Source organism: Miscanthus floridulus, chromosome 18, assembly GCF_019320115.1.
Source record: "Miscanthus floridulus cultivar M001 chromosome 18, ASM1932011v1, whole genome shotgun sequence".
NCBI lineage: Eukaryota > Viridiplantae > Streptophyta > Magnoliopsida > Poales > Poaceae > Miscanthus > Miscanthus floridulus.
This window is the reverse complement of record NC_089597.1, coordinates 70,668,761-70,740,849: the sequence shown is the minus strand read 5'-3', so window position 1 is coordinate 70,740,849 and position 72,089 is coordinate 70,668,761. Positions and strand designations below refer to the sequence as shown.

The 72,089-nt window shown below is 45.5% G+C and overlaps 1 non-coding gene and 1 pseudogene across 1 annotated transcript; one reads left to right on the top strand and one right to left on the bottom strand.

The window, feature by feature from the left end:
* Positions 1 to 5,891: 5,891 nt before the first annotated feature.
* On the bottom strand, positions 5,892 to 5,998 carry LOC136524913 (small nucleolar RNA R71). The gene has a single exon (XR_010776261.1). It is a non-coding gene; the product is annotated as a small nucleolar RNA R71 (small nucleolar RNA).
* A 24,020-nt stretch (positions 5,999 to 30,018) lies between these two features.
* LOC136522996 (alpha-1,3-arabinosyltransferase XAT2-like) lies at positions 30,019 to 42,792 on the top strand (annotated as a pseudogene).
* Positions 42,793 to 72,089: the final 29,297 nt, after the last annotated feature.

Below are 72,089 nucleotides of genomic sequence, written 5' to 3'. Positions count from 1 at the left end.
TCTAGCCGTCCCGCACCATATAGGGCAAGTGGTACATAAGGCTTCTCGGTGAATCTAAGTACTAGTAAGTCCTTAGGGATGACCAAGCCAAAATGTCTTCATCAGGGTTTCCATTTACTGTGCCACCACAACACCTCCACCTCGGGCTCCTCCCATCACAGGTTCACACCTAGGACCACCTCATATACCATTTACCCACCACAGGTATCCATTCTAGGGGTGCCCAGGTAGCACCTCATGGCAAGACTTGGCCTAGGCTCGTCGTATACTCCAACTTGGTCGACACAACCCTTACCCTCCACACACCCAAGTCACACACGCAGCACTCTCCCCAAAGTCCAGATAACTCTAGTTTCCACCACGCATCATTATAGTATATATAAGCATAGTAGAAATAATAAGCAGTGAAATATAGTAGCGAGCATGTGACTAGCCTAATAGCAGGGTGAGCAGGGGTAAGGTTGCGTCAAGGTAAAGGCCATCAAGAAAGCATACTACCATGCAAGTCCTATTATAGTGTGATTACCACAATAAAGTAAAGCAATAGCAACTCTATATTAGCCATGCGTAATAGGTGCTACGAGATCGGGTGGGATGTGGCACCTTCAGTGTAGTCATCTCCGTACTCCTCACGGTACTCTCGGTCCTCGTCTGTCTAGTTCCCCTCCGAATCTGCAACGATCGCATTATAGTCGCGTTAGCGACGTCTATAGAATAGCACAAAAAGCAATGAAAATTCAAAAGAGCCAAATGCACTCAAACATGGGTTTATTGCGTAGAGCTCGATTTTAGATGAATTTTGGTCCTGGTCTTGTATTTTTCTGAGTTTGTATGAATTAGTTATGAATTTCTAAAGTTTCAATCATTTCTGAAAGTGAGAAAAGGCTAAATTAATATCGTGCTGACACGTGTCACACTCCTGTTGGTCCACGTGGCATGCTGACATCAGTATGACATCAGCATGACATCATCATCTCGATTCTGAGCTGACAGGTGGGGTCCCGCTGACGTCATCAACGTCATCAGTTCCGACAGGTGGGACCGGGGGCTCTTGGGTCACTGACATATGGCCCCGGTCAATGTTGACCGATCAATGGTCAATACAGGCTAGGCCCAAACTGGACCAGTTGGGCCTGGATATGGGCTGGGCTTGGCCCGCCACGTGGCGTGCGCTGGTGCGGCCACGTCGTCTTACTGGGCCACTAACAGGCCATGGTCCACGGGCATAGGTGAGGCGTGGCTCATGGTGAACCCACCTGCGTTGGTCCATAGACTGCAGAGTCGGTCTTGAAGGACTTGGTCCACTTACTCCTTCCCAGGGTTCAGTTCACGTGCACGACGTGGTCGTGGTCGGAGCTCGGCGGAACTGCTCGGGACGTGGTCGGCATGGTCGTGGTCGAAGCTCGGCGGAGCTCGGCGGAGCTACTCGGGACATGGTCGGCGTGGTCGTGGTCGGAGCTCGGCGGAGCTGCTCGGGACATGGTCGGCGTGGTCGTGGTTGGAGCTCGACAGAGCTGCTCGGGACGTGGTTGGCGGGGTCGACGAGGGGAAAATCCCCTCCTCTCCCCCGATGGGGCTCCCGCCGGCGGTGAGGTCATCGGCGAGCTTCTCAGGCGGTACTGGTGCATGATTAAGGTAGCCAAAAGTGTCGCCAAGCCTTGATGAGCGTAGTGGTGGGGTTAAGGTGGCGACTAGGGCTTCCTAGGGCTCTGGCCATGGTGAACGGCGGTGTGGGTTCGTCGGCGTGTATGAACATGGCTGCAGTGGTAGTGAGAGCCTAGTTGGAGGAGCGTGTGAGCTCCACGATGTTTTTGCGGCCATGGTGGGCCTGTTGAAGGAGCTCCTAGTGCTCCCAGTGGCTCCAGCCATAGTGGCAGGGGCAAAGCGGAGGCGGTGGCGCTTCGACGAGGTGCGCTGCGGCAACACAGGGCTCCGGTGGGCTTCTTCCTCGGCTAAGGTGAGCGCGGTGTGTCTCTCATCAGGGTGGAGCCAGTCGGGGTGTCAACGTCGCCTTTACCACAACATAGAAGACGCGGTGGTCTCGCCATGGTTGTGCTCTTGGCCATGGTGAGCGTGCTCGTGCATGTGCGCTCCTGTTCCGAGGTACAACGTCATGGCTGGGGTCCTCCGTTTGGCTGATGGCAGTGCGCATGATGCATCCTGGGTCTCGGCAAGCATGGCCATGGTGGTCTCCCTAGCTAACCAGTTGGGCTAGGCTGGGGCTCGAAGCTTTAGCAAGGTTTCAATCATGGCGGTGCACGTTCCATTTGGCTAGGGAGGTGGTCTCAGCAAGATGGCTCACCGTGGGGAGCTCGAAGGCGATGGTGGTGGTGCGGTGTCGATGGTGTAGCAGAGCCAAGCCAGGACAGAGGTACTCGCCGTCTTTCGTGTCGGTGGCTCCTCCCTTCTTGCTCCGACAGCGACATCCTTCTCTGCGCCTCTCCTTCTCCTCTCGTCCCTTGGCTTAGTGTGCTGGTGTGAACCGCACGACGGCGACAAGGTGAATGGAGGGCTAGGGCTCAGGGTCCTTTTATAGGCCGAGCTCCATGCTCATCCATGGTGGATGGTGGAACGGCTAGTGATGCGCCGAGCGCATCAGACAGCTCTCGCGTGCGGGGGTGGTTGCGTGGGTGCGATGCTAAGGTGGGGGGACAGGGTCATGCGATGTGCGTGACCCCAGGCCTGCGCTAGCTCTGCGGTCGGCTCCCGATTACGTGGTGGAGGGAGCGTGGGGAAGACGACGGCGCTGTAGCTGGGCGGCTAACAGAGGGGCCCATTTGTCAGCTTGTCCTGATGCGGCGGCGTGCGGTGCGTGACGGCGGGCGGTAGGGTGCTGCTGGGCCGGCTTTGTGGGCCGCGCGCGTGAGTGGGAGGGCAGGCAGGCTGGCTCGCAAGGACGAGCAGGCCTGGGCTGCTGCTGTTCCCTCTTCTTTCCTATTTCCTTTTCTTTTTCTATTTCTTTTTGTATTATGTTACACTTCTTTCATGTATATAAATCAAAGTGGCATATTTCTCCTTTGGTATAATGTCCCATGGTGATAAACATTGGTCATATTATATGTTGGGATATTAATCCCATGTTAGTACATTTATTTATAAACAAATATTTGTTAGCTTTTATTAATCAACACATAAACCCAAATAAAATCCAGATCGCCATGTTGAATATAATGCAACTTGATGTATGCTATGGGGTAAAATAAATTCAAGGCGATGAGGTGAGATACTAGTGCAAGTCATGTAGGTTTAGTTGGATTATGACTAATGCAACACTTAGGGTTAGCTCCTACAAATGTCACTCATCATCACATAGGGTTTGGAAGAAAATTTTGTAGTTGGGATTTTTGGTGTGTCGATTTTTGGGTTGTTACAGGTGGTACACCTCATATCGGGAAACATAGTTTCTTGGGCACAGCCCTCAGGATGTTGTCAATGTCACGTTCGGGTGGTGTCACCTGATAATCAAAAACGTGGCTACCAGGACGCCCATAGGCACCATGGTGGGTGGTAGCACCACGATACTCGGGAAGTCGACCATCGAGGAATTCTAGCGTGTAATTAGTGGTTGCGCATTATTAAGTCCTAGTAGTAGAACAATAATGAGGACGGGGTAGTTGCACCACCGTTCCTCGTGCGTCACATTTTTCTTCGAGACTCGTTAAGTAACAGATCCTAAATTTTCATGGGCTGTTGGCGGTCTTTAATGATCAAATCTGATCACCAACTAAGGTACAAAAAGAAGAGAAATTCGCAATCTTAAACACATATGCATCTACTATTAACCAAGTTCCACATGTATTTGGAGAATATTGTTTTTGCAGGTTACAAACATAAATACATGGAAAAATTCACTGAAAGGCGTTTTCTGACGCTGATTTGCACAAAGGAACAAGGGAGGCGCCCATCAACTCAACTCAACTAGCAAAGCACCCACCAAGGAGTGATCCTAGTCTACCCCACAACACACCATGCGAAGGTGGTGGCGAGGTGGCTTGGTCAGGGGGCGGGCAACCCCTGTCGGCTCCTCTCGTCCACCCCTTCGATAGGCGGTGGCATGTGGACATGCTGAGGTTGTGCAGCCCAAGACTTCAAGCCAGGAATAGCCACAGCACTGCCCTTGCTCCTTGTATAAATAGAAGGGTACCCCCCTCTACAACACAAACCATTTGAGCTTCCTCACACTCCACTTAGCAACACCTCACTCTCCACTTTAGTTTTTAACTTTTAGTAGCTTTAGGGCAAGACAAAGCCACCTTGGAGGGCTTGGCTCCTTGGTAGAATTGATTCTTGGGTATGAATAGAAATATGAGTTCTTCCAAAGTCATGCATTAACTTATAATTATAGTCATACTTATGAACTAGAGTATAGTTATTGTGTTATTATCTTGATATATGAACTAGCCTATAGTTTGTGTGTCATGAGAGTAGCATACTTAACTTTATGCTTAACCACTCATATAGCTTATATAATCGGGATTAGAGCTAAGTTGAGGTAGCGGTTCATTGTGCTTTCGGGTGTGCCCAAGTCCTTTACCTGTCGATCCGTAGGGTCGGGGACCCAGGGAGATTTGGGTAGTTTCTGTATATGCAAGCCTGGTTCTTGGGTATGGAGAGATAGGTGAATGCATTGGCCCTCTCCACGGTTCAGGTGGTAGACGGTAGGTGGTTACAGCCCTGTCCGTCCCTTGTAATCCCCCACATTCATTTAGGGTGTAGGAGTCTAAATTGTCACATGAGGTTGCTGGCAGACTAGTACTCGGTGGCCTCCTGACCTACTTCACACTTAGCCCAAATACTAATCATATAACTTGTATGATCATTAACTAATCTTTGTACGACTATACTAGACCAATGCCTGCTCAACTTAGGATTATTCTTTTATTCTTTCTTTTCTCTTTTATCCCTTGAGGAATGCCCACGTGTGTGTCCACTATCTTGGAATCATTGTTCTTGCCCCTGTTATAAACATTTGTTTACTTGCAAGCATTATTATTCAAGTTCATATCATTCTAGACTCTTAATCAATAAATGTCTTCCTTTGGGAAAATATAAATAACGATACCCTAAATACTTCTAGGAGAAATGCTACAATGATAGCTCCATGCGCTTGTGGATAAACATCTAAAATTGTTAAGGAACTATCAAGGTTATTACTTAGTGGCATTGCTAATCATTAGTGATGATGCTAAGAAATACCAACAAGCACTTCTAGTGCTGTTGCTGGGGATACAAACCTAGTAGCTACGCTAAGAAGTGTCAACAAGCATTTCTGGTGCTATTGCTGGGGAAGGCATAATTGATTAAAGAATCTAGTGGGACATGTTCATGATACTATGCATCTAAGGTAGCCATTGTTTATGTAGGCTAACTTTGCTTGTTTTCTCCTGTTGTGGATGAAAACAGGATAGTGTATGATCGGTTACGATATGCCAAACAACTACATCGAAAATCCAGAGGCACTCCTAAGGAAGAAATGGTCCCGTGCCGCTTCTTCTTCTGCCACTCCATCGATAGATGAACTAATCACCCTCGCACCATCCGCTACTCCAAGCATGGCCAAGACAATTCACGACTACTCCATCCCCATTGTTACCAACGTGCCCGTTGGGTCAGCTGTCAACAACGGCAGTGGAAACTTCGACCTCCACACCGGCCTCATCACGATGGCATAGGCAAACTAGTTCTCTGGTTTGTCAAGCGAGGACGTGAACACGCATCTCCAACACTTCCTCGAGTTGTGTGACACCATCATCATTAGGCTCCACTTGTTTCCCTTCTCCCTCTCGGGAAGGGCGAAACAGTGGTTCTACAAGGAACGGGAAGCTATCAACTCGTGGGACAAATGTTCCACGGTGTTCCTTGCCAAATTCTTCCCCATGGGCAAAACCAATGCCCTGAGGGGACGAATCTCTAACTTCTAGCAAAACACCATGGAATCCATTCCTGAGGCATGGGAAAGGCTGCAGGAATACATCCAAGCATGCGCGCACCATGGGATTGAAAATTGGTTAGTGCTTCAATATTTTTTATGATGGATTAACAGTCATGATTAGGGGGCACATTGATGCAGCGGCTGGAGGCGCTTTTCTTTCCCTCACCATTGATGGAGCCATGGCTCTCATCAATAAAATGGTGTCTAATCAAAGCTAGGGGGAAGAAAGAAAATCACAAAACGGTATGTATACCGTGAAGGAGACAGATATGCTTGCTACAAAAATAGATCTTTTGATGAAAAGACTGGAGGAACGGGCCCAAGACAAAGAAGCAATGAAGGGTAGCGTCCAGGCCTTGGACTCACACATGACGTGTGAGGTCTATGGAAACGTTGGCCATTCGAGGAATGACTGCCCCAAAACCCGTGAAGAAGCTGCCTTCATCAACAACGGGTTTCGCCAACCACAAGGTAATAATGGGTGGAATAACCAATCCTGCCTGTAAGGTAATTCAAACTATAATTCCAATTATAATTCGAATCAACATTCTTTGAAAGACTTGGTACTAGGCCAACCAAAAATAAATGAGAGTTTGAATAAAAAGCTTACAACTAATGATAAAATTCATGAAAACATAAACTCTCAAATTGAAGGATTACCATCTGCTGTTAAGAATCAAATGAGCTTCAATAAAATGGTTGAAACACAACTAGCTCAAATAGCCGCTGTAATTCATGTTTATAGTAATGGTAAAATTCCTGCCCATCCTGAAAATTCATGTGAAAAAGTAAATGTGGTGGTCACAAGGGGTGGTAAGTCCACTCATGACCCACCAAATCCTAAACATTCTGTAGGAAAAGCAAAATACCACCAAGAGGCTGAACCTTCAACAACACAAGAAGAAAAAGAAAAAGAACAAGAAGTGGACATAGCACCAAAAGACTTCGTCGACACTAGCTACCAGTCGTTTCCCACAAGGAACCGCAAGTAGGCTGTGGACGAGCAATTCGCTCATTTTGTTGACATGATTGAAAAGATACATGTAAGCGTCCCCTTGATGGACGTCTTGCATGTACCTTCCTACACCAAGTACATCAAGGACATCATCAACAACAAGTGACCACTACCATCCATGGAGGTCGTCAAGCTGATAGAAGAGTGTAGTGCTGCTATACTTGACTTTCCTGAAAAGAAGAAGGATCCTGGGTGGTCCACAATCTCATGTTCCATCGGGATCCAGTATTTCGACCAAGCCTTGTGTGACCTTCGGGCTAGCATAAGCGTTACGCCCAAGGCCATCTTCGACATGCTGAACCTCACACAACTGGCACCAACACCAGTGATGCTCTAGCTGGCTGACTCAATGATCCGCTACCCAGCGGGGATAGCCAAAGATATTCTGGAGAAAATCTAGGGTTGCTTTGTCCCTGTTGACTTTGTGGTGCTCGACATGGAGGTCGCAAAAGAATCGCCCCTCATTCTTGGGTGACATTTCCTGAGCACTACAAGAGCCCAAATTGATGTTGGAGCTAGAGAAATCCGCTTCAATATCAATGGTGATGAAGAAAAATTCAACTTCAGGCCCAGGAAGGAGCGATGCTCCATGATTCATATTAAGTATGGGCCAAACCCACAAGGCCTAAAGAAGGTTCATATCCAACCTCATTTGGTGGACAGCCTGGTGAAAAAGAACAAAGAAATAAAAAAGAAGCCATAGCAGAAGAAGGTTAAACAAATGACAAAAGAAAAGACCCCAAAAGTCGTTCCCACACCACAAAAGAAGAACAAACCGGTGAGGAAACCAAAAGAAGAAGCTCTGAAGTCCACCACCACGCCACCAAGAACAAACAAGATGGTGTGGAGGCTGAAGAAGGAGCAGCCCTCCGCATCCACTTCTCTGGGATCAGGTGCTCCATCAACAAGCAAGAAATGAATAGAGAAGAGTCCTACTCATTGGACTTTAAAAGGTGAGTCCTTGCCAAAGGTAAATTGGTAGTTATCTTTTATAATTATGCAAAAACTTAGAATTCCTAGTTAATGCATTAATAAGATTGAAAACTTATAAAGATTCGCCTTTAAATTACTTCTGTTGTTGAAGCATAACTATCTTACCATGTTTACACAAAGCATGTTTTGGTTTGAAATATAGTTAGTGTTAGATCATACTTTCATAGGCTTCTTAAATTAAGCATGGTGCTTAGGTTAATTAGCCTAACTTGATCAGATATTTAATTTGATCATTGTACCAAAACTGCTATGTATAGACACTGGTTGAATAAACAACAATTCTGGTAAACCATATAACCACCTAAAAGTTTACCTTTCACCTTTGCTAAATAAATCCTAGTTATCTTCCAATGTTCTATAAAAAGTATGCTCTAGTATGGAGTGTGGTTTTTGATCGGCTATGCTTTCATAGACTATTTAAATTAAGCAAGGTGCTTAGGTTAATCAGTCTATCGTGATCAATATGCTAGTTTGATCATTGTGCCAAAACTATTGAATATACACGTTGGTTGATATACTAAATAAAAATAAATAAATCACCTCAGAGTCATCACCAAGCATCGAATCCTGGACCATAGGCGACGGGCTGGCTTGGGGGAGGACCCCCGCAGAGGTAAGTAGTATCTTTTATTTTTTGTATTTTAATTTTTGCATTATTTATTTTCTGCATTTATTTAATTATTAGCATTTATAAAAAAATCCAAAAATATAAAATAAAAAAAGAAATATGATAAAAATAACAAAAATATTTATTCCACTCCACATATGTGATTTAAGAATGTTTAGTTTCTCCTTTGTTGAAATGATGAATAATTGTTCTGCTTATAATTCATCTGTGCCTAGGTTATAACTTAGTATTCCCCAAGATTTAAGTTTGTTGGCTAAAATGTCTCATCCTAAAACTTAAAACTTGTGGGTTGCAAAAGCATGATCCTTTTCTAAGTTGTTGCAAGTTATGATATAGTAAATAGAAATTGGTATGACTTTATTCTAAGAGAAACTTGACATACGGAGTTTTCATTTTTAAAATGCTAAAATCCAAAGTTCCTCAATGATTATGAATTCCTACCACGGCCATATGACATGATCCAACTTCAAAACCTTAGTCATATGCTACTTGTATTCACATTGGGTTTTGTTAAATTGTTGTGGCCCTTGTAGAGATTCTAGTCATGCACCCATAATCAAGATTCACGTACACCTACAAATAAAATGCTAACTCTTACACTAAGAGTTACGCAAAAACATATTTTTCGTCCACCTAAAATAAAAACTCCATCCATTTATCATGAGTCTTTCTCTCTAAAGTTTTCATATGCCAAAAAGAAGTATGGGGCTATACAAAAAAAAGAGACACATGAAGCTCTCAAAATAGCAACAGAAAAGAAGAAAAAGAATGGAACACATGAAGGTTCCAAAATATTGAAAAAGAAAGATAGCCCATACTTCCAAGGTGATTATTAAAAGGAGAGAAAGTCATGATCAAAGGAGTACAAAAAAAATTTAGAAGTAGTAACCATTGTTTAAAATTCCACACACTTGCACTTTTTGATCAAATTGTATGTGCTGCATCTCCTTGGATCCGGCTTTTGACTTAGCAATATATGTGATGCAAGTATGACTTTCATTCATACCTACCTAAAAACTCCACTCAAAGCCTTTTAGAAATAGGATGAAAAGAAGGCAAAAACAATCAAATGCCTTGGTGAGGATTATACACATTTAGCGATCGAGTGAATCATTTGAGGAACTTATATTTTATTTTGCAAAATTCATAAAACCTCCGGATAGAAGGTTGATCAAAGAATGAATGATTGGTAATTCTGTTAAAATCATTCCATCTTGCAACCACCTAAGACATGGAAAAGCAATAAGCCCCACAGGGATTAAGTTAAAAAAGGGTGGATAGAATGCCAAACTTATTTAAATTGAGGAACAATACTTTGTTATAGGCATGGCACTTGTCAATTATATTTGACATAGCTGCAACTCCTGATCAACAACCAATAACTTAGCTATTTGCTTGGGACGAGCAAAGGTTAAGCTTGGGGGATCTTGTTGGCAGTCTTTAACGATCAAATCCGACCGCCAACTAAGGTACAAAAAGAGGAGAAATTGACAATCTTAAACACATATGCATTTATAATTAACCAAGTTCCACATGTATTTGGAGAATATTGTTTTGCAGGTCACAAACATAAATACAAGGAAAAATTCATTGAAAGGCACTTTCCGATGCTGATTTGTGCAAAGGAACAAGGGAGACGCCCATCAACTCAATTCAACTAGGCAAAGCACCCACCAAGGGAGTGATCCAGGTCTAGCCCACAACCCACCACGCGAAGGTGGTGGCGAGGTGGCTTGGTCAGGGGGTGAGCAACCCCCTGCCGGCTCCTCTTGTCCACCCCTTCGACAGGAGGTGGCATGTGGACATGCTGAGGCGGTGCAGCCTAGGCCTTCACATCAGGAATAGCCACAGCACTGCCCTTGCTCCTTGTATAAATAGAGAGGTACCCCCTCTACAACGCACACCATTTGAGCTTCCTCACACTCCACTTAGCAACACCTCACTCTCCTCTTTAGTTTTTACCTTTTAGTAGCTTTAGAGCAAGGCAAAGCCACCTTGGAGGGCTTGGCTCCTTGGAAGAAGAGATTCTTGGGTCTGAATAGAAATATGAATTCTTCCAAAGTCATGCCTTCATCTTATAATTATAGTCATACTTATGAACTAGAGTATAGTTATTGTGTTATGATCTTGATATATGAACTTGCCTATAGTTTATGTGTCATGAGAGTAGCATACTTAACTTTATGCTTAATCACTCATATAACTTATCTAATCGGGATTAGAGCTAAGTTGAGGTAGCGGTTCATCCTGCTTTCGGGTGTGCCCAAGTCCTTTACCTGTCGAACCATAGGGTCTGGGACCCAGGGGGATTTGGGTAGTTTCTATATATGCAAGCATGATGCTTGGCTATGGAAAGATAGGTCAATGCATTGTCCCTCTCCACAGTTGAGGTGGTAGGCGGCAGGTGGTGATAGCTCTATCCGTCCCTTGTAATATCCCATGTTCATTTGGGGTGTAGGAGTCTAAATTGTCACATGAGGTTGCTGGCAGACCAGTACTTGGTGGCCTCCTAAACTGCTTCACACTTAGCCCTAATACTAACTTATGTAACTTGTATGATCATTAACTAATCTTTGTGTGACTATACTAGACCAATGCCTGCTCAACTTAGGATTATTCTTTTATTCTTTCTTTTCTCTTTTATCCCTTGAGGAATGCCCACTTGTGTGTCCACTATCTTGGAATCACTATTCTTACCCTTGTTATAAACATTGGTGTACTTGCAATCATTATTATTCAAGTTCATATCCATTCTAGACTCTAAATCAATAAATGCCTTCCTTTGGGAAAATATAAATAATGATACCCTAAATACTTCAGGGTGAAATGGTATAATGATAGCTCCATGCACTTGCGGATAAATATCTGAAATTGTTAAGGAACTATTAAGGTTATTACTTAGTGGCATCGCTAATCATTAGTGATGACGCTAAGGAATACTAACAAGCACTTCTGGCGCCATTACTAGGGATACAAACCTAGTAGCTATGCTAAGAAGTGTCAACATGGGCCTCATTAGTGGAAAGAGTGAAGTCATTGTCTTAGAGCCATGAGGCCAATATAACAGCATCTCGAGCCAAGAATTACTATGGGCGAGTACCGAACGCGTGAGCAGCTGTGGGAAGTTGGGCATATTACTCTTCGAGCTATTAACGGGTAGAACAAGTGAACATCTATGCCCTAATGAATAGGGGTGGTAGGACAAAGCCTGACCAGTGGGGGCACATCATAAAACACTTTTTCCAGATTGCAGGAGCTCATACTTTGGTTACAGCCATGGGCCAACTAGTTTTCTGGTTTCCCACAAAGGGGCACACATTCGCTGAAATAAGGTACTTCGAGCTTGTCTGGGCATTGGGAGATTTACATGACACTGAGTGTCAGAGGTTTTAGGGTCAGTCTGGCAACCCTCCCGAATACCCCCTGACTCTAGTAGGGGCAGGGTTGGTAGTGAATGAATCAATACCGCTTACACCTATTGTGGGGGTGAGCTAGGTCCGAGTTCTTAGTCTGAGTGTCAGACCACTTGCCTGCACCGACTCGGATGATGGTACATCAAGTTTTGGACCATTGGGCCCCACTGGTTTCATGTGGTTGTGCGGATGGATTCCTTCTCGGCAAAGCCGAGGCATCGGTTTTGGCGCCTCGTTTCCCCATGTGTTTCTCTCAGAAGGTGTTCCCTCAGAGATCATGGGGATGTGGCCTGGCCTTAACTAGTGCCTCTGCTTGCATAGATTGTTGGAATTCCATTAGCCATGCACATCACCTGCCTATAAAAATAGAGGAGGTGGAGGGGATTATTAGCTTGTGCTATAGCTTCTGTATTTTTACCTTCCATAGCTTGCCGTAGTTCCCCTGAGCCTTCGTTCATCATCCATGGCCAATGACAAATGTGCTAGGGTAGAAACGGAGGAGGAGACCACTAGGAAGCGCGTGTTCTGGAGCCTCATTCTTCTCTAGTGAGGTGTTGGCTGCAACTCGGGTAAGTGCAGTTCTGCACCATGAACTTGTCGGGAAAGGGGGCAATCTGAGCGAGTCATCTATTGTAGGGCAATCTCGATGGCCCTTCTTGCTCCAAGGCCTCCCCTTGATGGGGATGCTCCATCAGTTGTCGCAACTTCTGTTGAGGCGAGGCGGTGCCAACTGAGGTGTGCTTGTCGTAATGTAGGAGGTCGACGTGATGCGTGAGGCCCTTCGTGATGTCACTCACAAGGAGAGGTGGCTGAGGGAGTTTATCTCTAGTTGCCTAGGGCGGTGCTTGATGCCACAAACGTAGAGGCCGATGAGACCAAGGCCACAATGGCGGCAACCCAAGCGGAGCTTGCTGGTGAGTTGGGTTTCATTTCTTCGAGATCTGTCCAATCTGTGGCTTAATGGGGGCAACTCTGATTCTGCCCCTTTCTTTAGAGACATTAAGGAGCAACTGGCCTCCATGTAGGCTGAGGTGGTCGGGTGGCGGCGAGCCAACTGAGGATCTAGGCTAAGTAGTTGGTGGAGGTTTCCTATGGATGGAATGATGCAGTTGCCTGGGCGCGTTCCTCTGCTGCTCTAGCGCAGTCCAGCAGTGAGCGCTACCGGGCAGCTCATGATGCGATGGTTGCCATCGTCATGATGGTGTTGTCGGCTGGGATGAGCATTCTCAATCGGCTCTACTGTCTCCCGAAGCAGATTAGGGAGGTGGTGGCTCATGGCGTTCGCCACGAGGCCACGGGAGGTTTAACCACAGCTCATCTTCGGCTTCGTTATAGGGTGGATCTATGAGGGGTGACTGCCCAGGGTTCCCAGCGGCAGAGGAGATTGCCGACGTTGTTGACATTGTTTACTTGATTGCTGAGTTTAGCCATAACACTAAGGCGATTGACGCTGTCATTGATGTGGAGTGGATCATCAAGGATGCCCCTTTAGAAATAGATTATGTACCTCTTTGTAAAAGGAAGGTGTAATAAAGCCTGGACCCTGTAGTTTCCTAGTGTTTTGCAAGTCAAGTCCTCTCTACATGGTGATTATGTGCGGTAGTTGCCCCCGAATGCTCAGGTGGGTTGGCGTAACACAATCGAGAGTTGAAACCACACTATAATTGACATGGGCCCATAGGACGTTTTACCATTCGAGTAGGGTAGGTCATCAAGGGATTGTCCTTTGGTTCTGTGACTGAGTATCGTCATGTGCACTGTTGCCCCCAAGTGTTCTGCTCAAATGCTATTTGACTAGTCATAGTCATTCCTCGGGTGGCATACTGGTTGATTAGCGTAGCTATGCTGATGTTAATTTTGTGGCCCCTTAATACCTTGTAAAGTGTTTTAGGGTCAGGGCACTTGGTTGTTTTGTCACGCCGAACCAAAGCTTTGCTCGATTGTTTTGAGGGAATGGAGTCCTGAGTTTTAGGAGCGTAGAGCTTTGACTCGTGGTGAATTTTGATTGAGTCAGGGCTGGCCAAAACTCAATTGTGGGTAATTCCACTAACATGTTGACGCATAGCCTTGTGTCTAATAGACATTTGGGGTGGTGCTCCCAATGTGTTCAGGAGCAGAACACTATCGTTCATAGCAAATTTATGTTTCACACAGCCTTCACACTTTTTTTGTCTTTCATCTCTGTTTGTCTTTAGCATTTGATGCTAGTTTAAGCTCTAGACTAACTACCTAGTGATTATCAGACTAGAACGAAACATCCTGGTGGAGTCCACCCGAGGTCTTGTTAAGTCACTTATACCATTTCGTGGCCTATAAGACTTCGATCGGTGAAAGAAAAAAAGAGGTGGGTGTGCGGTCCATGGGACCATACCTATAGCCTCTAATCGTGATGGTAGGTTAGTGTAACCCTTCGATCATAGTAGCTACACACATTTGTGACTGGGTCATTCTAATATAGCCAGCACCCAAGTGGTTTGGGAATACCTTCCTTGAGGTGCTCAGGAGGTGTTGGTATACGTTCACATCAGATGGATACATGTAGATTTCTCGTAGAATGTAATGCAACAAGAAGAATGTGAAATAGCAGGGGTGAAATAAACATAACTGATGGTCATCGGCTAACGGTCTGGTGCTCAATGAGTTCCCACTACCAGATCGTGTCTTTGGGAGTAAAGGTCAGTGTTAGGTTCGAAGTTGAGGGGAATGATGCCATTGCCTCCCTCCTTGTAGCCCTTCATCATATCTTTCGCCTAGATGAGGCCTCATGTTGCTGATGGAAGGGCCGTTTGGCTTTGGGTTTCCAATTTCGAATGGCTGACGAGTCAAGAATAATCGAGCTCTTGGGCAGGTGAGAGCACAATGAGACAACTAGTGTAGTCACGCAACTATGCATGTAGGCTAGCTCATGGAGCTTCCGACCTTACTCAGCTCGAGGGGTGCCCATGGTAACATGGGTCCTTCCCTCGAATGTTTCTGTTGTATGATTTGTTGCCTAATGGGGGTTCCCTTCTTGATGAAGGAGGGATGATATCCCCCTCTACCTCGTAGCCTTGGCCATCGGATTATAGGCACATGGTAGGTATCAGGAGTTTCCTGACACGGGGTCAGTGCTCGAGTGATCGGGCACGCTACCCCACTGCTTTTCCTAGCTGGGGGAAAGGCTTCACCCTTTCGTCATAGGGGATTGTTTGAGTTTTGGTTGCTCATCCGACGACGGTTTGGCGTTAGTGCCCGACATGTGTGAGATGACCTCATTATCATCGCCATTGGAATATAAGTCCTCTAGTAGCTAGTCATAGTTGTAGAGGAAGCAACAGAAAGCCTCTGGGTCGATGAGTCCCGATACGTTTGCGTTGTCTAACCAATCTTGCTGTTCGGGGGTGTCGTCGATGTCATCTCGATCTATTGGTTCTTATGGCTAGTGTTCCTTCATGGGAGGTTCAGTGGGTTCCACCATAGCCTATGAGAGTGCCGCACCATGGGTTGTCGCCGTCCACCCCAATCTTGCCAAAGATTGGGAAGCGAGATGATGAGGTATTGGTATCGGATCTGAAGCGGAGTCGAGATCCATGGGTTTGCTGATGTAGAAAGTGGGCACCGACTCACCTTCTCGCCCATCCTTGATGAAAAGATGGATGCAATGCTTGAGGTACCTTACGAGGGTGTCTGGTCATGTGTCCACAGCCTCCTCTAGTCTGGCAATGAAAGCTCGGATCTAAAGGAACTGTTCTCCTTCCTTGGCTAGCTATGGTTCCTAAAGGCACAGGTCCCCAAATTGCTCGACGATGAAGTAGAGCTTGCCAAAGGTGATCCTCTTGCTCAATTGCTCCTCTTTCTGGTTCATCACCGATTTGGAAGATGAATCTCATCTAAAACACAAGATTAGTTTGAACACGAAAGGCCCCTACCTGGCGTGCCAATTATCAGATTATTTAGCTTCGGCAATGCCTAGCAACGTGATCATGTAGACAGATCTAGATGGTAGTACACAAGAAACAAGGATTTATACTGGTTCAGGGCGCGGTAGCACGCTAAACCCTACTCCAGTGGTGATGTTGCTCTTGTATTTGTATACTTAATTACAGGGGTTGTTGCTTCTAGATATGAGGTAGATTGGAACGATGGATGGTGTCGATCCCGAGCCCAAGGTCCCTACTCTCTTTTATATTGGTAGGAGAGTAGGGTTACAAAGAGGATGATCGGGCCAATAGATTGAGTTCCTAGTTTGTTATACGCAACAGATTGATCCTAGCTATCGTCTAGAGACACCTATCTCGGTTTGCCTTGATCTCCCTATTGGTCAATTGCGTCAGCCCTTGTGGGCCTCCTCCTTGGAGACTGCTAGGTCGATAGCCTTGTGTTGGTCACATATACGAGGGGTGCAGTTACCCCTGGCCCATTTATCTAACACAAAGATTCTGGTTCAGTTATCTAGGATTCCACCTCTAGTAGCTTCTCTTCCACTTCTTCAGGTAATGGGGTGTTCTCTAAAATTTTATCAAGAATGTTTCTCCCCAAATTGGTAGAGACATGCAAGAATGAACCTCCTAAAGTGTTGAAGGAGAATGGGGTCTTGAATGGCAAGGTCAAGGCCAGTATTAATAATATCTTTGAAACATTCCCATGACGTGCCAAGAGATTCTTTTTCTTTTTGTTTAAAAGATAGAACCTCATAATGAAGAAACTCTAAAGATGGGAAAGAAATATAGGCAAAAGCTAGAGCATAAAGCTTTCCAATCTTCTTGCATAGTCCTTATGGTTTAATTATACCAATGTTTAGCTCTTCCCATTAAACAGAATGGAAAAAGCTTCCATCATAAGGTTTCATCTAACATGCCCACAATGTGTAAGCATGCATATGTTTGCTCAAACACACATAGGTGGAAGTAAGTGTTTTCATCATTTTCACCTAAAAAGAATTGTTCTTCGACCATGTTAATTAAACATGGGCGCAGCTCATAGCGAGGTGTTAGGATAGGCTTTGAGGATTTTGGTGGCTCTAGGCATGCGCTCATAGGTGCAACGTATTGATGGATAGGAGTGGATTCCAAAGTAAAAATAGAATAAAAGAATAAAAGATACAAAGTTAAGCTAGGTTTAAAGTTAACTCAGCAACCGTTTCCTCAGCAACGGTGCCAGAAATGCATGTTGGTGTATTGGAACGCACACAGATAAATCGCAAGCACACAAATACCGATGTATCACTTCACCAAAAAGTATTCTAGAATATCGAACTCAAGGAAACATGTGTGAAATTAACTAAGTCTAGCTTAACCAGGAGTAGCAACAAGGCTTAGGATAAATAGGAGTGTAGATGGGATCACTAGGGTTTTCTAATTCTAAGTTGGGTAAGTTATGTCTTCTACTATTCAAATGGAGACATTACTAAGGAAAAGCACAATCAGGGTATGCTTTCCTATAGTAACCAGGTCCTGCTCGGCCTACAAACAGGAGATGGTCTACAAAAGACTCAACAAGGCTTTATAGTTACCCTTATGATCTACCACCAATCTGGATTGCAAGGTACATCCACGAGTAACCTAGTCTAAGCACCACGCTTATACTACGAATACTACTTTAACCCAAGAGTGACAAGGATTAAAGTACTCAAAAAGAGTCAGAAACCTGACGAACAATATAAACATGATACTTACTTGAATCAGAAGTTGATTACTAGAGAAATCTCAGAAGCAAGCTCAAATAGAATTTAATTCAGCCAAGGTACAAGCCACAGAGAGAGCACCGATAGGCCAGCACTTCCTCCAAAACTCTTCCCTCACTCTCTATCTCACTATTTCTATTTATAAAGACTAGATCCTAACTTGGAGGACTAATCTTCTCTTGATTGCTGGCTCTGATCCTAATGATGAGGATGTTAATTAGTGTTTTGGGATGGCTCTACTAGAGGAGGTATAGGGGGGTATTTATAAGGGGCACCAGGGGTCCTGTGGGCCCATGAAACCATGGCAACATCAAATCTAGACCCTCGAATCGAACCAACCTTGAGCAACGGCATAGATTTGATCTTTAAGGTGGTGGAGAACCGACGTACGAAATATAGGTTGCAAGGTGGGGCCCACTGGTCGGCCGCCCTTCAGGTGGGCCTAGCCAGCCCCACACCCTAACACCTTGGCATGGGTCTCGGTGAGTTGTCTTTTGGATTGTTCTAGAGTCTTCCTAAGTTGGTTTCATTGTAGAATAACATAATTTGCTTTGACGAATAGGTCCTCCTTGATGGTTTTCTGATTAAATCCTCCTGCAATCATGAAATCACCAAAATTTGTGGAACTCATTAGTTAAAAACACTATACCTATGTTGGTGATCCATTTTAATCATTTATGTAGGGTGTATTGATTGTTTGTGATTGACATTAACTACCGTCAACATATGTAGAGCACGAACCAGTGTAGAGCGCAATAGCGTGGCTGGCCTTGAGATCTTAGGAGAGGAATGCTTTGCTTTGCTTGTGAATGAGGTGAAGAGAAGGAGAGGCATGGCGTGACTTTTATAGGTACTTTGGCATCTACCATGAAGGAAACGAGATCACCTCACCGCAATACCCAAAGATTTTGGTCGTGATTGATTTAGAGAACACATGCCTGAAAGCGGGGGATCACAGGAGCCAGGGGGTCCGCCCACACCTTGGGTGCGTTCGCACCCCTAGGAGCTCCTCCCTAGATGTGCTTTCATCCTAGATGCTCATGCATGTTCAAGATTGTGAGAAATCATGGTTTCATATTTTTATCTTTTCAGATCAAAAGAGTGAGCATCATGCATGGCATCAAAATTAATCAAGGAATATTTAAGTTACCATTTTCACATGATTTGAGTGAAGATACATGTGATTAGCAAGAATCAATTTTTATTCATTGAGGGTAATAAGGTCATTTAAAATGTTTTGAATTAAATTAAAGAATGTATTAAAACTATTTTTTTTAAAAAAATTAAGTTTGCAATAAATTTATCAAAAGTGATTAATTCTATTATATCTATTTCTTTGTTAGTGTCATGAGAAGGCTCTAGAAAAACTTTTAAACATTGACTGTTGGCTCTAAATATGTTACCATCATCATCCTTGATGGTGATTGCGCCATGTGACGATGTGTTGATGATGGTGTACAGTCCCATCCATTTGCTGTGTAGTTTTCCTTCACCGAAGAGCTTGACTTCGGAGTTGATGAGTAATACTTTATCTCCCATCTTAAACTCTTTTTGTTGAATTCGGTCATCATGCCATCTTTTGGTTCTTCCCTTATAAAGCTTGGCACTTTGGTATGCCTTCTCTCACCTTTCTTCTAGCTCGACAATTTGTTTTTGCCTGTTCTTGCCGGCTAGCTTTACATTTATGTTCTAGCTCTTTATGGCCCAATAAGCTCAGTGCTCAAGCTCCACTAGTAAATGATAGCTTTTTTCATACACTGAGCCAGAATGGCAACATGTCAATGGGGGTTTATAAGCTGTCCTGTATGCCCTGAGTGCATCAGGAAGATTGTTCTTCCATCCTGTCCCCATCTCATTGACTTTTTTCTGTAGGATATTTTTTATTTTTTTATTTGATGTCTCTGTTTGGCCGCTTGTCTAAGGATGGTAAGGTGTAGCAATGTTGTGCTTGGCTTCGAGCTCCTTCAGGAAGGCACGGAATGTTTTGTCGATGAAGTGGGATCCTCCATCACTTATCACCATTCTTGGTGTTCCAAAGCAAGGGAAAATCACTTCACAAAACATTTCCCATGCATGCTTGGCTTGGTAGAGCTTTCACCCACTTGGATACGTATGTAGTTGATGGCGACAAGGATGTACTCACAATCTTAGGACTTTTGAAATGGCCCCATGAAGTCAATGCCCCAAACACCAAATATCTCCACTTGTAAATTGTACTGCAGGGGCATTACATTACGAGCAGTGATGCCACCTTGCAACTGGCATTTTCGACACCTTCGAATGAATTCTTTGGTGTCTTTCATACATCGTTGGTCAGAAGAATCCACACTGCCAGATTTAGGCTTGTGTGTGGAATGCTCCATAATGGCCTCTGTACGGTGCTGCATGGCACTTCTCAATGATCTGCACGCCTTTCAGTCGTTGGTACTGCACCTCCTCAATAGGCCATCAGAATATATCCTATATAGGTATGGGTCATCCCAAAGGTGACGTCTGCTTTTGGCTTGTAGTTTTGCTCCTGTTTTCTCCTAGTGGTACATAACCTGCAACCATGAAATTCACAATATTCGCATACCACGGGTTGGAGTCCATCACCTTCAGTAGCATGTCGTTGCGTAAGAAGTCATTTATTAGGCAATTCATGCATGTTAGTGACTTGGATATGTGATAGATGATTAGCCACAGTATTCGCTACTCCCTTTTTATCTTTTATTTCAAGATCAAATTCTTGGACTTACAGAATCCATTTTATTAAACGTGGTTTAGCGTCTTTCTTAGTAAGCAAATATTTAAGTGCAGCAATGATTAGTATAAATAATGACTTTTTGCACCCACTAAGACCTAAACTTATCTATAGCAAAAACAACTGCTAAGAGCTCTTTTTCTATAGTAGCATAGTTAAGTTGGGCTCCTAACAGCGTTTTGCTAGCAGTAAGTGATTGCATGATGCTTTTTGTCTTTGGTTTGGCCAAGGACCGTACCAATATCGTAGTCACTAGCATCACACGTGATCTCGAATGGCAACGACCAATCGGGTGGTTGGATGATTCATGCTGAGATGAGTGGTTTCTTTAGATTGTGGAAAGCATCTAGGCACTCATCAGTGAACTCAAAAGGTGCATCTTTAGCTAATAGGTTTGTGTGGGGTCTAGAGATTTATGAGAAATCTTTAATAAAGCGTATTTAAAACCCTACATGTCCTAGAAAGCTATGGATTCCTTTCATGTTCATGGGGGTGGTAGCTGCTCTATAACCTTCGATTTTGGCCTTATCTACCTCAATCCCCCTCTCAAACACTAGGTGTCCAAGAACGATGCCCTCTTGGACCATGAAATGGCACTTTTCCCAATTAAGTACCCGGTCCTTTTCTTGGCATCGCTGCAAGACTTTGTCTCAATTCTCAAGACAGTGGTCAAAAGTTTTCCCTATAGACCGAAAAGTCATCCATGAAAACTTCCATGATTTCTTCTATCATATCTGAGAAAATAGACATCATGCATCATTGGAACGAGGCAGGTGCATTACACAACCCAAATGACATTCGTCTATAAGAGTATGTTCCATACAGGCATGTGAATTTTGACTTGCTTTGATCATCGGGGTGGATGGGAATCTGATGAAACCCTGAATACTCATCAAGGAAACTAGAAGAAAGAATGCTTCACCAACCGGTCTAACATTTCATCAATGAAAGGCAGTGGAAAGTGGTCTTTCTTTGTTGCCGCGTTGAGTTTTTGGTAATCAATGTACATTCTCCACCCTGTAATGGTACGTTGTGGGATTAACTCATTTTTATTATTTTCTACGATCATCATTCCTCCTTTATTTGGTACCACTTGGATGGGACTAACCCATTCGCTATGTGGTACGGGTTAAATTATCCCGGCATGAAGAAGTTTGAGGACTTCCTTCTTCACGACTTCCCGCATCGCATTGTTCAGCCTACACTGGGGTTCCGTAGATGGTGTGCTAGAGGGATCAATTGGAATATGATGGGTACAAGGGGTTGGACTTATCCCCTTAAGATCTTGCAAAGAATACCAAAAATCTAGCCTATGTTTCTGTAGGATGGCGATGAGTTTAGCTATCTCCTCATCGTTAAGCTTATTGTTAATGATTACAGGAGTTACTTTGTTGCCATTAAGAAAAGCATAACATAGGCCAGCGGGTAGGGGTTTAAGTTCAATCAGAGGTCGTGCCATTGCTTCCACTTTAGGAGGTTCTATAGTTTCGTCTAACTCATCCTATTCTTCAATGAAGAGTTTGGCATCTTTTTCTAAGGATGACTCAGGGGACTCAAAGGGTGAAACCGACATGTCTTCCTTGAGTAGTTTTGGGTAGGAGAGAGATTCTGCCATCGAGTTTTTGGCTCGAGTCATAGGAATGGAAAAAGTGTCTCTCCCTAGCTTTACGTTTAAATCTCCTGATTTTGGTGGTTCTACAAAGAGTTTCTCTAGGGGATGCCCAATCATGATGTCAAAATCCTGTATGTCAAAGACATTGAAAGTCTAGGGGAATTTCATTTTTATTATGATATAGTGATATGTTGTGAAGAACCCCTAATCCTTCCAGTCTGGTTCGAGGTGTAATTCTGTAGGATTTGTTTGTCGAAGCAAGGAGGTCATCACCAAAATAGGTGTGTGCCAATGACGTGGACATAAAATTTGCTCCGATCGTAGGATTGTATAGAATATCCACTGAAGTTCTATAGAGTTGGGATTGGATGGTTGAAGAAGGGGTGCGAATCTGAATTTCTTCAGAAGAAAGCTCCGCTTCTTCTACCCATTCGCTGCTCATGATTGCTATCAACTCCTTGATGCTTTCCCTAAGGAAACTTTCATATAATGGTTCAAGATGAGTCCTCAGAACCGGTGGTCTCTTTTGGCATGAGTAATTCGAAGTATTTCTGAAATCTTAGAAAAAATCATCTTCGAAATATGGAAGATCAAAGGTTGAAAACCTTCCTCCGGATCTTCTGGTTCGGGTGAGGGTGTGATGAGGACATCAACACCAACGATACATCCACGCCGACACAAGTACCAGTTTTTGGTCATATTACTCGCGCCCAGTGCTCGTCAACTTAATCATCAAGTAAGTTCACTCTTGAGTTCATGTCCATCATATTTAGACCATGGAGACGCATGCACTCTTGTTTTGGTTAGGAACCAGGGAGAGGACCGAAAGGGAAAAGGATTCGCACAGGCTGGATTCGGACTCCAGGACAGCTCCAACTTGTGATGTTCACCACGGTCGCATACGGACTCGGATTGGGGCGTTCAAGTACTTCATGAAATCCTTATGAAGTCTATTTTCACATGGATCTAGAATCAAGTCCATATCTGTTCTGAGGTGGCTGCAATGACCGAATTAGTACCGATAGGTTTTCTGTCCAAAAGTGCTGCGTCGCCTTAGTTTGACCCAATGGGCCGTGTATCAAGTCGGGTCCATTAGGGACGTGTCCTAGGGTTGGAGCACGAACCCTACACCCTGGTGGTCGTCCTTCCACCTTCATATACCCCTTAGCCACCACCAAGAATAGTTGGGTTTTGTTTAGATCAAGTTTAGCTCTCGCTACTTGCTTGTAAGCGTGCGTGCTGGATCAGTCGCCCGTCTTCTTGTCTCCGGAACCCCACCTTATTTGAGATTCAGTTTGAAACCTTCATCTTCATCTAGTAAATTCAGTACTTGTTATACTTGTTCTTGCTAGTTCTTCGATTGCTTGTAGGACGAGTGCCCTAGTGGCCGGGTGACGCGCTCCACAAGATCGTGGCAGCCATTGGAGGTGGTGTATCAGTTGCTAAGGCGTAGCTTGGAAGGCTGTAGTCGGGCCATGAATGTCATCTCCATCCACCAATCGAGTTATCCCATGCCCTCTCATCGAAAGTTCGGGATTCAACCCTAGCAGGTTCATACCAGTTGGTAATCAAAGCAAGGTTTATCGGAGAGAGACTTCGAATCCTTCGCTGTTTTTTAATTTTTCCTATTGTCCAAAAAGGCCAAAAAAATTAGTAGATTAGTTTACCCACAATCCTATAAACCCTTTGAGCCTTTGCTAGCACTGCTTAGTTTGGGCTTGTTGAGTTTTTGGTTGCATCGGTTGTGTCAAGTTGCTGGTCTTAGTGTCTATTCCTTTAGAGTTTTGAGTTCTATCACATTTTGATCACCACGAGATCCACCATCACCATATACATCTTTGCTTCATTTTTGCCACCATGGATCCATATGATGTCCAATTTGAGAGTTTAAATATAATCTAGAAAGATAAAGTTGTCTTCTTAGTTGTGGATAAGTTTTCTAAATATGCCCAGCATTCAGAATAAATTTTTCTTAAAGGTCAGAGGCAGTGAATGGGTGTTTAAGAGGAACAAAGTGGGCATATTTAGAAAACTTATCCACAACGACCAAGATGCAATCATATGTTTGAGACTTAGGCAAACCTTCGATGAAATCTAGGCTAACCACCTGCCAAGCATAATCTGGTATAGGGAGTGGTTGAAGAAGGCCAGGATACTTGACTCTCTCATATTTTGCCTGTTGATAGACTATGCAATGTTGCACAAAATATTTGACCATTTCCTTAAGATTTGGCCAAGTAAAGAGGTTTCTCACTCTCTTGTAAGTAGCTGGAAAACCATAATGGCCCCCAAGTGGACTAGAGTGTAGAGTTTGTAAGATCTGGTGTTGAATGGATCTATTGTTACCAACCCAAAATTTTCCTTTATACTTGATGATACCTTGCTGCAGAGTATAATGACCTAGCAGAGTTAAGTTGCTTTAGCTTATATGGATCATGTCTTTAAGCTACATGGCTTTCCTGAAGTTATGATATCTGATAGAGATAAAGTTTTTACTAGTCAAATATGGCAGCAGCTGTTTAAGTTAACCAAAACTGAAACTAGGATGAGTACATCTTACCATCCTCAAACTGACAGGCAAACTGAATGAGTCAATCAGTGTCTTGAAGCTTATTTGAGATGTTTTGTGCATGCTTGCCCCACTCAGTGGAAATAGTGGCTAACTCTCGCTGAATTCTGGTATAACACCAGTTTTCATACATCACTGAATACAACTCCTTTTGAAGTGCTTTATGGCCAGCAACCGAGACACTTAGGCATTGACATAGTTGAATCCTGTGTTATTCCTGACCTTCAGCTTTGGTTAGCTCAGAGGAAACTTATGGTTCAGTTATTACAACAGCAACTTGCTCGAGCTCAACACCGCCAGAAAATGCAAGCTAATAAACACAGATCTGAGCGTTCCTTTGATGTGGGTATGTGGGTGATATGGTTTATCTCAAGCTTCAACCATACATTCAGACTTTCATTGCAACAAGAGCAAGTCATAAGCTGTCCTTTCGTTACTTTGGACCGTATCCAGTAATTGCAAAAGTGGGTGCTGTTGCATACAAGTTACAGCTGCTAGAGCATACCAATATTCATCTAGTGTTTCATGTCTCATTGCTTAAGAAAGCACTGCCTTCTACAACTCAGGTTTCCTCTGGTCTTCCTGTCAATACTGAAACTGACATTTTTTCGGATTCCTGTTAAGGTCCTTCAACGTCGTCTCAAACATGATGGTGATCACATAGTATCTGAAGTTCTGGTTCAGTGGTCGTCTTGGCCACCGTTCATGGCTACTTGGGAGCTGGAAGATGAACTCAAGAAGTAGTTTCCTGCTGCACCGGCTTGGGGATAAGCCGGTTTTCAAGATCGGAGGAATGTCAAGATGTTGGGCGCCAAAGATACAGAAGGAGAAGCAGCAACTGATATTGGGCCAGGCGCTATCAAGCCCAAGCGTACATTGAAGCCCAACCCACTCTACTCTGGGTCTGACTGGGTCATCCGTTGAGGCGATAAGAGGAAGGGAAGAGAACATCCTGGAGGGGGATAGAACTAGAATAGGCTTGGCCGGCTGCGTCCGGAGGATTGGAGACGGGAGCAGTTCGCTCACCGTGCTTGTAAGAAAATCTAAGTGATTCCTCTTTGGATTTGTGTTAAACCGATTCGCTGTTATGTGTTGAGAATCCTGACAAATATTTATCTGCTGGCTTTCTTTTCGTGTGTGTGTGTGTGTAAATTCTTCAAGCTATTTAAGAATTCTCAATCCGCAATCTGTTCTTGTCTCCATGGCAATAAAGCCATATTACTTTTGTTTTCTTTTATAGTTTCTTCTTTTCTTTATAAAGGAACACCACATGCTTTATTTCTCTTTTGTTTTACTTCGTCAGCTAATCCTTTGTCCTTTGACCATCCTTTGAAATTCTCTCCATGCATCTTAACTATTATTTTACTTCTACTCAGAACAAATTAGTGGTACTGAATTGTATATATAAAGAATATATACTTCTACGTAGGTCGGTATATATGCATGCATATGCTATCTCTCTCTTCAAACGGTTGTGGTTAAAATATAGTTATATATAATTACTCCTATACAGTAAGAAACAAGCACTGCATTGATATTCCTACAGCAAATGATCCGGAAAATAGAATGAATTGAAGTGATTTCTTAATTTGTGCAAGAAGACCATTATTGGGCCTCTTTTTTTGTGACAACCATTATTGGGCCTCCTAACAATCGTCCTGTTCGTTTGTTTGGCTTATAAGCCATAGGCTGAAAGTATCGTTGGCTGGTTTGGTGTGAAAGAAAAATATTGTTCATTGACTAATAAGCCATGGCTTATAGTCAAATAGGACCAAGCGAACATGCTTTGACTAGCGCCTATTTAATTTGTGTTCTCCACTTTTAATTTGCTGGCATAGAAACGAGCTGTACTTACATTTCTTCCTTCCGAAGCCAAATATATACACGGATCCGTCTGTCTCAATGTATGTTAGACCAGTTGGTCAAGTCTCTGGATGGCATTCTCATGACCAGAGTTCGAATCCTTAGTGAGACGAATTTTTGGTTGGCGGTATGAAAAAAAACCCTCGCTTGTTCCATTTCCCGAGGCACAGGTAAAATGGATCGGTCCTCACCAGGTAACGAGCCCCTGTGTGCGGATGGGGCATGAGGTTGAGGGTTCTCTCGGGCTGAGCGAGAAGTCATTTACTTTAAGCTAAAATAGTTCGGAGCTGTCTACCCCACAGCCCGAGTTTTTTTTAAATCAGCTTTTAGAGTTATCCAAAGTCAAAAAATCTTCAACCAGAGTGTGTTATTAAAAAGATCACCAATATTTATGACACTAAAATAGACATATATATAGATACTATAATAAAACTTATTTTTATAATTCACTTATTTGATATAATAAGTTGATAAAGGGAGTACATATATAATCATTATATAAAACCAGTTCTTTCTTGGTACGCGCAGGTGTCCTACAGTCTTCGTCGGCCGTGCGTAGTGGTCAAGCCGCCGGGGCTGCTGCTTCGTCGTCGCCGTCGTCTTCGTCTACGCCGAATAATTTGGCAAAAGATACTAGGCTAGCTTACACTAACTTGTGCGTAAAAACTGCTTAGAGTTTATTAATTATTTATATAAATTAATGAAGAGATTAATTGCTGCGTTCTTAATCGAATGCTGGAGCCTGTTCTCCTTGTCTAGTCTTAGCTTGTTTCAGCTTATTCTCTCTCACATAACACTATTGAATCAACCGAAATCAGCCGAAATAAGTTACAAACTGGATCAGCGGCTCGTTGTAGCTTTTTGTGACCCGTCGTCCTCGGTCTTCTTAATGACCGTGATGGTGATGAGTTTAGCATGTCTATGGGCTGGCATGGCTACATATATAATCATAATGGAACCAGTCAGTATGTTAAGGTTTCAAGTTAGAGGAGATACTCCTAGCAGAAAAAAAAATTCAGGAAAGATGCTTTGCTTGTTAAGTACCGTTGAGGATGATTAAGGGCCAATAGCATGTGAGCGATAGATGCTTACTGGCTACTAATATATTCTTCCTAAAATATAAAATATAATGAATTCTTAGTTTGTTTTAATCAAGCCATACTATTCTTGATTTAAGTTCATAAAAAAGAATAATAATATTTAGGATATCAAATAAGCATTTATATTATTTATGAAATATTTTTCATATTTTTTCTTTGTGTGATGTGGTACGTAGACTAATATACACCAGAATGCCCTAGAATAAAATTAGTAGAACTTTGTATTGTCTTTGAAAAAATTTAAGATTGCTTTTATTCAGGTTGGATGCAGTAATGATTAGTTGCTTTAGTTTCTTTGTTTATTTTTGTTCTATCCATGTTATGATGTACCATTATTTAATAGTAATAAAAAATTAATAGTTTGGCGAGATAGAAATAACCTAGGTCAAAAATGAATAAACAAATTTTAGATGTGTCATGCAAGTGCTGTGGTTAGAGCAATTCTAAGAGCCTTTCATATCCTTCCATAATATAAAGAATAATATAGATTTTATGGGGAAAAACCCTCTCTAATAGCTTATTCAACTATATCTCTAAATCATGCCATCCAATAGAGAGCGGAGCGGGCTCTCCAGAGTGTCCAATAATAAAATATAAATAAGTTAAAGAGCAAAGGGTGAGTTTGATCAGAATGGCTCTCCAACAAGATATAAAGACCGTCGGAGATGCTCCTTGTCGTTATTAGTTACAGTTTTGCATTCTATATCATATATTGATTGATCAGTCCATATAATATTGCTTGCTTGCCAATATTGTGTGGTTCATCGTTTTGTTGCACAAGCACGGAACAAATTTGTCTATTGGTCCCCCAATAATGCCGCCCACACATTATTCTGTGACGCGTACCAAAGCCTAATGGTACTTGAAAGTGTTTTATTTGTCACACTCTCACAGACGATTTATGTGATTGATTGCGATATATCTCAGCCTCAAGAAACAAGAAGACGAATATCAAAATTGCCTTTGTGCCCAGGGACAAAACATCAATGCGAGAAAAAGAAAAGAAAAGGGATAGATGGTTTAATTTGGCCAATATGAGTAAAATATCATACGTGCTTATCAATTCAATCGTCCTTACCGTACAATGAAAGGCACTGGATAATTGTGTGACATATGCACGGTATGTGACTACAAACTTGGATGCTAATAACAACACTCATTTCTGTTATATAAAATCATTGGATGAGAATTTTGGAAATACGAATTCGAAGCTGGGAATCATCGTCAATTCATTATACTACCGTAATTTCTCAATCTGAATGGTTGGTTGGCATACCTCCTTGTTGAGCTAGATAAGGGAGTTGCAGCATGCATGCTTCTTATGACCAGAATGATGTTGCAGTGTGGGTCATACGTACTGCCGTCGACCTTTATATTGTTCAATGAATTTTGTTTCAAATTTGTAAATATACTTTTAACCTTATAACATTAAAATTGAGATGTGAAAATATTATTGACTTCAAAAGTAAAAAAAACAAATAGCAATATTACGGTTTGCAGATCTGTGGCACATAGCACGGGGGTTCCATGTGCTTCATCAATCAGTATGTTGACCTGCAAGGTACAATATACTCCCTCCGTCCCAAAATATCTGTCGCTTTTGCTTCCCGAGAAACAACTTTGATAAAATATATATTATAAAATATTAATATTTATGGTACATAATTAGTATCATTGGAAAGATCTTTAAATCTAGTTTTTTAATAAATTTATTTGAAGATATAAATGTTATACGTATTTTCTACAAATCGAGTTAAACTTGTGGCACGGACACCGAAAACGACAGATAATATAGGGATGGAGGGAGTAATAATAGTTTGCTTCCTCCATCGAAAACATTCATTTTCAGGCCAACTAATCCACGATTTGCACGTGGATTATACATGATAATCCTACTGTCTGTTTATAGGTGATTATTTCGTTTCCCAACTACTACATAGGCAATTAATTGGATGCGGCTAACTAAAACAGAGCACACACCTAATAAGTCATGACTCCACGCTTGACACTACTAATCTGCATGAGAATTTCTACAAATAAGACCATTTTTTATAGGGTTTCTTTGCAACTTTCTTCGTTCAAGTAGCTAGAGAAGCTACGATTAAATGGCTTTGGATTTCTAGTAAAACCATCTTCTCTGCTCTATAGTTTCTCTCATAGAGCCAGTTGTATGAGTTAGTGTTTGGTATATAGGTCCTGTTCAGCTTACCCCATATTCGGTTTGTTCGGCTTCTTTTTTCAGCCAGAACAGTGTTTTTCTCTCACAACAATTCAGCCGGAACAGTATTTTCAGCCAGTTTCAGCCAAGTTTCAGACCAGCGAACGGGGCCATAAAGCTTTACCTAAAGTGCCAAAGAAGCAACGATTGAAACCCATCAATAATAAACTCTAAATGAAATAGGAGAAGTACAGTAGGAGATTTATTATCAAGTTGCCAACAGATCTGACTTTAACAAATGTTCATTGATGCTTCAACTGTGGTAGGTGATTATATGGAGGAAGATGGCGGGCATAAAAATGATAAACCTAACAAGATGGAGGAAGAACATATCCAAGACGATGCCCATCGAATTGGAAAGAACAATCAATCTGAAGCCAAATTAGGTAAATGAAGTTAATCCGCCCTTTTGTTGATGTACGTACGTACTTTATGAACTGATCGATACAAACGTGCAATTCAGATCCCATTTAATTTGGTGGTCTAGCTCAAAGAAATTGTGACTATGGATCTGTAGTTATGGCAAACGGCCTTTATTTACTAGTAGCAGCACTTACATATTTACTAGTATATTGTGGGGGTACGACCCTGGATACTCACGGCAGATTATATGGGACCGCGTCATCAGGGGCGGTCCAGCCCACAAGACGAAGACTTACGGTGCACGGTATTGTTCAGCGTGTACCGCAGGACATCAAGGGCGATATCCTGAAGATGCTACGAGATCTGTTAGGATATGCTCGATCCTATGATTTATGTAACCTGTTATTACTTACCGGTTATCTCCTAGATCTAACCGACTTGTAACCCTACCCTGGCTATAGAAGATGGGTAGGGGACCCCTCAAAACACACGCAATATCATACGATAAACAATACAAACCAATAGACCACAGGAGTAGGGTATTCATCGTGCTTATGGCCCGAACCTAGTCTAACTCTGGTGTCTCTGTTGCCTTCTTGTTCTTGATTACGCGCACCTCTACTGATCAATCTAGCCTTCGTGGGATACCCCTCGGAGGACTGCCAGAGCATCTTTTGTCGACAGTTGGCGCGCCAGGTAGGGGTCTGCGTGATGTTTCTATGACGAACAAGATGGTACGTTTTGCAGACTCTTCGTCCTCCCCAAAGCCCGGCCAGATCTTTATGGTCAGATCAATCTCCTAGGTCATCAATGCTGATGGAGACGGAAAGATCAACGAGCCCGTGTAGATCGATTCTGCGCCGACCACACCAGCACCTGCAACAGCAAATCCGATCTCGGAACCAGCTTCCGAGGTCGTCTTCACCAACAACTCGCCGCCTGCTCCCCCGCTATCCTGAGAAAGCAAATCGACAACGATGATTTGATCGCATCCATCAATCAGGTCGGCCAGAAGCTCGCCGACTGCCTCTCCCTCGTGGAATTGGCTCTGATCACTCTGGTTCAGTGCCGACCACCCTACGATAATGATCTATTGGAGGCTAATCAAGAAACTCTAGGGGTTACGTCCGCCATCCATGAAGATGCCCTAAGGGGCAAATTCACCGACCAGGTGGGAGACATCTATCCTCTCGCCGACCCGATCGTCGACCAGCTCACACCGACTGTCAATATGCTGCAAATCGACCAACGTCCCGAAGCATCCCTCCTCACCATCATGGAGGAAAATCCAGACTCTAAGTCCCAGGGCTCTACGGAGACTATCGCCGAAACCACAGCCATCCAACCTCCTTTCCCACCCTTCCGTGGAGGTGGGATTTTTAATGTCAGCATTGACAGCCCTCCGTGGGATGGGTAAACCGATGAGGACCGCGCAGCTCGTGTCAACAGAAATGCCAACCGTGCGCAGTGCCGAGCGAATGAGGCCGCCATTGTGCTAGCCGAGGCTGCTCGCAACAGAGAGCAGCTCAACTCGCATGGGAGGCCACGCCCACTTCAGCCGCAACCTCGATGACTAATTCATCCGTGTTGACAGCCACGATGTCTACAAGACCCCAAGCGCCAACTTGGTCGTGGCCGCTAATGAGCTCGCTCGGCTCGAGCAAACGCCAGAAGTCGCCAAGGTCACCACAATGCTAAAAGCTTGTGCACTGCCAGGTCAACGAGATCCGCTAGGATCAGGGACCATCCTACTCGACAAGCTCGAATCGTCGATCCACCACACCAAGATCCAATCGCCGCCCTGGCAAAAGCCATTTCGCTAACCAGCATCATGATGATGGACGACCCCTTCAGGGGGGGCTAGGGCAACCTGTATCGACTACCCTCGCTAACATGACCAAGAAGTCAACCAAGATATTCGAGCGCACATCAACAATCTCCGGGACTGCAAGACAGTCATACGATTGGCGTCGTTTCTCTTGGCATGAAGAGGAAGTACGCCGGCATCAAGAATACGAACAAGAGTTCAGTAATCTAGATGCAACCCTCTAGCCACTTAACGCCAGCAATGCTGTAGATCCCGACGGTGATGATCTCAAAGGGTCCCGAGCATTCATGAGAAGCACTCCGAACACTCTAGTGGCCCTGTGGTTTCAAAATTACCGGGGTCGAGCCCTATGAGGGGCGGATGAACCCCATAGAGTGGCTACAAGCTTATGCCACCACTGTGTGCGCCGCTGAGGGAGATACCAGTGTCATGGCAAACTATCTTCCCATCATGCTCACGCCGACCGCAATGAATTGGCTCATGAGCCTCACCCTAGGATTCCATTAGATCTTGGGAATAGTTGAAGAAGGCCTTCAGCGATAATTACATGGCTACGTGTACTCGACTGGGCACCAATCATGATTTGAATCGCATCTATCAGAAACCTTTCGAGCTCCTCGTAATTACATCAGGCGATTTTCTGAAGATGAGGAATTCTATTCCCAACATCATGGAAGCAGAAGTCATCACTGCCTTTGTCCAAGGACTCCATCACCAGTGACCTCCGCTCCAAATTCAATCGTAAGCCGCCAAAGGGGATTAGCTGAGATGATCACGACCACCAATCAGTACGTTGATGCTGAGGAGGCCGAAGTGCGCTTCAACAAGGATGCGGGCACTCACCGCCCAACTCGCCGTAGCGACGAGCGCCCCTGACGAACAACTCCACAGTGACCGCCGTTATGACAACTACGGCCACCATCAGGACAGTGGCCGTGATCGGCCAGAAGGGTCTAAGGCTAGTCAGTATCGCCGTCGTCAACCAGACAATATTGTTGCCACCATTGACGAACCTCGCAGCCAAACGTAACTATTACGAGCATTACAAGAAAATCCTCGAAGGCCCTGTGCCCACTCCACAAGAACAACAAGCATAAGATGAAGGACTAGTCTTGGCTTGGCTAAGGAGTTCTAGACCAAAAAGAAGGACAGCGACAACGACGACGGAGCCAGAGGTCGCCGACCACCTGGGGACAACAACAATGCCTTCTAGGATCACGACAAAGTGGTCGCCACTATCTTCAGGGGGCCTCGCCATCGTCGAGAGAAAAAGAGATCAAAAGCTCACTGCCCATCGGGTGCTCGCCGTCAACAAAGAAGACTGCTATCGCCAACCCCTAGCTATCGCCCTTGGTCTGAGGTCCCCATCACCTTCAATAGGGCCAACCAGTGGGCGGACATCCCTTACACAGGGCATTTCCCCCTCGTTCTTGATGTAACCATCAAGAAAGTACTCTTCAGGAAAGTACTCATCAATGGTGGAAGTGCTCTAAACCTCCTCTTCGCCAGAGTCCCTAAAGGAGCTAGGCCTTGGAATAAAAGACCTCACTCCCTCTGACTCCTCCTTTTGGGGTGTGGTACCTGGTAGGGCATCCAAACCGCTTGGAGAGGTCACCCTCCTGGTACAATTCGGCACTGGCAAGCAACTTCCGCGTCGAGCACATCAACTTTTACGTCACTGACTTCAACACCGCCTACCACGCCATACTTGGTCGGCCAGCTCTGGCCAAGTTCATGGCCATATCGCACTATGTCTATCTGGTATTGAAGATGCCTTCGCCTGAAGGAGTTCTAGGCCTATGGGCCAACCTCTCCATCGCCTACGCCTATGAAATAGAGAGTCTCTCCCTTACTGAAGCCACCGACCTCTCCATCTAGATGGCCAGCGTGGTCACCGACGCCAAGACGGTGCTCGTCGATGACTTGGAGATCCCAGCGCTAGAGCCTCCTCGTGCCTTCGCCAAGTCTAAGGAAACGAAGGAGGTCGTCCTCGGCCTCAATGACCCCACCAAGACCGTCAAGATTGGAGCTCATCTCAACCCCAAATAGGAAATCGTGCTCATCTCCTTCCTACGTGCCAACGCTGACGTGTTTGCTTAGAAACCTACAGTCATGCTAGGGGTACCACAACAGAAGATCGACCACTCCTTGAATGTCTCGCTAACCGCCAAGCTAATCAAGTAGAAGCTCCAATGATTCATGCCAGACAAGGAGGCTATTAGGGTAGAAATAAAATGGCTCCTAGCAGCCGGATTTATTAAAGAAGTCTATCGTCCTGAGTGGCTAGCAAACCAAGTCCTTGTTCAAAATAAGAATAGAGAATGGAGAATGTGCGTTGATTACACTGATCTCAACAAACACTGCCGTAAAGACCCCTTCGGTCTACCTCAGATAGACAAGGTTGTAGACTCAACCGCCAGCTACGAACTCCTCTCCTTCCTTGACTATTACTCCGGCTATCACCAGATATCCCTCAAAGAGGACAACCAAATCAAAATGCCGTTCATCTCACCTTTCGGTGTGTATTGCTATACCACCATGTCCTTTGGACTCAAAAACACCGGGGCGACCTACCAAAGGGCCATCCAGATGTGCCTTGATCAATAGATAGGCTGCAACGTCGAAGCTTGCATCGACTGATGTCGTCGTCAAATCCAAAACCACCAACAGTCTCATCGCCGACCTCGAAGAAACGTTCACCAACCTAAAAAGATATAGATGGAAGTTGAACCCTTCAAAGTGCATCTTTGGAGTTCCATCTAGAATACTCTTGGGCTACATCGTCAGCACCCACGGTATCGAACCCAGCCCCGATAAGGTCTTCGCCATTACCAATATGAAATGGCCAACCTACATAAAGGACATACAGAAGCTCACTAGGGTGCATGGCTGCCCTCAGCCGCTTTATATCATGCCTCAGCGAAAAGGGACTATCGTTCTTCAAACTACTCAAGACCTCCAAGCGCTTCTCCTAGTTAGAGGAAGCTAATACTGCTTTTGAGCAACTAAAGTTGTTTTTAACGAAGCCTCCGAATCATGACGGCGCCTCGACCAGACTGAAACCCTATTGATCTACATCACCGCTACTTCTCGCGTCAGTTAGCATAGCTATCGTCGTCGAGCACGAGGAAGTTGGACATGCCTATAAGGTACAACGTCCGGTCTACTTCATCAGTGAGGTTCTTAATGAGTCCAAAACTCGGTACCCTCAGGTTCAGAAGCTGTTATACGCCATTCTAGTCACGTCGTGCAAGCTCCGCCATTACTTCGAGTACTACAAGATTGCCGTGGTCACCGAGTTCCCTCTAGGGGACACCTCCATAACAAAGAGGCCATTGGCCGCATCATCAAGTGGACAGTCGACCTCGGCACATATTTCATAGAATTCAGAAGTAGGCCGACCATTAAGTCGTAGGCGCTGGCTGACTTCGTCGCTGAGTGGACCGAGATCTAAGAGCCCATCCCCGCTGCTTGCCCTGAGCATTGGACAATGTATTTCAACGACGCCCTCAACATCAACGGTGCTGGCGCCTGGCATTTTGTTTATTACTCCAACTAAGGACAAGCTCCGATATGTCCTCCGAATTCATTTTCCAGCTTCCAACAACACCGCAGAATATGAAGCTTGTCTCCATGGACTTCGTATAGCCGTCAAGCTTGGCGTCAAATGCCTCATGGTATATGGAGACTCCATGCTGGTCATCAACCAAGTTAACAAAGATTGGTCCTATTCCATTGAGAAGATGGAATGCATACTACGCCGAGATGAGGAAACTCGAATGAAAAGTTCTACTGGTATCGAGTACCACCATGTGGTACGAGATCAAAATTAGCTCACCGACCACCTATCTAAGATAGGCTCTCCTCGCGGCACGATTCTACCAGGGGTTTTTATTCAAGACCTCTTTACGCCATCTATTAAGGAAGAGAAGGAAGCTCAAGAAGTTCCCACCGCCGAGCAGCTGGTACTTACAGTACCTTCGCCGGTCGTAGATTGGAGATAATAGTTCATCAAGTACCTCACCAACACCGACGTACCCACCGATAAGACCAAAACTGAATGCCTCATCCGTCATAGCAAGCATTACGTGCTGGTGGATGGGAAGTTGATGAGGAAAAGTGCCAAGGAAGGGATACTGTGGAAATGCATCACCCGAGAAGAGGGTGCAAAACTACTCCTCGAAATTCACTCTAGTTCCTGTGGCAATCACGTGACCTGAAGAAACCTGGATGACAAAGCTTTCTGAGTAGGTTTTTATTGGCCCACGGCCATCATCGATGTAGAAGACCTCGTCCAACATTGTGAAGGATGCCAATTTTTCGTCAAGCAAATACACGTGCCAACGCAGGAATTGTAGACCATCCCAGCTTCTTGGCCTTTTGCATGCTGGGGACTGGACATGATCAGGCCTTTCAAGCCTGCGCTAGGTAGTTTTTAGTATGTATATGTCGCCATTAAAAAGTTCTCCAAGTGGATCAAATACAAGCCGCTTGTTTCGGTCACTGCAAAGAAGGCAGTCGAGCTCTTCGAAGATATCATCCATAGATTTGGTCTCCCGGACAACATTATCACCGACCTCAGAACTACATTCACCGGTCACCATTTTTAGGACTTCTGCGAAGACCGATGCATCTCCATCAAATACGTCTCTATTGCCCATCCTAGAGCCAATGGCTAGGTCGAACGGGTGAATGGCATGATCCTCGATGCTCTCAAAAAGAGACTATACCAGAAAGAGCAAAAGCATCTAGGGCAGATGGCTCAAAGTGCTCCCAGCTGTGGTCTGGGGACTACACACTCAAGCTAGTCACAACACCTGGTGTGTCTCCATATTTTTTGGTCAACGGCTCAGAAGCCATACTTCTGGTGGACATTGCCTTCCGAGCACCTAGGGTGGAACATTATAATGAAGAGCAAGCCGCAGCTATTTGGACAGAGGACATCGATAGGGCCGAAGAAGAATGCTTGATCACTTGCATCCGCACAGCCAAATACTTAGAAGGCCTGCGAAGATACTACAATTGCAATATCAAAGGTCATTCATTTGCAGGTCGATGACCTCATTCTCCATAGAAAGCAGAAAACCGAAGGGATGCATAAGCTCTCCTCCCCCTGGGAAGGGCCTTACGTGGTCAAGGAGGTTACCCGACCAGGGTCTTACTAGCTATGTGACATGGAGGGAATAGATATCCCCAATTCGTGGCACATCGAGCACATTATATGTTTCTATCCTTGAAACGCTCTAGATATGTACTCTTCACTCCACAATGAATGAAGTTTTTGTCGCCATAATTTGTCTCCATTATTTCTCCACTCTAGTTTAATCTTCATTTACGATTACCAGCTCCAAGCTAGTCCTTAACAAACTCCGACAATTATACTGATCTCCATAAATGCTCTGCCCTATTTCTCCATACTAAAATATCTCTAAGATATTCCGCTAACCATCGAGCAGCACACGTTCCGCTCTATGTTCTTTGGAGAAAACCATGTCTCCAATCTCTCCCTACACAGTGCTATGGGCTCCAACACTCTGCGTTATGGGTGGTCGGCTGTAGTTTCTCGATCATGTCTGTTCCCCCTACACGTGCATGGGCTCTAGCGCTCGATGTTATGGGATACGGGCTAGCCAAGGCCAAGAGCTCAGTAACAAACTAACTGCTCGGACTCTACTTATACCAAGTATAACGCAGTTTGGGTTAACAACACGTCTCTTTTTCACTGCAAGCGCTAGCAAGCTGCCTGAACACGCACATGTCGTCTGCTTACAACATTTATACAAATACATAAATGTTTGTTTAGGCCCTCAGTGCATCTAACTCCCTTTATAGTTATCCTATACAGGTTCCTCCTCACTTAGGTTATTGTGCTCGGCAGGTCACCATCTACCTCGCCGAATAGATCGACATCGCTGGCCAGCCTCTTCACCGCATCCTCCACCTCATCTTTCAGCTGCTCCTCCATCGCACCCAGTCCCTCTGGTGAATCCGGCCCCTATCGCTCAAAGATTGATTGTAGGGTAGTGAGACCGGACCATCGCTAAGGCATGTGTCATGACGGAGACAGCGGCGTCTTGGTTGAAGCCTTTGAAGTTCTCCCATGCCACCTTGCACCTATCAATGATGGCGTCCGGATGGGGTAGCCTATCGTCGGGCTGAGGAGCTATCTCTATGTCTATATAGTCGAGCACCGGCCTAACTCCAGCCACCACGGTATCAAGTTTTCCCCTCTGGATTTTTGCCTCTAGCACCAGCACATTGAACTGCGCCTTGGTTCATCGACAGGTCTTCTGCAGACACCAAAAGGATTCGTCAAATGAAGAAATCATTTTAGCAACAACTCCGACCATGAACTACTCACCTTCCAGATCCTCGGCTAGTTTCTCCACTCGCCTAGACACCTTCTCCTCCTCTTGGAGTTGATCGATGACTTGATGCAACCGGTCGAGCTCCGCATCTTGCTCTGTAAACGTAACGGTCGTTAGCAACATCAAGACTGTTTGGCAATGTAGAACAAATTCACCAATCCGTAGTACCTTTCTTCTGCTTGGAGACGCATTTTCAGCTGCTCAGAGGTACGCCCCAGCTGCTCGGAAATGTTTTTCAGCTACTCAAAGGTGTGCCCCAGCTACTCGGAGACGGTCTTCCATGGCTCGGATAAGATGCCCTTTTGGTACTCCTAGGTCCTTGGTGTTTGATTCAGCAAGATCCCTTTCACGCTGGGCCCTCTGGACGTTCTTCTCCATCAGTTTCACTGCCTCCTTTAGCTTCTTGTTCTCCTCGGCAAGGGGCTCCATCCTTTTGATCAACTGCTACCTGTTGTATGGTAGTTCGCGCTATGCCCTATAAAGCACCAAGATTATAAAGGACCATAGTCTCCAACGCCAAAGATGGACACCTGCTAACGCAATACTAACCTCAATTTGCTTCATAGCTGTGGAAAGGGTGGACCGTAGCCTCTTCACCTCCCTGGTGGTGTCCTCCTCTTCCACGACCACAACTTCCTCCCCTCGCTTATGGAAGATGCGGACAGTTTGAGTTCGTGATCCTTCGCGCTCAATCTCCTCAACCACGTCCTCTTCCTCCACAGCCGCTGGCACTCCTTGGGGGTTCGGTGGCCGCACAGAGCGAACGACCACGCCTGCCGGCATCTCAGGGCGAGCCGCTTTCTCCTCCGATGCTGCTGGCCTTTGCGTCCCTAACTTTGGCACGTTGTCGATAGCTCCCGCTAACAGCCTCTGAGGACTCGGCGGCTCTCGCCGTTGCTCCTGGCTTCTTTGTCGAATCATCTGCCATCGTCGCCAACAGCTCTCTGCCTCCAACTCCATCAGCAGCTGTGGTTGACTCCTCCACAAACCGATGAGCGCTCGGGGAAACTGGGATGGAGTCTGCCCATAATGTCTCCATGCCGGGAACAGCCCCTGGCTGCTCGCTAGTCTAGCCTAAAGGATTCAGATCCTACACGCGCCCCGTTCTGCATTAGTTTAGCTCATCGATCACCGCAACTATAAAAAATGGATAGCTACTGACCCCAAGGCAAATATACTTACACATCAGCTTCCCAATAAATAGTTTTGAACCGGCGCTGCCTCCCCGAGCACCTAGACACTGCTCTAGGGGTCAACCCATGTGTCCTGGGCTTGAGGTCTTGCGCCCCCCGCTGTTGGCGTCTTCTCCGCCTACTGCTCGGGTACTCCTTCCCTTTCCTCCGATTGCACCTCCACGCGCGTGTTGCGCGATGACGCTTTAGTGCTCGGAGGGAAAGCTACTGAAGCCTCCTCGTCGTCCGACCACTCAGATATCGCCGCGCTCTGCATCCGAGCTTGCAGGGGGCTACATCCGTCGTTCTTCTCTTCTTTTGGGCCAGCTCATCTTTCGCCACCCTATTCCCCCGAACTTTCTCTGATACCACGGGGGACTCTCCTTCTGACCAGTACCTTCGCCTCTAGATTCAGATGAGGTGCTGATGGCACCTTTCTCCGGCTGAGTGGTCGACCTGGTGTCCACTGCCTTTGGCCAATCGCTCCTTGGCACGCCAAGATGTACGCCGCCTGTTCCTACAAATGAATCTTTCCACAAGTGAATCAGTCTAGTGCTTGGTGCCGGCACGGGATAAAAAGCACCACGAACAACCATTGAGATTTTTACCTGAGGTGGTGGGTTCATGTAGTTGAAGCTTTTCGGCTGCCCCGGCATGGTGTACGACAGATTTGGAGTGAATAGTTTAGCTGCCCGATGTAGCACAGCCTCCTTCGTTAGTCTCTCTGTCCTCTCCTAGGTGCCGTCAGTATCTCCTTTGAAGTCAAAGCCCGGATGAGCCCTCTCCTTGCAGGGCTAGACGCGGCGCATTATGAAGTTCACCACCACCACCACTCCACTCATTTTCATGCCCCTTATTAGCTTGAGGAGCTCCTTCACCTGTTCCATATTGGCTCCTTCATCTAATTATGTGCTAGCTAGGACCATAACTCCCCACCACATAGCATTCGATGGGAGCATAGGTCATAACATACACGTGGGCCGCCGTGCTGGTCATGGCACTGGTGGAGGGGTAGTGAAGGAGGGCGCGTGGCCGGACATGGGCCACCAACAGGCGCAGCGCCATCCCCTATGCCAGCTCCCTCTGGACGCCGCGCCCATCCCACCTGCCGGGAAGCGCCACGGCTCCACGCGACAAACCCTGGTCGCGCGTCCCCGCCCCTGACGACCCCGACGCTCCTACAGTCCATGCCCGACGGCCACGACGGCCCAGCAGCTGATGTTGTGAGCGTTTGTTTTTTTTTTTGGAAAAAGGGAAAAAGAACGTGGGAGGTGGGAATCGAACCGAGAGGGTGGGCGTAAGGATGGAGTCATGAGGAGCATGCGTGGGAGGCAGGAGGGATGAGGAGGATGATACCCACAATCACTACCGAAACGGTGGAATTCTCCTAGTGTTTTTAAGTAGTAATAAAACACTACCACTAGTCATAGCACATGAGAATCTCACTAGGAGGCATTTGGTAGGAAAAAATATATACTAAATTTTGAATGACAAAACACTAGGAGAACCCCACTTCACTAGGAGAAATTTAATATTTTGGTTGTGAATCTTGACCATTCGATTTGATTGAGTAAAGAGAGAGAACTTAGAAACAATCTGGACAGTTTATTTTTAAGGTGTTGTTTTTCTCGATACAATTTTTCGGTTGGATGGATGGTGGCTATCTGAGTCAGGGATGTTTTATGGGGTGGGTTTAGCAATAAAAATGATGGTGCATTAGTAGGGTAGATTATTAATGAAAATGATGGTGCAATAGTAGGGTAGACTTAAGTATAATTTAGTAAATGACAAACTGTTAATTAGATGTCAAGAATGGGCAAAATGTGGAGCAGACAGGCCAGCAAGGAGCGAGCGATGCAAGTGACAGAATGGAGGAAGAGCTCATCCGGCAAGAAATCGATCAAGGCGGCAGGCAACAAGAACGATACCATCATCGAGCCTGGTTCGTCTTGCTTCCAGCAACAATTATAAATTTTCTATTCTAGTTAACTCATCGTCTGACGATGAGTAAATCAATATTGCCTCACAGCTACGGCGCCACGCAAGCCAATCTGCGACCTCTCCGATCCCAGGTACGACATCTGCGAGATCTCCGGCGACGCACGAACCATATATGGGAGCCAACCGCACCGTTCTCTACGTGCCGCCCGTCGGCGAGCTCGGCGCGGACAGCCAGGAATGGAGCATCCGTGACCAGTCTCGCAAGTACCTGGAGTACATCAACAAGGTCACGGTGAAGTCTTTGAACGCTTCCCAGGCGGCGCCAGAGTGCACCTCCCGGCACGCCGTCCCGGCGCTGGTGTTCGCGATGAATGGGCTCACGTCCAACCCATGGCACGACTTCAGCGACGTGCTCATCCCGCTATTCATCACCACGCGTGCCTTGGAGGGCGAGGTGCAGTACCTCGTCTCCGATCTCCAGCCGTGGTTCGTGGATAAGTACAGGCTCATCCTCTGGAACCTCTCTCGCTACGACATTGTCGACTTCAACCGAGACGGCGGCGTCCGGTGCTACCCGCACGTCACCGTCGGCCTCCGTGACCACCGCGACCTCGGCATCGACCCTGCATGCGCCCCGCGGAACTACACCATGCTCGACTTCCGCCTCTACATCCGCGAAATCTACGGGCTGCCGCCCGCAGGCGTCAGCATCCCGTATAAGGAGGCGAACAGCAACGCTGCTACTGCTGCCTCCGGCGCCCCAGAGCAGCAGCAGCAGCGGAAGCCACGGCTGATGCTTATAAACCGTGGCAGGACGAGGAAGTTCGTCAACTTCCCGGAGATCGTTGCAGCTGTTCAGAAGGCTGGGTTCGAGGTTATCCCGATCGAGCCGCGCAGGGACCTCAGCGTGGAGGAGTTCTCCCGGGTCGTGGATTCGTGCGACGTGCTCACGGGCGTGCACGGGGCCGGGCTCACCAACTTCTTCTTCCTCCGTACCAACGCGGTGATGCTGCAGGTGGTGCCGTGGGGGCATATGGAGCACCCGTCCATGGTGTTCTACGGCGGGCCGGCCAAGGAGATGCGGTTGCGAGACGTCGAGTACAGCATCGCGGACGTGGAAAGCACGCTCTACGACAAGTACGGCAAGGACAACCCGGTGGTTAGCGACCCGGAGTCCATACACAGGCATGGGTGGCAGTTTGGGATGAGGTATTACTGGATAGAGCAGGACATCAGGCTCAACGTCACAAGGTTTGCTCCCACGCTGCAGCAGGTGCTTCGGATGCTCAGCGAATAGGCGAAAATTAAAGGGACCATTTATATTACATTACATTTATCATTCATGCTTAGAGATGTCAGGTGTATAGGATCAACCTTTTTTTACATTACATTGTTGGCTTGTTTTTTTCTAGATTGAAATATTTTTAAAGATCAAATTTAGCACTTAAATATATTCATAACAAGAGAGATTGGGAACCTGAACTACACATGTTAGGAACGTTACCACTCATTGTTGCAGCATAGCTCTAAGCACTCAATGTTACTTGCGAAAGATATGGAGACCTTGAACAAAATAGTGAAGGAGCGCTCAATCTTTTTTACATTTGTTATTGGTGATCTGTGATCATTGTTGGCTTTGTTTTTCTAGATTGATATTTTTGTAAAGCTCAAATTAAGCACTAGAATCTATAATAAGCACGGGAACTAAGGGATGAACTTTGTGGCTCTGGACTGCTTGGACATATCATAGATGTTCTATAGTATCTAGGTGCCTTTGGAGGAGGAGGTGGCTAATAACTACTGTGGTGATTACTATAATTGTGGGCAAAGGGACTGTGAATAAAGTCACAATTGAAGTTCAATACCTGATAGAACTGAACATGGGACTGACAGGTTAAGATGTTGGCTCCAAATGAATTTATGTTTGTGATACCATGAGGCAATGATATGGTATTTCTCACTCAAAAGAATTCAAGTGCAAAATACCCGATATGTTAGTTTTTGTGGAGAAATCTGATCTGCTGGCGGGATGTTTTTTTTAGAGGTCACCAAGTTGAGGAAATATCCCCACCTAAATTTCATTACCATAGATGCCGGCAGAAGCCAGTGATGGTAGATACAAGCATGGGTCATATCCCTAGAGTTACAAAGCAAGAAAGTTGAGAAAATAACACAACCACCGACACCACATACAGAGAGGAACATCCAACACTATCAACCAAAGGGAGAAACAACAAAGCAACATCTCCAAGACGGGTACATGTCGATGGCCACCAAACATTGCACCACCAAGAGCCTAAGCTTCGAGTGACTCCATTCCACAGACAATTGTAGGGCACCGAGTCCTGATGGACAGATGATAGTCGTGATGTACATCTTCAATGGAGTACATCATGGATCCAATCGCGTTCCACATACGCCCCTAGAGGGGACGAAGCCTCAACGGTTGGAGGACCGACTATGGAGAATGAGGAGATAAAGGAGAGGGTATCATGGTCTTGTTAACTCGACATATGGTGAGAAGATGCAACCAAGGATCATGTAGGACACCGAGGCAAAGACAAATGGTAGTGGGCACCATCTAGCGACCAAGATGTGCACCCTGAGAGGTTGTGGCAAATCTAAGGAGTCCCTCCACAGCGATGCCAATAAGTAGGACACGACGTCGCCGTCGTACTGGTATTACCGAGAAAGGTTTTCACCTGGAGGCATGTAGCAATTACAGGATGGAGGAGGCTAGAACACGGCACCACCAAGGAGGTCTGTAGCTCCCAAGGGCATCATCATTGATAGCACCAATGAATCAAGCATAGCTTTCGCCTAAGGCTCCTCCTGATCCTTGAACTGAGCTATTGATATTTCAGACCAGAAGACAACCCTCAGCTCGACATTGTTAAGCGGCGAGCATGGCGCGTTACCGCGCACCCCCATTGCTAGATCCCTTGATGGCTTGTCCCAAGCAACAGGTCATGCCACCAAAGGCCACAGAGTCCTTGAACAGCAGCCTTGGGCAGAGCCACATGGACAATAGCTCAGGCATGGCGCACGCCGCCCCACACCGCTCGTAGGGCAGAACACATTATGGACCAGGCGGCTCCCTTGGCATGTGGCCGTGCGAGCCGGCCAAGGGACCTTTACGCCATACCTAGAGCTGCGCTCGATGCCCAGTTAAGCACATGCCGAGCTCCATGCAGCACCACGTGCACAGGGCCGCGCCCTGCAAAACTCCATAGGTACTAAGGTGCCACAAGGATTTGCACGGACAAAGGCCATCGCAGAACACGAGTTCGTCGGCACCCCTCCATAGCGCGCGGGAGCCCAGTGCCTTGGCCTCTGTGAGAGCACAGACGAGGACGTGGCACCATGGCTACTATGGGGGTGAGGAATAACAGATCCAGGTGGGGTGGCACTAGATCCAAGCTAGGAGGTTGCGGATTTGACCTCTCTCCAGCTCTCCGGCCACCATTGGATCCAGTGAGTAGACAAGCAAGTTGGGGAAGACGAGGGAAGGTACTTGCGGGAGCTGCCTTTTTGAGACCTTGACCGTAGGCCGCCGCCACCACCGCGAGCGAGGAGCAGCGGGGGCTGGGGATCTCACGCATGGGGGCCTCCGTCGGCACGGGGTGTCACCCCCCGAGTCGCCTAGAGGGAGACAATGTAGGGGTTCCTTGAAGCATTTTCTCTATATTCATGTTTATTGCAGGTGGGATGTTGTGACATGCCTACTATACTCTACTGAGGGTGTTGGGAGTTCCACATGGGGCTAGGAAAGAGAAAGCTTTAGAAGCGGTGGCATATCTGGTGGTGGGCTTTGAGGAACTTGACAAATCTTCCTTATCTAGTTTGGGCCCAATTAGGATCAAGGTATCTTACAAGGACCCTCAGGAAATCAAAGGTTCATCCCTGGGCTTTTTCATCAACAAGGACAGCTCAGGGAGCAAAAAGGATGATGAAGAACAAAAGGAGGAGGAGGATGGGAATCTGATTACTATAATCCTATTTATGGAGACAATCTAGCTCAGAATGAAAATAAATCAACTGGGTTACCAGCTAAGTCAAGTAAGCAGGGTGAGAACTAGGTTACCACAGGAGGATAAGAAACCACCAATTCAGCGAAGCCATGCTTAGATTGGAGATTTTTAATGAATATCTAAGCACCTAAATAATTTCAAATGAAAAAATTTTCAACTACAAAGTTGTCGACCTTGTTGAGGTGCACAACTACATAAAGGGTTTATAGCAACGCCTTATTCTTTAGGGGCGGCTCAATCTAAAACCTCCCCTACAAATGGTTCCCAAAAATGAGCCTATGGGGGCACCCGCCGTGCTGATCCACCTAAATCAAGAGTCATCCACTTGACCTACTAAATTTAAGTAAAACAACAGCACAAGACCCCTAGGAGCGAACGTAGCAACTCCTCTTCAGGATCTTCATGTTGAGTTACACACACATACCCAACATAATGCATATCATACAACTCAATCACATACACACTCCAGCCTTACATCTAGTTGCAAAGCATTGTCGATAACAAAATAGGATTTAAGTGTATAAACGTACTACTAGATCTAATACTTTGACAACTCTAATCCTGCACTAGGTTGCCGCTCTTGTCGCTCATCAAACCGTCGGATTTACACGTAGCTCATCTTGGAGAACGTCCACTCCAAGGTCTGCTAACTTGCATTATCGGAGTTAGCCTCGGAGATAATGTATAGTCTACCTGCAAAACAACTTAACGGCTACACCATGAGTACATTGCATACTCGCAGGACTTAATTCCAACATGCATAAAGGAGTTATCAGGTATTTGTATGAATGCATAAAGCAATGATGTTCATTAAGATTATGACATTCTATGCTCAACTTAGAAGTAAAGGTATTCATCATTATGACATAGTGCTCATAGTCCATAGTTCATGCCACCATGGGTATAGAAAGAAAGAAAGAACAACCGAACAGCTGCGTCCCGAGGGACTCCAGGCTTTCGAGACTCTATAGAGGTGTACAACTGTACCCACATGGAAGGATAGGACTAACCACCATACCTTGTGCGAGAGTAAGGGTTGCCTCATGCCTTCCAACCTTTCCCTAATTTGGCCTGAGTGTCCGACGAAAGGTTCAAGCGGTTGCCTGGTCAATGTCCTGGACATTCCCGATCGACGCCAACCCCCTTTCTAGTTTCACGGATAAATAGGTCGCAACTAGTTACTTGGCTTGTCGACCCCATCCAGGACATGTGGTCTATATGGGTGGTTACTCGGACTTATGTATCCCAATACATGGTCCTTACTGCTCCACGAGCTACGTCGCCTAAGATCCCACTCTAATGACGACCTACCCCTCGCATGAGCAAGATATCCAAGTTATCATCAAGATTATCATATTAGAGATATTAGTCCTTAGCCAGATTAGTTAGGTAAGTCAAGTTGTACCCTCATTGGTTTTAGTAGTTAATTATTCCAGTGTAACATCCTACATGCACGAGTATGAGTTCCCTTCTCATGCTCGACTTCTACCGCTGCCCAAGCAACTAAGCAATAATCATTAACCGTTCCAATCCCCATTGTTTAGGTGAGAGGCTTCTATAGATTATTAAGCTACTCTAGGTGTAGTATAAGAGTGATCATTATCCAAGACTACATGTAATGCATAACTCATAATGCAACTTGATAAGTATCCAAAGTAGCGTTTATAATAGTGGGGTGCCTACCTGATGGTGTTGTCGATCCTGACAACTTCAAGCTAGCGGCGACTCGCACACGATCGTCACTACGTGGGACAACCAAACCTAAAAGGAGGAAACCAATGATTGGAGACGATTAAGAGAGAGAGAAGGAAACTAGGATTCCTACTTGGGATTTAGGAAGAGGCATCTAGCTGTAGCTTCATCTTCGTACTACTTGGAAAAGGATATAACCTAGTGCTTGTTGGTTTCCTAGGTAGCTTGATAGACAATCTCATACCTCTCTATGGATTGTCAGACACTCTGTCCTACTGACGGATGCTCCGTAGTACCAAGTACAGAGTTGGGTTGGTTCTGTTCTGGCTTTGTACTGATTGACGGACGCTCCGTGGAGATCACGGAGACTCTAATGGGTTTGGGACTTAGGAATATCTAAAGTTCTCTATTAACATCAGATCGTACGGTCAGTTGATGGATGGTCTGGTATGAATAGAGTACTCTTGGGTTGCTGGGTTACTGTCTTATAATTTAACAGACACTTCGTGGGGTATCGCGGACACTCTAGTAGTCCAAGCTGACTACGGGTAAGGCTTTCTAGTAACTTCTTGGGGTATTGACGGGCACTCCATCGAGTTGACAGACTCTCCGCCAATTGGGCGATAGGACCTATGCTCTTGGGTGATCTTAGGGTTCAAGCTTAGATTTGTGGAGTTGTGCATCTTGCATGTGCCAAACATTCCTATGATGGCTTAGGTGGGCTCACTAGGTGTGTGGGGTATAACCCTAGGTACCCATGGCAATGGACATGGGCCGCACTACCATGGGAGTTCTCGCCCATAAGATCAAGGCCTACGGTGCTCAGCTCTGGTTGGTGTGCACCGCAAGGCAATCAAAAGACATCTTGGCAATGAAGGAAGATCTATTCAGATATGATAGATATCATATTCCTTGTAAATACTTACCATATAGCCGAATAGATCTAGACCTAAACCGACCTATAACCATACCCTCTAGACTATATAAGGTGGGTAGGGACCCCCCTCGAAGGCATCTCATATTCAATATAGTCCACCAAAAGACAAAGGACGTAGGGTATTACATCGATCAGATGGCCTGAACTTGTCTAAATCACTGTCTCTACGCCCGTGTCACCATCCGGTTCCTATTACACGCACCTCCACCAATCATCTACTTCCCTAGGTATACCCCTCGGAAGACTACCGACTAGATTTCATTGACAGTGGCGCACCAGGTAGGGGGTGTGCGTGCTGATTCCATGGCCAACCAGATGGTCAAACTCCCAAGATCCATGATCTTCCCTGAGCTAGGCCAGTCGTTCACGATTAGATCCATAACCTAGATTATCAATGCTAACGGCAACAGAGAGATCATGGAGGCAATGTAGGATAATCCTGCCCCTAAATGTGTCAGCGTTTATCACACCGGCACTAGGCACTAGAAGCTCCAATCCTGGTTCCTCGCCGAGTTAGGAGATCCATTGATCAGGATGATCTGATCGCATCTGTCGATTGGGTCACCAATGGCTTAGCCAAGTGCTTGTCTCTCACTAGAATCAGTTTTAAATCAATCTACCAATAAAGACGTGACTCTTGGACTCCAAGGTCACCATGCCACTAATGCCGAGCACCCTGCTCGTGCATGTCGTCCGAGGTGGTAAGATGAAGATCTGGTGATCACGACAACTCTGGACTGGGCGTATCGTTCAACGCCTGACAACTCCCCGCCCTGACGGAGAACATGCCGAGGCCCTATTCTTTTGGGTTGGTGGGTGCGGATCCGATCTATCAAGACGCCCTAGCACCATCTTTTCGCCGACCACACCAAGCGCTGCTACAGTCAATGACCTCTACCAGATCGACCTCCCTGAGGCCGACCAGCCTACGCCAACGGTAAACATGGTGCAAATCTAGCAGCTTCCGGATGAAACGCTCCATACAATCCTAGAGAAAGCCCTAAGCCATATTCCGAGGGCTCTACCTATAGCTACCCACCTTTCCCTCTAGGCTTTGGGAGAGAGCTTTTCATGGTTTGCCACAACAGTGTTGCTGTCGATGGAGAAACCAGTGTCTAGTGCCGTGAGCACGAAGCCAGGAACACTGATCGCCAACGACGTCATAATGAAGAAGCAGAAAATGCCACCCAAGCCGATAAAGGTGGCATGCCGCCTCTGGCTCATAATCTCCAATAAGAGTTCCTCATGCTGGACAACCAGCAAGTAGGAGTGGACGCCGAGCGCCAATCTGGCTGTGGCCACCCACGAGCTGGCTAGACTCCCACCAATGCCGGAGGTACTCAAGATTCAAGCGTAGCTTAAAGCAGCTCAGGTCCAGGTCAACGACATCCGGAACCCTAGTTCCATGTTTTTCGACCTGCATCGGCTCACTATCGAAACCCCCGTGGCTCTCACCACGAGGGGGGAAGCCATTATCATAGCGACTAGATTGTCCAAGGGGAATCTAGGGGCAATGTTGCCATCAACCCTGGATCACAAGGACCACAAAATCAGCGTGGCTGACTAGCTCATGACACCAACTAAGAGGTTAATCAACCCCTATGCGGTGACACCCTTGACCATATCAATGCCAATCTCGATGCTCACAATCGCATCGAGAATAGTCGTGCCCAACGGCATCAGGCAGAACTCCAACACCGATAGGAGTACGACGACCAACACAGCAACCCTGTTGGCCTCCGATCACTCCCTGCTGTCGAGCTGACGGGACCTTGCCCCTTCATAGCAAGGCTGCAAACTGTACAGTGCCCCACAGGCTTCAAGGTCTTCGGCGTCGATCCCTACGATGGCAAGGCTAATCCCGAGCAGTGGATGTAGCTCTACGAGATCGTCGTACGTGCCGCTAGGAGAAATGGCGACATAATGGCAAACTATCTACCTATTATGTCTCCCAATCTACCAATAATTGGCTTATGGGCTTAGGGGAGGACTCCATCAAATCTTGGGATGATCTTAAGAGAGTTTTTATCGAGAATTACATGGCAACATGTCAGTAGCCTGGCATGAAGTATGATCTAGAGAAACTCCATTAGACGTCTAGGGAACCTTTGCAAAGCTACATCAGGCATTTCTTAGAAATGAGGAACACCATCCCCAACATCAGGGACAGTGAGGCCATCTCTGCTTTCACCAGAGGACTCCATCACCATCTGGAGCTGCGCTCTGAACTTTACCACAAGAGGCCCTAGACCATCGGTGAACTCCTCAAGGTTGCAAACTCATACGCAGGCTCCAAAGAAGCTGATCAACAGTTCAAGGATGACATTGCTCATGGTTCCTAGCTCGGATCGCCACCAACGTTGTGATGATGATCACCGCGAAGAACGACATTATGAAGATCGCGGTAGGCGCTACTGACGATCGCAAACGCTACCATAATGATCGGCCAGAGGGATCAAGGGTTGCATAGCCATGTCGCTGCTGACCAAAGAACATCATCAACAATGTTGAGCAGCCATGTGCTAAGCACAATTTCAATGCTGCCAACGAAAAGCTCCTTGATGTTCTGTTCCCAATTCACAAGGATAGCAAGCACACCATGCAGCAATGCTATGGCATGGCCAAAGCTTTCCACGATGAGGAGCAGAAACGGTAGCGATGCAAGGACGATGAGTCAGATGATGGCAAGGGGAAGGAGCGTCCTAAGGACACATGACCCACTTTCCAAGATGCCAACAAGACCATCGCCACAATCTTCGGAGGGTACGCTGCCTCTGAGAGCAAACGGTAGTAGAAACTGATGGGCACACATCTATGGATCACGTGTGACAAGTAGTTGTGTCCCGATCTTCTCGAATGATCCACGAACTTGATAACTTGTCACTGCATGACCTGGTGAAGAGGCAATGCACCGCGAAGGCTACCCACGTGACGAACTACCAAGACAATCACCCTTCCACGTACCGATGAAACAGCCCACGCAATCACGCCGTATAGATGTGAAGGCACAAACTGGGTGAACCGCAGTTCGGCGTTCTACAACTCCCTCAGGAATCAAAAGAACAAGTTTGCAAGCCTCTCAAGACTCATGCTAGAACAAGAACTCAAAGAGTTTGTATTTCTAAATTTGCAATCTCGAAGTTACTGTTCACGTCACCCATTACAGGGATATATAATACTAGTTGAGTTTCAGTTTGGAAGAAATAAATGAGAACATGTAGTGGAAAGTTGTAACACTACTTTTATTAATAGCCAGGCCTAGTGGGACGCATGGATGGTTGGCATTCTTCTGCATGCATGCTAGAACATGTGTGGATAGCAACCCGGTTGCTGGTTGCATGCATTCCTAACTTCTGAAATATTTGCTTGCACTCCAATGACTATTATTCATGGTAGTTGAATGTTCTTTTCTATCTCTCTTGCACGTTCAGGTTCCTTGCTTATATTTGGCGGGCAGAATCCATCATCATCCCATGCTTGTTCGTGCACTCCATCATTCCTAACAACATTAAAACAAGTACTCAAAAGCATAGGCCCATTCAACATAATCTGATTATTAAGCATAAGGTTAGCGTTCACCTAAGAATGAATTTTCTTCTCCAATTGTTTTGCTCTACTCCTTGTAATTGGACCAGCTATATCAAATGTAGTTTCATTTGGAGATGAGTGAATGCTAGGAATGTCCTCATTAGCCTCCCCCTCTTGAGAAGGAGTCATCCTCGACTCAGGCTCACCAACAAATGGAAGCAAGTCTTTGGCATTGAATGTTGTACTCACATTGGAATATTCAGGTGGCAGCTCAATTTTGTAAGCATTATCATTTATCTTGTGTAAAACCTTGAACGAACCATCACCCCTAGGAGATAACTTACTCTTGCACTGTTGGGGAAATCGATCCTTGCGTAGATGCAACCACACGAGGTCTCCGGGCTAGAATGTAACCTTCTTCTTACCTTTGTTCGCTTGCTTTGCATATTGTGCTGATTTCTTCTCGATATTCCTTCTTGTCTCATCATGTAGCTTCTTGAGAAAATCCGATCTCTTTGTTGCATCCAAGTTAACTTGTTCCTGTAATGGTAAACGCAAAAGATCCATGGGAGTATGTGGCTTAAAACCATAAACAATTTCAAATGGACAAAAATTTGTTGTGGAATGGACTTCCCGGTTATAAGCAAATTCAACATGTGGAAGGCAGTCTTCCCATAGCTTCAAATTCTTTTTCAGCACAGCACGCAGCATGGTGGATAGGGTACGGTTGACAACTTCAGTTTGCCCATCCGTTTGTGGATGACAAGTGGTGGAAAATAACAAATTCATGCCAAGTTTAGCCCATAAGGTCTTCCAAAAATAGCTTAGAAATTTTGTATCTCGGTCTGAAACAATAGTCTTTGGCACTCCATGTAGAAAAACGATCTCCCTGAAAAACAAATCAGCAACGTGTGAAGCATCATCGCTCTTATGACATGGAATAAAATGTGCCATTTTAGAGAAGCGATCAACAACAACAAAGATAGAATCCCTCCCCCTCTGAGACCTTGGTAACCCCTAGAATAAAATCCATGGATATCTCTTCCCAAGGTACAGTTGGGATTGGTAATGGAGTATAAAGACCATGGGGATTAAGGCGGGACTTAGCTTTCAAGCAGATTATGCAGCGCTCAACATGTTGCTGGACATCATGTCGCATATGTGACCAAAAGAAATGATTAGAGAGCATGTCTAATGTCTTTTTGATGCCAAAATGACTAGCTAAGCCACCAGCATGTGCTTCCTGCAAAAGAACTTGATGAATCGAATAGGCTGGAATACATAGTTTGTTAGTCCGAAATAAGAAACCATCATGCACATAATACTTGTCCCAGCCTTTTCCAGCAATGCAATGAGAGAAAGGTTCTTTAAAATCAAAGTCATCAGCATAAAGTGTTTTAATGGATTCCAAACCAAGCACTTTTGTATCTAATTGTGTAACCAAACCACATCTCCGTGATAAAGCATCAGCAACAATGTTATCTTTCCCACGCTTATGTTTTACAACATAGGGAAATGTTTTAATGAACTCAATCCATTTAGCATGTCGACAGGTTCAGCTTGCCTTGGCTTTTGAGATATTTTAAAGCTTCATGATCAGAGTGGATGATAAATTCTTTAGGTAACAAATAATGTTGCCAAACTACCAAAACTCGAACTAAGGCATAAAGCTCTTTGTCATAGATAGAGTAATTCAGATGTGGACCATTTAACTTTTCAGAAAAGTAGGCAACAGGTTTATGTTCCTGAAGTAGCACACCTCCAATGCTAATACCACTTGCATCACATTTGATCTAAAAGGTCTTACCAAAGTCTGGTAGTTGTAGCAGCGGTGCTTCACAAAGCTTTCTTTTCAACTCTTCGAAGGCTTGGTCCTGTTCATCTCCCCACTTGAATGGAACATCCTTCTTTGTCAAATTGTTAAGGGGTGCAGCGATTGCACTGAAATCTTTAACAAAGCGCTGGTAGAAACCTGCAAGACCATGGAAACTTCGAACTTGGCTCACATTTTTAGGAGTAGGCCAATCCTTTATCGCTTTAATCTTCTCTTCATCAACCTGGATGCCATCCGTAGTCACAACAAAACCAAGGAAAACAACACGATCTATGCAAAAGGTGCACATAGAAATATTTCCATACAATTTCTCTACTCTCAAAATAGCAAGGACTGCACAGATATGATCAAGATGCTCATCCAATGATTTACTATAGATCAAGATATCATCAAAATATACAACCACGAATTTGCCAATGAAAGCTCTTAAAACATGATTCATTAAACGCATAAAAGTTGAAGGAGCATTCGTCAAACCAAAGGGTATCACAAGCCATTCATATAAGCCAAATTTGGTATTAAATGCTATCTTCCATTCATCACCAATTTTCATGCGAATTTGGTGATAGCCGCTACGTAAATCAATCTTGGTGAAAATAGTTGAGCCACTCAATTCATCTAACATGTCATCAAGCCATGGAATGGGATGGCAATATCTAACAGTTATAGCATTGATAGCACAACAATCAACACACATGCGCTAAGAGCCATCTTTCTTCAGGACTAAAAGAATGGGAACAACACATGGTGATAAGGATTCATGAACATACCCTTTGTCCAAAAGCTCTTTTACCTATCGCTGAATTTCCTTTGTCTCTTCGGGATTGGTGCGGTAGGCTAGACGATTTGGAAGAGAAGCACCTGGTACCAAATCAATTTGATGCTCAATTCCGCGGAGTCGAGGAAGTCCAGCTAGCACCTCATCGGGAAAAACATCTTCGAAGTCCTATAAGAGATCAAGAACAACACTAGGCAGCGATGAAGGTAAATCGATTGTTGAAAGTAGGACCTCCTTATGCAAGAGCACAAAGAATGGGGTTGTGGTGTTCTTCACTTCTCTCAAATCACTCATGCTCACAAATAAGCACTCATTTTGGCGTAGCTGTTTTGAAGTGGAATGAGGCTTTATATGGCTGGATGGGTTAGGAGTCTCTCCCTTACTAGTGTTGGGGGCCTCACTCAATTTTCTTTTCTCAGATTCTTCTCTTTTCATGCAAGCCACATCTGAAGCATAGATCTCTTCTGGAGATAATGGAACAAGAACCACCTTCTTGTCTTTGTGAATGAAAGTATATTTGTTAGACCGTCCAAAGTGCACCGAATCCACATCAAATTGTCATGGATGACCCAGTAGTAAATGGCATGCTTGCATGGGTACAGTATCACAATCAACCTCTCCATGATAGTCACCAATGGAGAATGACAAGCGGACCATAGCTGAAACCTTCACTATCCTAGAATTATTCAGCCATTGCATGTGATACAGGATGTGGATGGCGACAGTGTCTGCAAACCAAGCTTCTCAACAAGCAAATCACTAACAATATTGTTGCAGCTCCCACCATCAATGATGAAGTGGCACACCTGTCCTGTCACTTTGCATCATGATTGAAACAAATTATGGCGCTGGCCTTGCTCAGCAGCAACAAATTGTGTTGAAAGAACCCTGTCCGAACCACCAAAGAAGGAGTTGGTGTATTCAGAGTAGAAGGTGCCAAATCAGGAAAATCATCAAGCAACTTATCAAAATCAGCACAAGTAATCTCAGCTGGATGCTGAAGAACATCATCTTGGGATAAGTCATCTTGAGCAAAATCTAGAAGAGATTGAATGGCTAAACAATTCAGACCTAGCTCAAAAGTACCATCCTCTGCTGAATACTCACAAGTGTCAAGAGAAAGGTCTACTAGTGCTTGGGTAATAGGCTCATCCTCCCCTTCACTTTTTGAATCATAAGAACCATCTGCAAGTGCAATAATAGTGCATCTATTGGGACATTCAGCTTGCTTATGTCCATGACCACCACACTTAAAACACTCAATCTTGCTTGTCTTCCGTTGGGCTGCTGTAATAGAGGAGCTAGACTTATTAGAATTTACAGCTTTGTCTCTTGAATCAAAATGTTTGGCAGATGTTGAAATTGAACGGGAAGTTACACGAGATGAAGGTGTGTGCACCCCTGACCCGTGCTGCTGTGAATGACACCATGGAGTAGAACTATGAGGAGCTAAAAATGAAGCACGGTTCTTATAAGATTCAGCAAGCTGCCGTTCTGCCCTTTTTGCAAAATGTAGCAATTCATCCATAGTGTTGTAATTAGTCATGTCCACCTTGTCTGTGATTGGTTTATTAAGACCAACCAAAAATCAAGCCATCGTTGATTCCTCATCTTCAGTGATACCGGTATGAAGTAGACACATTTCCATTTCCTGAAAATATTCATCCACACTACGATGACCTTGGACAAGACGTTTCAGCCTCAAATGTAGCTCATGAGAATAATGGGTAGGAACAAATCTCCACCTCATTTCTTGTTTCATGTCATCCCAAGTAATACGATCATGTCCAACACGGCGGAAATCAGCACACACTTGATTCCACCAAGTGATTGCATAACCTGTGAACTCAATTGTAGCAAGCTTTGCTTTCTTGATAGGAGGATAAGTATAGAAATCAAAGATCTGATCAACCTTGGTCTCGCACTCAAAATAATCATCAGCACTTTCCTTTCCGTTAAATTTTGGAATGGACACTTTCACTTTGCTTAAACCATCATCATCACGACGACGATGGCGGTCATGATAACCATGATGGACACCATGCCGATGATCATCCATGTCGGACAACATATCATCATCACCATCATAATCTCCACCTCCAACTAGAACACGCCGAGCATGACCAAAACCATGGCCAAACCCACCATGTCCATGTCCATGACCAGTGGCACGACGTGGTGCCTCGTTATCCTCATTGTCATCATCCTCATTTGGTGGTGGTTCTCTATGAGGCATGTTCAATTGGAGAGTTTGTAGTTGTTGCATCAAATCATTCATTTGTGTACGCAGCTCCTAGGAATTCCTCCACCTGAAACAACGGCACCATCTCCACGTCCTGCCATATTAGTAGAGGGGAAAAAATAGGACAATATATATGTGGAATATATGTGGAATCACTCCCTCACCACTTGCTGAACAAGTTCTTTCTCTTCCTGGAAGGGGCAAGAACCGGGGCTGCAATCTGTAGTGGAAGAGTGATTGTACAAGAGACTACGGTGCAACAGCTCACGGTGCTTTTTAGTGGAGCTTGGTGGGGATAAAATGTACAAGTAGTGCGCTGAAATGTAGTTATGCAAAACTGAATAATAATCCAAAAAAGAAATAACACAAGTCTAAGTTGCTAAATAGAAAGAAAAAGATGCAAAAGAAAGGAACAATATGGAAGAAGTGGAAACAACTCGCACCAACCAAAGTGCTGCTCAAGCCCCTTTTGACGTGCTGATCACAAGTCTCTTTTGTTTCTTCTTTTTTTATATACTCTTGGCTTTTTTATTTTTTTATATCTTTTGAGACAAACACAGCACAACTTTCAACTAAGGGGGCGCAGCAAAGACAACATAGAGGGGTGGCGCATCCCAAAGAACAAGAAAACTCAGGTGGAAAGGGTGGGAATTTGTGGCAGTTAAAAAGCAATCAAGGGTGGGACGGGTGGGGTTTTTTTTAATATATATATTCAGCTGATCAAGGATGAAAGTTAGAACGATGTGGAAAAGAAAAATTTCAGCAACTAGACAAGTCTCAAAGGATTGAAAACTCGATAATGCAAACTACAAATCAGGCACAAATGAGAGGCTGTAGGTTTTCTATTTGTCTATGTGTGGACTGTAGGTATATAAAAAAAACTATCCTACCAAAATAAGAATGATCCTAACGAGTAAACGGAGGCTCTGGTACCAGATGATGGGCACACGTCTATGGATCACGTGTGACAAGTAGTTGTGTCCCGATCTTCTCGAAGGATCCGCGAACTTGATAACTTGTCGCTGCGTGACCTGGTGAAGAGGCAATGCACCATGAAGGCTGCCCACGCGATGAACTACCGATACAATCACCCTTCCACGTACCGACGAAACAGCCCACGCAATCACGCCGTATAGATGTGAAGGCACAAACTGGGTGAACCGCAGTTCGGCGTTCTACAACTCCCTCAGGAATCGAAAGAACAAGTTTGCAAGCCTCTCAAGACTCACGCTGGAACAAGAACTCAAAGAGTTTGTATTTCTGAATTTGCAATCTCGAAGTTACTGTTCACATCACCCATTACAGGGATATATAATACTAGTTGAGTTTTAGTTTGGAAGAAATAAATGAGAACATGTAGTGGAAAGTTGTAACACTACTTTTATTAATATCCAGGCCTAGTGGGACGCATGGATGGTTGGCATTCTTCTACATGTAAGCTAGAACATGTGTGGATAGCAACCCAGTTGCTGGTTGCATGCATTCCTAACATCCGAAATATTTGCTTGCACTCCAATGACTGTTATTCATGGTAGCTGAATGTTCTTTTCTCTCTCTCTTGCACGTTCAGGTTCCTTGCTTATATTTGGCGGGCAGAATCCATCATCATCCCACGCTTGTTCATGCACTCCATCATTCCTAAGAACATTAAAACAAGTACTCAAAAGCATAGGCCCATTCAACATAATCTGATTATTAAGCATAAGGTTAGCGTTCACCTGAGAATGAATTTCCTTCTCCAATTGTTTTGCTCTACTCCTTGTAATCAGACCAGCTATATCAAATGTAGTTTCATTTGGAGATGAGTGAATGCTAGGAATGTCCTCATTAGAAACTCACCGCTCGGTAAGTCATGTCGATCACCAAGTACAACACGGATCGCCGATCCTAAATATCTAGACTAGTCAGAGTACCCTATCACCTTCAGTAGAGCCAACCTAGTGGGCGGACATCCCATACCCAGGGCATTTCCCACTCGTGCTGGATCCCACCATCCGCAACATGCGCTTCAAGAAGGTCCTCATCGATGGTGGGAGTGCCTCAATCTCCTCTTCGTTGGAGCCCTAACTGAGTTAGGCCTCACAAATGATGATCTCGTCCCTATTGATTCTCCATTCTGGGGATTGTACCTGGCAAAGCGTCACAACCTTTGTGGCAGATCACCTTGCCAGTCTAGTTTGGCACCAGCCGACCACATCCTGTACTAAGTACGTGAACTTCTTCGTGGTAGACTTTGACACCACCTACCATGCCATCCTTGGCCGACCAGCTCTCGCCAAGTTTATGGCCGTGCCCCATTATGTCTACTTGGTGTTGAAGATCCCGATAGAACAGGGCATTCTCACCCTACTGTGCCAATGTCTCCACTGCCTACTGACTGCGAAAGAGAAGGACTCACCATCACTGATGCGATGGATCTCTCGGCCAGAATGGAGGCTTGCATCGCCGACTCCAAGAAGGTCCTAGCAGAGGAGCTGGCTGATCCTAACTCAGGAGCCACCTCGGTCTGCGACTAAGTCTAAAGACACAAAGGAGGTTGAGCTCATGATCGGCTGACAGAAGCAAGATGGCCCGGATTGGGTCCCATCTCGACCCCAAATAGGAAGACGCACTAATCAGCTTCCTCCATAGAAATATCGATGTGTTTGCATGGAAACCTACTGACATGCCTGGCGTTCCTTAGGAGTTGATCGAGCACTCCTTAAATGTCTCGCCGACCACCAAACCGATCAAGCAAAAGCTCCGATGATTCACGCAAGACAAAAAGGAGGCTATTAGGGCAGAAATAACTCAGCTATTAGCTGCCGGCTTTATTAAAGAGGTGTATCACTTGGAGTGGCTCGCTAAGCCGGTCCTTGTACGAAAAAAGAATAATGAATGGAGAATGTGCGTTGATTACACCAATCTCAACAAACACTGCCCTAAAGACCCCTTTGGCTTACCTTGCATTGATGAGGTCATAGATTCAACAGCCGGTTGTGAGCTCTTCTGTTTTCTCGATTGCTATTCTGGTTATCACCAGGTCTCCTTAAAGGAGGAAGACCAGATCAAAACTTGGTTGATCACACCCTTCGGTGCCTATTGCTACACCACCATGTCCTTTGGGCTACAAAACATCGACGCCACCTTCCATAGGACTATCCTACGATGCCTCCTAGACCAAATCAGGGAAGAATGTCGAGGCCTACATCGATAATGTGGTAGTTAAGTCTAAAACTGCCTGACAACCTCATTGCCAACCTCGAAGAAACTTTCCAAAACCTGAAGAAATTCTAATGGAAGGTGAATCCGAATAAGTGCATATTCGGTCTTCCATCTGGTATACTCCTAGGCAATGCCATTAGTCGCCATGGCATCGAAGCAAACCTAGAGAAGATAGAAGCAGGTTACCAAGATGAAACCACTGACCTACGCGAAGGATGTCCTAGAAGCTAACGGGATGCATGGTGGCATTAAGTCGTTTCATATCCCGATTGGGCAAAAAGGGTTTGCCATTCTTCAAGCTGCTCAAAGCATCGAAGAAGTTTACAAGGATGCCTGAAGCCAACAAGGCCATTGCCGAGCTCAAGCAATTCCTCACAATGCCTCCAGTCATGACGGCACCACAAGCTAGCGAAACCTTATTGATCTACATCGCTGCAACCAACTGTGTTGTCAGTACTGCCATCATCGTTGAATGAGAAGATGCAGGGCACGCCTATAAAGTTCAATGTCCTATCTACTTCATCAGCAAAGTCCGGAATGAGTCTAAGGCTCGGTATCCTTAGGTCCAGAAGCTGTTGTACGCTGTCCTTATTACATCCAGGAAGCTCCGCCATTACTTTGAGACATATCAAGTAGCAGTGGTTACTAAGTATCCACTAGGCAACATCCTACGTAATAAGGAAGCCAATGGCTACATCATTAAATGGGCGGTAGAGTTCGACATGTACTCCATTGATTTTAGGGGCCGCCAGACCATAAAGTCTCAAGTGCTCGCCAATTTCATCGCCGAATGAACCGACATGCAAGCTCCTGTCTCAGCAGACCGACCTAAGCACTGGGTCATGTACTTTGATAGCTCTCTCAACCTTGACGGTGCTGGGGTAGGTATCTTTTTTATTTCTCCACCAAGGGATCACCTCCAATATGTCCTCTGAATTCATTTTCCAACCTCCAATAACGCCGCCGAGTATGAAGCTTGTCTCCATGGTCTCCGTATTGCCATCGAACTTGGCGTTAAATGCCTCTTAGTATATGGTGACTCCGCACTGGTCATTAATCCGGTCAACAAAGATCGGTCTTGTACCAGTGACAAGATGGATGCTTACTGCTCTAAATCAGAAAGTTGGAGGGCAAATTCTACGGTATTGAATACCACCACGTCATAGAAGATCAGAACCTAGCAGCTGACCAGCTATCCAAGCTAGGGTCGACTAGAGCCGAGGTCCTGGGTGGTGTCTTCATCTAGGATCTTCAAACTCCATCCATTAAGCAGGAGCAAGTAGTTCATGAATCTTCCCCTATGGAGCAATTGGTCCTGGTAATTCCCACTGCCGAGCTGTGATTGGCGAGAGCCTTTTATCTAGTACTTGACCACTATAGATGTACCAGCTAACAAGACCGAGATGGAATGCCTAATTCGCCGTAGCAAGCATTACGTGGTAGTCGATGGCAAGCTAATGCAGAAGAATGCAAAGGAGGAATTGCTTTAGAAGTGCATATCTCAGGATGAAGGAGTGGCATTGCTTTAAGAAATCCACACTGGATCCTATGGCAACCACGCAGCCTCTAGAAGTCTAGTCGGCAAAGCTTTTCGAGTAGGTTTCTATTGGCCATCAGCAGTCGCAGACATCGAAACGCTTATCTGACCATGTGAGGGATGCTAATTTTCGCCAAACAGTTCCATGTTCTAGCTCAGGCTCTATAGACGATTCCTGCCTCTTGGCCATTCACATGCTGGGGACTGAACATGATTGGACCATTCAAGAACACCCCCATGTGGATTCTGATGGGTTTATGTCACTATTGACAAATTCTCCAAGTGGATCAAGTACAAGCCGCTAGTCCAGTCTACAGCAAAGAAAGTAGCGGAGGTCTTCAATGACATCATCCATAGGTTTGGGCTACCGAATAGTATCATCACCAACCTTGGTTCTACATTTACCAGTAGCGACTTTTGGGATTTCTACGAGGATCAATGCATATCCGTTAAGTATGTATCGGTCGTGCACCCCAGGGCTAATGGCCAGGTTGAGCGAGCGAACAGCATGATTTTAGACGCCATGAAAAAGAGGTTATATGAGAAGGATCAGAAACATCCAGAAAATGGCTCAAAGAACTACCAGTTGTGGTCTAGGGACTAAGGACCCAGCCCAGTCATAGCACTGGAGTCTCCCCCTATTTATTGGAGTTTGGATCCGAGGCCATGTTACCCGCTAATGTTGCCTTCCGAGCACCAAGGATAGAGAACTATGATGAAGAGAACAACGATCAGGTACGACAAGATGATGTCAATCGACTTGAGGAAGAATGCTTGGTCACATGTGTTCGGATGGCCAAGTACCTGGATAGTCCACGTAAATACTTCAACCACAATATCCAAGAGCGATCGTTTGCGGTCAGTGACATGGTACTCCACAGGAAATAGAAGACCGATGGGATGCACAAGCTATGTTCACCTTGGGAGGGTCCATACATTGTCAAGGCTGTGACCCGACCAGGATCCTATAGACTCTATGATCAAGATGGTGTAGACATCCCTAACTCTTGGCACATCAAACACCTCAGGCATTTCTATCTTTGAGACAGTCCACTAAGATAAGTACCCCTTATGTATTTATGCATTTCAATAATGATTTTCTCCATGATGTTTTCTCCATTTGTTTTTTCTCTGTAATTTTCATCCAATTATCTTTTTTTCTCCATGCTAAACATCTTTAAGATGATGCATTCTATCGCCATTCGATTTGCTGACCAACCATGTTCTCATTCACGTTATCCAGAAGTAGTCATGTTCTCAATTTAGCACATAAACATGCATGGGCAGTAGCGCTCTGCGTCATGGGCGGTCGGTAGTGGCTCCTCGGTGATGCCTATATTCCTAAGCGTGCACAGGAGCTAAGCTCTTTATGCCATGGAGTGTGGGATAGCCAGGGCTGATAACAAGATAAAGGACTAACAATGCATCGTTAATATTAAATATTAACACTTTATACGTACTAAACACTAAACTTTCATTTACAACTGCTCGTCATAATGCCAACAAGCCTGTTACATTCTAAGTTGTCATGGTTCATTGCCAGCATCGCCAAACAGATCCATGTCATCCACCAGTTTGCTCGCTGAATCGGACACCACCTCCTCCAGCACGGTGATTTGCTCATCGCTCAGATTTGGGGCAAAACCACCGTTGATTCATTCGAGCTTCATTGAGGGGTAGACTGACTAGACAACCACTAGTGCCTAGCCTGCGGTAGAACAAGCGATGCCATGAGCATAGTGCTTGAAGTTCTTCAGCGCTGACTTGCACCTCTCCATGATGATGTCTAGCTGTGGCGCTCTGTTGGGCTCTGGCACTTCTTGGTCGATGAGATCCAGCACGGGTTTTATCCTATTGGAGATGGTCTTCAACTTTTCTTTATTGGCCTCCAGCCCAAGCTCGAAGTCGCGGAACTATGCCTGACTATAGGTTCGGATCACTACAGACAAGAAGGGCAATCGTCTTAAACACATTTCTCATAGCAAGAGGGGTATTGACATAAGGAATAACTTATGGTTTAGTTCTTTGGTGAGATGTTTTTTCACCGCTAGAGCTTCATCTCTTTCTTTCTCTGCTAGCGCTTTGGCTTCATGTGCTAGCAGAGCTTGGGTCTCCGCATCCACCTTGGCATCATGCGCCAGGCATGCTTCGGTCTTCGCCTGCTTCTTCACTTCATCAAGCTCTACACCAATGAAAGATTACTACCAGCATGGGTGAATTGAGGATATGAAAGCAAAACACCATGGGGCCTAAGGCCTTACTTTTCTCCTAGTCTATGCCATTGCCTAGCTGATTTGTCAGCACCTAGTTCTTCGTCTCCAGTTGCATCTTTTCTACTTGTAACTTCTCCTAGTCGGCGTGCGCTTCAGCCAGCATCTTCTCTAGAGTCTCCATAGACTCATGTAGCCGCTAGTTCTCAACAATTAATAGAGCCACCTGCTTTAGCTGGCATGTGCGGTTCTTGGAGATCTTCATTAGGTCCTACGACAAACAACAGTTAACTAGCGTAATCTCCAACTTCAATTGGTCGTGCAGACTAACTTACTTCAATCCGACCAGACACTCATGCTAGTGCCTCCCTAAGCTCCTTCACCTACTCGCTCACCTCCTTGTCCTCCACCACCTCCATCGTTCTCCATGGTATATGAAGGTTCACAAAAGCTAAGGAGGAGGATCCCGGGTATTTGGCGCTTCACGCTCAATTTCTTCAATCACCTTTGTGGACTCCCTCTCCTGCCTTGGAGCTCGATCAGCTTATGGTTGGACACAGGGCCAAGATCCATCACTGGCATCTAAGCTTGCGGACTGGCCCTTGGCTCTGGGCGACTGGTCAGCTCAGTAGCAACATCTTCATTCATTTGCTCTGGGTGCTTGGGGACCAACCTGGTTTTTTAGTATTTCTTGTGTTTCTTTTGGCTGTCTCGCCTAGCACCCTGAGCACCGGCAGTCATGGCACTTCAGCTAGGCGTCCTATTGAGCATCGCTGATGTCGATTAGGGTGAAGTTCCTCGGTTGACACTTCCCTACAGCATGATGTCGTATGATCAATACTTCCATTTTGGTTATGCTTGGACTAAGTCTGGGGCAGAGACACTTACTTGTTGGATCACCTATGTGCAGCTCTGAATGGCTAGGGCTTGTTGGAGCCCCCCTATCCTTCAGTTGCCAGCACGATTCTTGAGAACACCGAAGGTGGCCAAGTTCGCCTCTGGCGCTTCTGACCTTGCCACGGTGGCTCTCCCAGCCGAAGCCCCTCGTCTAGGCTCGAGGACTTTGACCTGAGTGGATCTCTGGTCGGCTGCACCTTAGGCTAGCCGGTTCGAAGGCTCTGGTGGTCGGTGTTGGAGCGGTCATCCACGTAGCTCGCTGCTACAACATCTCGCCTGCGTCTTCATCGTCATTCGACCAGTCCACTGATGACTTGTCGGTGTGCCAAAGGCTCTCTAATCGAGATTTCACCACCCTTGTGTGGTGGCAGAGTGTTCGGTTTTTTCTTCTTCTTCACCGGCTCTGCTTGGGCTGGTTGTTTCCCATGCGACGGCTGCCAATGCCCAGGAGGTTTCTCCACCATGTCTTCGGATGAGGACGATGAGCTACTCTCCAAAGGAGGACTGGCCAGAGCTTGGGTTGTATGGGCATCTACGCCCTTTGGCTAGGTCCCATCTGGCACATCGGAGACATACACAGCATGATCCTGTCCATAAGTTTTCAAGAAGACATTTCAACTTGAACAAGATTTGACATTACAAGGACTGCCAATGTTGACCCATGTTGCTTGGTTTGGTGTTACTTGAAAATAGCTCCAAGAGGCGAATATAGGTGTCGTCCTTACTTATCTTCTCGGGGGCTTCTCGAGTGGTATCTTTATCACCTGTATATATTCATATGCGGGGTGGAACCTCTCCTTGCTTGGCTAGATCTGGCATACGACGAAGTTGATGGCTACACCAACTCCATCAAGATTGTTACTCATCTGACCTAGAATTTGTAGAAGCTCATCAACCTAGGTCATCTTCGAACTGATCGGTCTTGCAGACGAGTTTGCGCTTGGCACTACTAAATGGTCTATTTTGGCCAATAGGCTCGATTCAGCATTTCGGATATAGAACCACTTAGCATTCCATCCCTTCAATGATGTGTTGAGAGGCACTTGTATGTATTCCTTCACCATGCCATCCCTTAGCTGTAGATAAACTCCGCCGACTACTTTGGGGGACCCAGATCCAAGGACGGGATTGAGGTAGAAGAAATAGCAAAAGAGGTTGAAGTGCAGAGTGATTCTGACAAATGCTTCGCACATATTAGTGAAGAGGGAGATATGAAGAATGTTGTTGGGATGGAGATGGCAAAGGTTAATGCCGTAATAGCCAAGAAGCTTCCATAGGAAAGGATGCGTAGATCCACAAATGAAATAAGCCTCGAACACAACATGTTCAGTTGGTATCAGGGGTTGGAAATGGTTCACCTGCAGCAGGGTGACATCCTATGGTTACATTGATCTTGAAGGATGCCTCGAAACGCCATTTCTTCCAGGGTCTCCCGGGTGATGGTAGATCTGACCCACTTCTAGTCACGGCGGAACCTCTCTGGTACACTCTGCCTCATCCCTCCCTGACTTCTTCAGGCTCGAGTGGCCACATATTTTCCCACCCTTTGCCATGGATCAGATCTGATTCGATTTGGCTACACTCAGATTCGATTGAGGAGGCGATGTGGTTGTAATGCGACTATAGCAGGGTGTGCGAAGGCAAAGCGCTGAGTATTTTGCGATTGCAAGGAAGAAGACGCGCTAGGAGGAATGAGGGAAGTGCACCACGGTGAGCGGATTTGTATGGTTCAACCCTGACCCTTCACCCTCAGGGTTTTTGGGAAACCACGCTGACTCCGTCGCGTCGTTCGCACCCCTCCAACTTCTTCGTCAATGGTTATTGGGCTAGTTTAATGGGCCTCCGGGCATATAGAACGGCTAAGCCTACTTTGTCAGGTTTACCTCTCCAATTTTGCCCTGATATAGTGCTAAGCACTCTCCAAATTTCACCACAGTCAAGTGCTAAGCACTCTCCAAATTTCACCACAGTCAAGTGCTAAGCACTCTCCAAATTTCACCACAGTCAAGTGCTAAGCACTCTCCAAATTTTGCCATGGTCAAGTGTTAAGCACTCTCCTAATTTGTCCATGGTATAGTGCTAAGCACTCTCCATTTTTTCTCCATTTTTAAGTGCCCAGCACTCTCCAAATTTTGCCATGGTCAAGTGCTAAGCACTCTCCAATTTTGCCCTGATATAGTGCTAAGCACTCTCCAATTTCTCCATGGTATAGTGCTAAGCACTCTCCAATTTTCTCTAATGGTAAAGTGCTAAGCACTATCCATTTTTCTCCATTTTTAAGTGCTCATCACTCTCCAAATTTCACCACAGTCAAGTGCTAAGCACTCTCCAATTTTGCCCTAATATAGTGCTAGCACTCTCCAATTTTGCCCTGATATAGTGCTAAACACTCTCCAATTTCTCCACGGTCTAGTGCTAAGCACTCTCCATTTTCTCCACGGTATATTGCTAAGCACTCTCCATTTTCTCCATTGTATAGTGCTAAGCACTCTCCATTTTCTTCAATGGTAAAGTGCTAAGCACTCTCCATTTTTTCTCCATTTTTAAGTGCTCAGCACTCTCCACATTTCACCACGGTCAAGTGCAAAGCACTCTCCAATTTCACCCTGATATAGTGCTAAGCACTCTCCAATTTCTCCATGGTATAGTGCTAAGCACTCTCCATTTTCTCCATGGTATAGTGTTAAGCACTCTCCATTTTCCCCATGGTTTAAGTGCTAAGCACTCTCCAATTTTCTCCAATGGTAAAGTGCAAAGCACTCTCCATTTTGTCCATGGCTACACCAACTCCGTCAAGATTGTTACTCATCTGACCTAGAATTTGTAGAAGCTCATCAACCTAGGTCATCTCTGAACTGATCGGTCTTGCAGACCAGTTTGAGCTTGGCACTACTAAATGGTCTATTTTGGCCAATAGGGTCGATTCAGCATTTCAGATATAGAACCACTTAGCATTCCATCCCTTCAATGATGTGTTGAGAGGCACTTGTATGTATTCCTTCACCATGCCATCCCTTAGCTGTAGATAAACTCCGCCGACTACTTTGGGGGACCCAGATCCAAGGACGGGATTGAGGTAGAAGAAATAGCAAAAGAGGTTGAAGTGCAGAGTGATTCTGACAAATGGTTCGCACATATTAATGAAGAGGGAGATATGAAGAATGTTGTTGGGATGGAGATGGCAAAGGTTAATGCCGTAATAGCCAAGAAGCTTCCATAGGAAAGGATGCGTAGATCCACAAATGAAATAAGCCTCGAATACAACATGTTCGTTGGTATCAGGGGTTGGAAATGGTTCACCTGCAGCGGGGTGACATCCTATGGTTACTTGATCTCGAAGGATGCCTCGAAACACCATTTCTTCCAGGGTCTCCCGGGTGATGGTAGATCTGACCCACTTGTAGTCACGGCGGACCTCTCTGGTACACTCTGCCTCCTCCCTCCCTGACTTCTTCAGGCTCGAGTGGCCACATATTTTCCCACCCTTTGCCATGGATCAGATCTGATTCGATTTGGCTACACTCAGATTCGATTGAGGAGGCGATGTGGTTGTAATGCGACTATAGCAGGGTGTGCGAAGGCAAAGCGCTGAGTATTTTGCGATTGCAAGGAAGAAGACGCGCTAGGAGGAATGAGGGAAGTGCACCACGGTGAGCGGATTTGTATGGTTCGACCCCGACCCTTCACCCTCAGGGTTTTTGGGAAACCACGCTGACTCCGTCGCGTCATTCGCACCCCTCCAACTTCTTCGTCAATGGTTATTGGGCCAGTTTAATGGGCCTCCGGGCATATAGAACGGCTAAGCCTACTTTGTCGGTTTACCTCTCCAATTTTGCCCTGATATAGTGCTAAGCACTCTCCAAATTTCACCACAGTCAAGTGCTAAGCACTCTCCAAATTTCACCACAGTCAAGTGCTAAGCACTCTCCAAATTTCACCACAGTCAAGTGCTAAGCACTCTCCAAATTTTGCCATGGTCAAGTGTTAAGCACTCTCCAATTTGTCCATGGTATAGTGCTAAGCACTCTCCATTTTTTCTCCATTTTTAAGTGCCCAGCACTCTCCAAATTTTGCCATGGTCAAGTGCTAAGCACTCTCCAATTTTGCCTTGATATAGTGCTAAGCACTCTCCAATTTCTCCATGGTATAGTGCTAAGCACTCTCCAATTTTCTCTAATGGTAAAGTGCTAAGCACTATCCATTTTTCTCCTTTTTTAAGTGCTCATCACTCTCCAAATTTCACCACAGTCAAGTGCTAAGCACTCTCCAATTTTGCCCTAATATAGTGCTAGCACTCTCCAATTTTGCCCTGATATAGTGCTAAACACTCTCCAATTTCTCCACGGTCTAGTGCTAAGCACTCTCCATTTTCTCCACGGTATATTGCTAAGCACTCTCCATTTTCTCCATTGTATAGTGCTAAGCACTCTCCATTTTCTTCAATGGTAAAGTGCTAAGCACTCTCCATTTTTTCTCCATTTTTAAGTGCTCAGCACTCTCCACATTTCACCACGGTCAAGTGCAAAGCACTCTCCAATTTCACCCTGATATAGTGCTAAGCACTCTCCAATTTCTCCATGGTATAGTGCTAAGCACTCTCCATTTTCTCCATGGTATAGTGTTAAGCACTCTCCATTTTCCCCATGGTTTAAGTGCTAAGCACTCTCCAATTTTCTCCAATGGTAAAGTGCAAAGCACTCTCCATTTTGTCCATGGCTACACCAACTCCGTCAAGATTGTTACTCATCTGACCTAGAATTTGTAGAAGCTCATCAACCTAGGTCATCTCTGAACTGATCGGTCTTGCAGACCAGTTTGCGCTTGGCACTACTAAATGGTCTATTTTGGCCAATAGGGTCGATTCAGCATTTCAGATATAGAACCACTTAGCATTCCATCCCTTCAATGATGTGTTGAGAGGCACTTGTATGTATTCCTTCACCATGCCATCCCTTAGCTGTAGATAAACTCCGCCGACTACTTTGGGGGACCCAGATCCAAGGACGGGATTGAGGTAGAAGAAATAGCAAAAGAGGTTGAAGTGCAGAGTGATTCTGACAAATGCTTCGCACATATTAATGAAGAGGGAGATATGAAGAATGTTGTTGGGATGGAGATGGCAAAGGTTAATGCCGTAATAGCCAAGAAGCTTCCATAGGAAAGGATGCGTAGATCCACAAATGAAATAAGCCTCGAATACAACATGTTCGTTGGTATCAGGGGTTGGAAATGGTTCACCTGCAGCGGGGTGACATCCTATGGTTACTTGATCTTGAAGGATGCCTCGAAACACCATTTCTTCCAGGGTCTCCCGGGTGATGGTAGATCTGACCCACTTCTAGTCACGGCGGACCTCTCTGGTACACTCTACCTCCTCCCTCCCTGACTTCTTCAGGCTCGAGTGGCCACATATTTTCCCACCCTTTGCCATGGATCAGATCTGATTCGATTTGGCTACACTCAGATTCGATTGAGGAGGCGATGTGGTTGTAATGCGACTATAGCAGGGTGTGCGAAGGCAAAGCGCTGAGTATTTTGCGATTGCAAGGAAGAAGACGCGCTAGGAGGAATGAGGGAAGTGCACCACGGTGAGCGGATTTGTATGGTTCGACCCCGACCCTTCACCCTCAGGGTTTTTGGGAAACCACGCTGACTCCGTCGCGTCGTTCGCACCCCTCCAACTTCTTCGTCAATGGTTATTGGGCCAGTTTAATGGGCCTCCGGGCATATAGAACGGCTAAGCCTACTTTGTCGGTTTACCTCTCCAATTTTGCCCTGATATAGTGCTAAGCACTCTCCAAATTTCACCACAGTCAAGTGCTAAGCACTCTCCAAATTTCACCACAGTCAAGTGCTAAGCACTCTCCAAATTTCACCACAGTCAAGTGCTAAGCACTCTCCAAATTTTGCCATGGTCAAGTGTTAAGCACTCTCCAATTTGTCCATGGTATAGTGCTAAGCACTCTCCATTTTTTCTCCATTTTTAAGTGCCTAGCACTCTCCAAATTTTGCCATGGTCAAGTGCTAAGCACTCTCCAATTTTGCCCTGATATAGTGCTAAGCACTCTCCAATTTCTCCATGGTATAGTGCTAAGCACTCTCCAATTTTCTCTAATGGTAAAGTGCTAAGCACTATCCATTTTTCTCCATTTTTAAGTGCTCATCACTCTCCAAATTTCACCACAGTCAAGTGCTAAGCACTCTCCAATTTTGCCCTAATATAGTGCTAGCACTCTCCAATTTTGCCCTGATATAGTGCTAAACACTCTCCAATTTCTCCACGGTCTAGTGCTAAGCACTCTCCATTTTCTCCACGGTATATTGCTAAGCACTCTCCATTTTCTCCATGGTATAGTGCTAAGCACTCTCCATTTTCTTCAATGGTAAAGTGCTAAGCACTCTCCATTTTTTCTCCATTTTTAAGTGCTCAGCACTCTCCACATTTCACCACGGTCAAGTGCAAAGCACTCTCCAATTTCACCCTGATATAGTGCTAAGCACTCTCCAATTTCTCCATGGTATAGTGCTAAGCACTCTCCATTTTCTCCATGGTATAGTGTTAAGCACTCTCCATTTTCCCCATGGTTTAAGTGCTAAGCACTCTCCAATTTTCTCCAATGGTAAAGTGCAAAGCACTCTCCATTTTGTCCATGGCTACACCAACTCCGTCAAGATTGTTACTCATCTGACCTAGAATTTGTAGAAGCTCATCAACCTAGGTCATCTCTGAACTGATCGGTCTTGCAGACCAGTTTGCGCTTGGCACTACTAAATGGTCTATTTTGGCCAATAGGCTTGATTCAGCATTTCAGATATAGAACCACTTAGCATTCCATCCCTTCAATGATGTGTTGAGAGGCACTTGTATGTATTCCTTCACCATGCCATCCCTTAGCTGTAGATAAACTCCGCCGACTACTTTGGGGGACCCAGATCCAAGGAAGGGATTGAGGTAGAAGAAATAGCAAAAGAGGTTGAAGTGTAGAGTGATTCTAACAAATGCTTCGCACATATTAATGAAGAGGGAGATATGAAGAATGTTGTTGGGATGGAGATGGCAAAGGTTAATGCCGTAATAGCCAAGAAGCTTCCATAGGAAAGGATGCGTAGATCCACAAATGAAATAAGCCTCGAATACAACATGTTCGTTGGTATCAGGGGTTGGAAATGGTTCACCTGCAGCGGGGTGCCATCCTATGGTTACTTGATCTTGAAGGATGCCTCGGAACACCATTTCTTCTAGGGTCTCCCGGGTGATGGTAGATCTGACCCACTTCTAGTCACGGCGGACCTCTCCGGTACTCTCTGCCTCCTCCCTCCCTGACTTCTTCAGGCTCGAGTGGCCACATATTTTCCCACCCTTTGCCATGGATCAGATCTGATTCGATTTGGCTACACTCAGATTCGATTGAGGAGGCGATGTGGTTGTAATGCGACTATAGCAGGGTGTGCGAAGGCAAAGCGCTGAGTATTTTGCGATTGCAAGGAAGAAGATGCGCTAGGAGGAATGAGGGAAGTGCACCACGGTGAGCGGATTTGTATGGTTCGACCCCGACCCTTCACCCTCAGGGTTTTTGGGAAACCACGCTGACTCCGTCGCGTCGTTCGCACCCCTCCAACTTCTTCGTCAATGGTTATTGGGCCAGTTTAATGGGCCTCCGAGCATATAGAACGGCTAAGCCTACTTTGTCGGTTTACCTCTCCAATTTTGCCCTGATATAGTGCTAAGCACTCTCCAAATTTCACCATAGTCAAGTGCTAAGCACTCTCCAAATTTCA